Source organism: Mesoplodon mirus, assembly GCF_964341445.2.
Source record: "Mesoplodon mirus genome assembly, chromosome: 18".
Classification (NCBI taxonomy): domain Eukaryota; kingdom Metazoa; phylum Chordata; class Mammalia; order Artiodactyla; family Ziphiidae; genus Mesoplodon; species Mesoplodon mirus.
Window position 1 is genome coordinate 62,851,944 of NC_138994.1, and position 72,089 is coordinate 62,924,032.

The following is a 72,089-nucleotide window of genomic DNA, read 5'->3' on the forward strand; positions in this document are numbered from 1 at the left end:
GCGCAGGCTTCTTATTGTCGTGGCTTCTCTTGTTGCGGAGCACAGGCTCTAGGCACGCAGGCTTCAGTAGCTGTGGCACGTGGGCTCAGTAGTTGTGGCTTGCGGGCTCTAGAGCTCAGGCTCAGTAATTGTGGCACACGGGATTAGTTGCTCCGCAGCATGTGGGATCTTCCCGGACTAGAGCTCGAACCCGTGTCCCTTGCATCGGCAGGCAGATTCTTAACCACTGCACCACCAGGGAAGCCCACTTTTTAAGATATTAATTCGATTGTGTTGTCAACTGACTTGTAGGGAGCAAGAGAATACCTGTCAACTGAAAAAACTGAGCACATAAATGTTTTCAAATAAGAACATCTTCCGTCTTTCTTCTCAATATACCCTACCTACATCCTCTACATCCTAGATTAATATTATAACTTTTAAATCATATCCATTTGCTGCCAAAAATATTACTGCTATATCACTTTTTATTCCTCTTCTCTTCTCTTTTTTTTTTTTTTTTCTTTTTGCGGTATGCGGGCCTCTCACTGTTGTGGCCTCTCCCGTTGCGGAGCACAGGCTCCGGATGCGCAGGCCCAGCGGCCATGGCTCACGGGCCCAGCCGCTCCGCGGCATATGGGATCCTCCCAGACCCGGGGCACGAACCCGTATCCCCTGCATCGGCAGGCGGACTCTCAACCACTGCGCCACCAGGGAGGCCCTATTCCTCTTCTCTTGATGGCTAATATGTTCATACTGCAGCAAGAGTCCACAGCTGTCAAAATTAAAATTCACATCAGGTAATAACAGGTCCACATGCACTATTTTCATCAGTTTTAAAAAGCAAAGAAGTCTCCAAAACAGGTTCTAACTTTTTTCCTTAATGTTTTAACCATTAATGATAACAATCTTTTTTTAATCTTGCTTAGTTCTTTGAGGAATCAAAAAAAATTTTTTAACTTATTATGACATGCTTATGAAATAGGAAGAGGGCAGGGGTTGATGGTAATTTCTGATGAGGATACTATAAATGGCAAAGATGTAATATATTCCTTCTATAATAAATGGTTCTTCTAAAATGAATTGACTCCAGGGACTTCCCTGGTAGTCCAGTGGCTAAGACTCCATGCTCCCAATGCAGGTGGCCTGGGTTCGATCCCTGGTCAGGGAACTAGATCCCACACATCGCAACTAAGAGATTGCATGCCGGAACTAAAGATCCTGCATGCCACAACTAAAAGATCCCACATGCCACAACTAAAGATCCCACATGCCGCAACAAAGATCCCGCATGCCACAACTAAGACCTGGCACAGACAAATAAATAAATAAATTTAAAAAAAATTAAAAAATAAAACGAATTGACAAAAAAAAATCCACTTCAACATTTTGCTACTAGTTTTCACTTTACAAAAACCAAAAAGCACTTTATGGTGGTTAAAAAAACCTATATTATCTAATTTTTTAAAAATTTATTTATTTTATTTATTTATTTTTGTCTGCATTGGGTCTTCATTGCTGTGCGCGGGCTTTCTCTAGTTGCGGCGAGTGGGGGCTACTCTTCATTGCGGTGTGCGGGCTTCTCATTGCGGTGGCTTCTCTTGTTACGGAACATGGGCTTTAGGTGCGTGGGCTCAGTAGTTGTGCCTCGCGGGCTCTAGAGCGCAGGCTCAGTAGTTGTGGCGCACGGGCTTAGCTGCTCCACGGCATGTGGGATCTTCCCGGACCAGGGCTCGAACCCGTGTCCCCTGCATTGGCAGGCGGATTCTTAACCACTGTGCCACAAGGGAAGCCCTACTTCCCTTTATATATTTACTTAGAATAAATACATGCAAGAATTGAGTGATATTGATCATGTTCTCTTTTAGTCAGCAGATGCCCATTACCCACTCTGGAGCATTCATCAAAAAGTCCAACTGCTTTTTTAAATGAAAAGGAAGCAGACAACTAAATATGAAAACTCCACATAAAGGTGTCTCCTATGCTCAGATAATACCAGACACTTTATTCTTCACTGACTGTGGAGCTGATGGAATTGAGCCACAGTGACATTTGTGACTAGAGGGGAAGATGGAAACGATTCCATTAACCTAGAGTGCTGTAACATATGGTAATCATAAGTGGTAGAATAGCTGGGTTGGACAAGGGTAAAGTAAGCCATGTGGCACAGACATTACCAATTACCACACACAGTAACCATGCTGATACAATGTAGCTTCTCCAGAAAGGAAATGATTTGGGCATATGAATTGGTTTTCTGGCTTATGAAAGAGTGATCTGTAAATGACATATCTGGCACCAATATAGCACATGTGGTTTCCAGTAATTTTGCAAGTTGGGGGCTATTAAGATTTGAAGAACCTCCATATACCTAAATAGCAGTACAATGCATTGCAGTTATTTGCACAAAGGCAGCAAATCAATATTTATGCAAAATAAACTTGGGTCATTCATATATAAAATTATTTTTCAAATATCTTTTTTAAGTGTCACATAAAATCCTGGAATTTTGTATCTCTGAAAAAATAATTTCATGACTGCTTAAGGTATAAAGCTTATGGTCATGGCAAAAGTTCAAGATTAGATCTAAGCTGTACTGGGAGATGGAATTACATTTGTTCCAAATATTGGCAAAAATATTGATTTTGAAAGAAACATGATGAAAACTGTGTTTTAAGAAAATTAATATACAAGTATTCTTTCAGAAGAAACACTGAAGGCTGAAAGATCAGTTGGGCAATGGAAGATAATGAGAGTATAGAAGAGAATGGTGTCAGTGGGAATGAAGATGAATACAAGAAACTAAAAGACACTCTATAGGAAGATCTGAAATTCTAAGAAGACACCTGAAGATGCAACTTAGGAAGAGCCAGTAACCCACCCAGAGAGGCTCTCAAGTGGCTATTCTGGCTATCTGTTGCTACAAAACAAACTACTGCAAAACTTAGTGGCTAAAACAAAAAAGACCTAATAAGGACCTACTGTATAGCACAGGGGACTCTACTCTATAATGGTGTGTATGGGAAAACAATCTAAAAAAGAGTGGATATATGTATATGTATAACTGATTCACTTTGCTGTACACCTGAAACTAACACAAGATTGTAAATCAACTATACTCCAATAAAAATTTTAAAAAAATAGAACAACACTACCTGTAACTGGGAGACAAATTTGAAAACAATTAGGACAATTAAAATAGAACATTATAGGTTGAGTGTACAGCACAATAAATAAATAAATAAAACAAAAAGCACTTTACTGTATTTCACAGCTCTGTAGGTTGACTGGGCTCAGCTAGGTGGTTCTCACTTGTAGGTCTCGTGAGGTGGCAGTCTGATAGCAGTTGGTTATGGATAAAATCATGGCTACATGTCCAAGAGACTCACTCACATTCTACTTTTTTCCATTTATATTGAAAAAAATTAAGCAGAAAAATGACTAATATGTAAATTATTTTCAGGATATTAATTTGATGTGTTGCCAAACTGGCAGTTGAGGCTGGCTGTTAACTGGGAGCTCAGCTGGGACCGTCAACTGGGATGCCCACACATAACATCTCCAATGGCCTTTGGGCAATCAGATGTCTTACATGGTAGCTTAGAGTTCCAAGATTGAGTGTTTCAGTGAATAAGACAGAAGGTGTGACCTGGTGTCATAAATCAATAGTATTGCTTCCATGGTACTCTACTGGTCAAAGCAGTAATAGGCACATTTGGATACAAGAGAAGGGGACATAATATACCCCAACCTCCTGATGGGAGGAGTGTCAAAGAATTCATCTTGAAACTACCATAGTGACACGTACCTGCATGAATTTATGACAAAGTTTAGCAACTTAAACTTGGAAGCTCAGAAATTTAAGTGTTCCACAACCTAAGTGTCCATCAATGGATTATTGGATAAAGAAATTGTGGAATACATATATATATGCATATATACACATACATACATACATACATACATACATACATACATACATACATACAATGGAATATTATTCAGCCACAAAAAAATGAGGAAATCCTGGGAACTTCCCTGGAGGTACAGTGGTTAGGACTCCGCACATCCACTGCAGGGGGCACAGGTTCGATCCCTGGTCAGGGAACTAAGATCCCACATGCTGCGTGGTGTGGCCCCAAAAAATAAAATGAGGAAATCCTGCCATTTGCAACAGCATGGATGGGCACTGAGGGCATTATGCTAAGTGAAGCAAGTCACACAGAGAAAGACAAACACTGTATGAGCTCACGTATTTATAGAATCGAAAACAAACAAACTCATAGAAAATGAGATCAGATCTGAGGTTACCAGAGGCAGAGTGTTGGGGAAGGGGGAATTGGAGAAAGGTGGTCAAAAAGTACAAACTTCCGGGCCTCCCTGGTGGCGCAGTGGTTGAGAGTCCGCCTGCCGATGCAGGGGATACGGGTTCGTGCCCCGGTCTGGGAGGATCCCATATGCCGCGGAGCGGCTGGGCCCGTGAGCCATGGCCGCTGGGCCTGCACATCCGGAGCCTGTGCTCCGCAACGGGAGAGGCCACAACAGTGAGAGGCCCGCATACCGCAAAAAGAAAAAAAAAAAAAAGTACAAACTTCCAGTTACAAGATGAATAAGTATCAGGGATATATGCATGATGATTATAGTTAACACTGCTATATGATATACATGAAAGTCAAGAGAGTAAATCCTAACAGTTCTCATCCCAAGGAAAAAAACTTTTTTCTTTTTGCTTTCTATTTTAATTGTATCTATATGAGGTGATGGATGCTAACCAAACTTATTGCAGTAATCATTTTACAATATATGTAAGTCAAACCATTATGTACACCTTGAATTATATCTCAGTAAAACTGGGGGAAAAAAAGAAATTTGAGTTTTCCAAACTTAATTACACAGAAGTATCTTAACTGACACTAACAAATCTCATAAGAAACTGATGTATAAAAATCACAATGACAACATATGAATTTACAATGAGAACTACTACTTCCATTGAGACCAGACAATTATATAGATCTGGCTATAACCAAAGTACCTGGGAAATCAAACTATCAACAAATTGATAACTGATGTGCATGGGAACAGACAAGAGTTCATTTTGTATTTAAAGCATCAAACCGAGATAGCCTCATGCAACCATTTCCACAATCAGGATCAGCTATCAGGACCAATCTAAGAAGGACCCTCGTTCCCTTGAGCAGGGCTTGAGTGGTTAAACCAAAGTTAGCTCCATTTTGATCCTTTTTCTACCATACTCTATTGCTTGCCAACACTTCTGATTGACACATTTAAAGAATATGGCCCTATGCCATATTTTCCCAGGTTAGAGTTTCTAACCCAAACATTATTGATATTTTGGGCCCAGTAATTCTTTGTTATGGGGGGCTGTAATGTACATTTTAGGATGTTTAGCAGCATACCTGATCTTTATCCACTAGATGCCAGTGGCACCTGACCCTAGCCATTGTGATGAGCAAAATATCTCCACAATGCTAAATGTCCCCTGGGAGGCAAAATCACCCCAAGCTGAGAACCACTTCATTAATATAAGAGCATGGACTCTGGAGTTAGACTTATTTTGACTTTTGGATAGGCTGTTTCCTAGTAGTATGACTTTGAGCAAGTCATAAATTACAAAGTACATTCCTTGTTTTTGGTTGCCCAGCAGCTATACCCCTTTCCTAGCAGCATCTCAATCTCTTTGAGGGAATTACCTCTCCTACACTGTATGCAGTTTTGGTAGGCCTCCTCTTGCAGAAGCCAAAGATAACTGTACTGACGTTTTCCCCCAGATGCTACCACATTCCGGGGTTAGACACTGACCTAAGTTAGGTCAGTAGAATACTCTCTCCCCTGACTTTGAATCCTGACCAAGTAATAAGGATAGAGAAGGGTGACAGTTCATTCACCTCAGTGGGCTCCTACCATGAGACCATTCCTATGGTCCCTGCTGTCTGGGGCTCTGGAACTAATTAACTAGGTTATACATTTCCAAGCTGGCTTTTTCTGCCTTCCTATTGTTTCTGTAACATACAGTAAATGTTAGCTACTGTTAGTAAGGGGTCTTGAAGATTCCATAGTTTAATTCTGAGAGCAAACTTATTTCTCTAGGGTCTTCCCTGGCAGCGCAGTGGTTAAGAATCTGCCTGCCAATGCAGGGGACACGGGTTCAATCTCTGGTCTGGGAAGAGCCCACATGCCACACAGCAACTAAGCCCGCATGCCACAACTACTGAACCTGTGTGCCACAACTACTGAGCCTGTGTGCCACAACTACTGAAGCCCGCATGCCTAGAGCCCATGCTCCGCAACAAGAGAAGCCACTGCAATGAGAAGCCCACGCACCACAATGAACAGTAGCCCCCGCTCGCTGCAACTAGAGAAAGCCCACGTGCAGCAATGAAGACCCAACACAGCCAAAAAAAAACACCTTATTTCTCTAATTTCCAAGTTCTTAGAGTACAACTTGCTGACACTTGAGCATACCTGTTACAGAATTAAGAATTTGGCAACTGACTAGATATGTAATCATTATGAGAGTAAGTCTTTGAGAAAGGTTCTGACATTAAGAGAAATGAAGTAGAAAAAGGAAAACAATTTGGGGGAAAATGGGTTTGGTTTTATATATGTCAAATATTTGATAAAACTATGACATTGTTAATTTAAAACAGATTGCAGTGGATTTGGAGCATGGGTGATAGAGCTTAATATGTTGATTTGGGACACAAAAGAGGATTAACATGACAACTGAAATAAGGACTAGAATAATTCTTTTGAGGTTAAGAGAGAAAAGTGGACATTCAACCGGATTCTGTCACTACAAACAGAATCCAATTTTGGCTAATTTAAAATATATATATTTAATATTTATTAAATAAATGAATGAAGAAACCCCAAAATTCATGAAGAAAAATGCATTAGCTATAATACTACCATATTTCACTAATTGTCCTACATACAACTTGCCTTTAGAGTTTGACTGATATAAGAAAGAATACACTGGCATTTTTCATCTAACTGCCTTCTGAGACACCTCTTACTCAGGGGCCCTTTGTCAAATTCAAAACTCAAGGCCATGGTTAACATACAAATAAATTCCAGATGGAGAGATTTAAGCATAAAATTACACTTGTTTATAGTTCTCTAAGAAAAAATGGGATGATTTAATAATCATGGAGTGGGAAGGTCTAAATAGGACACTCAAAAGTGAAAAACTGACTACATAAGCATCTAATTTCTGTGAGACAGAAAAATAAGAAAAACTGGGGAAAATATCTGCCATACCACAAAGGCCTAATACCTTCCTTAATATGTAAAGAACTCTCACAGATTAAAAAGACCAACCACCCAATAAAAAAATGGACAAAAAATAAGAACAGCCAGTTCATAGAAAAGGAAATAGAGTAACTTGTAAGCAAATCAAAAAACATTCAACCTCACTTATAAAAAGAGAAAAGAACAAGAAAATGTTAATATCACACTATGTGATGTCATTTTAATAAACTTATCAAATTGGCAAAAAAGATAAAATATGACGTTAAGGGCATAAATAGCCTCTCTCAAAGAACATTGGTGGAAGTATACATTGGTAGTATCTCTGGAGGATATGTGGGGAACATCTATCAAAATTCTAAATGCACATACACTCTGACCAATTCCTTATATCCTCACGAAAAATTTGATTAATCTAAATATCCATCAATTTAAGAATGATTAAATAAAATGATGTTTGTACAATGGAATATCACACAGCAATTTTTTAGTTGAGAAAATTCTATATGTACCAATACAAAAATAAGGTGCAGTTTGGGTTAAGATTTAGGTGTTGAAGAAACATTATATTTTAGATACATGGAATAGCACTAGAAGATCACACAAAAAACTGGTAATGATGATTGCCCCCTAAAAATGAACTGAGTGACTAAGGTACAGGGGAGGAAAGAAGACTTACTTTTCACTGAATTTCAAATCTTGTGCAAATATTGCTTAGTAAAAAAAAATAATTAAAAAATAAAATAAAAAACAAAGACCAGAAAAACATTTTTCTCTTGAAGAACTAATGATAGCAATTATGTTTCCCATTATTAGACCAAGAGTTATATAATCAATTATATTTTCCTTTTTGCCTTGGTTTATACAACTTAATATAAATTCTCTTTACTTTGCTACTTCACTTTTTCTTACCTGTGTTAATTTTTAAATTTTGAAAATAGGTAGAACATAATTTCCATAAGTTCTCAAGCTCTTCTGAGTGAACCCAACTTTTACATTCTCATAAAATAAGCTATATGTAAAATCACTGAGTATCGATGTATTTAAAAACTCACGTCTTACTATACATAATGAGAGTCAAATGGATAGCTGAAGCACAAAAAGGCCTAAGTCAATGGTGAACTAAAACTGAAAACAGGCAAAGGAATATATTGTGGTCGAAAACACATGAAGTCTTGTCAACAAGTTTTATGCCAAAATCAGTTCTAAGGGAGCAAAATGTTCTGTAAATTCTAACAGTAACAGTAAATTTAGGCACTGATGTTAAGCCAGCCTCTCTCCTGCAACTCAGTGGGTTTTTTAAAAATGTAATAGAACATTTCAACATCATGTCTCAAAATTGAAATGCAATATATTGGAATGGAAACCCTAGAATTATTGTTTTTGAAAATTAAAAATGTGTAAATGTCACTCTTCCATATTTCCAGTATTGTTCATTTAAAGTGAATATTTAATAAATACTTCTGCAAAAACAGAAACCACAAAATTTTGACCAATGACTTTAGCAATCATTTAGTTCTATTTTTTTAACATCTTTATTGGAGTATAATTGCTTTACAATGGTGTGTTAGTTTCTGCTTTATAACAAAGTAAATCAGTTATACATATACATGTGTTCCCATATCTCTTCCCTCTTGCATCTCCCTCCCTCCAATCCTCCCTATCCCACTCCTCTAGGTGGTCAGAAAGCACCGAGCTGATCTCCCTGTGCTATGTGGCGGCTTCCCACTAGCTATCTATTTTACGTTTGGTAGTGTATATATGTCCATGCCACTCTCTCACTTTATCACAGCTTACCCTTCCCCTTCCTCATATCCTCAAGTCCATTCTCTAGTAGATCTGTGTCTTTATTCCCGTCTTGCCCCTAGGTTCTCCATGACCTTTTTTTTTTCTTAGATTCCATATATATGTGTTAGCATATGGTATTTGATTTTCTCTTTCTGACTTACTTCACTCTCTATGACAGACTCTAGGTCCATCCACCTCACTACAAATAACTCAATTTCGTTTCCTTTTATGGCTGAGTAATATTCCATTGTATATAAGTGCCACATCTTCTTTATCCATTCATCTGTTGATGGACACTTAGGTTGCTTCCATGTCCTGGCTATTGTAAATAGAGCTGCAATGAACATTTTGGTACATGACTCTTTTTGAATTATGGTTTTCTCAGGGTATTTGCCCAGTACTGGGATTACTGGGTCTTATGGTAGTTCTATTTTTAGTTTTTTAAGGCACCTCCATACTGTTCTTCATAAGGGCTGTATCAATTTACATTCCCACCAACAGTGCAAGAGTGTTCGCTTTTCTCCACACCCTCTCCAGCATTTACTGTTTGTAGATTTTTTTATGATGGCCATTCTGACTGGTGTAAGATGATATCTCATTGTAGTTTTTTTTTAATGTTTTTTAAAATAAATTTATTTATTTTATTTATTTATTTTTGGCTGTGTTGGGTCATTGTTGCTGCACGCGGGCTTTCTCTAGTTGTGGCAAGCAGGGGCTGCTCTTCATTGCGGTGTGTGGGATTCTCATTGTGGCAGCTTCTCTTGTTGCGGAGCATGGGCTCTAGGCACACAGGCTTCAGTAGTTGTGGCATGTGGGCTCAGTAGTTGTGGCTCACGGGCTCTAGGGTGCAGGCTCAGTAGTTGTGGCACATGGCCTTAGTTGCTCCGTGGCATGTGGGATCTTCCCAGACCAGGGCTCGAACCCATATCCCCTGCATTGGCAGGCAGATTCTTAACCACTGTGCCACCAGGGAAGCCCTCATTGTAGTTTCGATTTGCATTTCTCTAATGATGTTGAGCATTCTTTCATGTGTTTGTTGTCAATCTGTATATCTTCTTTGGAGAAATGTTTATTTAGGTCTTCTGCCCATTTTTGGATTGGGTTGTTCGTTTTTTTGATGCTGAGCTGCACGAGCTGCTTGTAAATGGTGGAGATTAATCCTTTGTCAGTTGCTTCATTTGCAAATATTTTCTCCCATTCTGAGGGTTGTCTTTTCATCTTGTTTATGGTTTCCTTAGCTGTGCAAAAGCTTTTAAGTTTCATTAGGTCCTATTTGTTTATTTTTGTTTTTATTTCCATTTCTCTAGGAGGTGGGTCAAAAAGGATCTTGCTGTGATTTATGTCATACAGTGTTCTGCCTATGTTTTCCTCTAAGAGTCTGATAGTGTCTGGCCTTACATTTAGGTCTTTAATCCATTTTGAGTTTATTTTTGTGTATGTTGTTAGGAAGTGTTCTAATTTCATACTTTTACATGTACCTGTCCAGTTTTCCCAGCACCACTTATTGAAGAGGCTATCTTTTCCCCACTGTATATTCTTGCCTCCTTTATCAAAGATAAGATGACCATATGTGCGTGGGTTTATCTGTGGGCTTTCTATCCTGTTCCATTGATCTATATTTCTGATTTTGTGCCAGTACCATACTGTCTTGATTACTGTGGCTTTGTAGTATAGTCTGAAGTCAGGGAGCCTGATTCCTCCAGCTCCGTTCTTCTTTCTTAAGATTGCTTTGGCTATTCGGGGTCTTTTGTGTTTCCATACAAATTGTGCAACTTTTTGTTCTAGTCCTGTGAAAAATGCCAGTGGTAGTTTGATAAGGATTGCATTGAATCTGTAGATTGCTTTGGGTAGTATAGTCATTTTCACAATGTTGATTCTTCCAATCCTAGAATATGGTATATCTCTCCATCTATTTACATCATATTTAATTTCTTTCATCAGTGTCTTACAATTTTCTGCATACAGGTCTTTTGTCTCCTTAGGTAGGTTTATTCCTAGATATTTTATTCTTTTTGTTGCAATGGTAAATGGGAGTGTTTCCTTAATTTCTCTTTCAGATTTTTCATCATTAGTGTATAGGAATGCAAGAGATCTCTGTACGTTAATTTTGTATCCTGCTACTTAACCAAATTCATTGATTAGCTCTAGTAGTTTTCTGGTAGTATCTTTAGGATTCTCTATGTATAGTATCATGTCATCTGCAAACAGTGACAGCTTTACTTCTTCTTTCCCAATTTGGATTCCTTTTTATTTCTTTTTCCTCTCTGATTGCTGTGGCTAAAACTTCCAAAACTATGTTGAATAATAGTGGTGAGAGTGGGCAACCTTGTCTTGTTCCTGATCTTAGTGGAAGTGCTTTCAGTTTTTCACCATTGAGGACGATGTTGGCTGTGGGTTTGTCATATATGGCCTTTATTATGTTGAGGAAAGTTCCTTCTATGGCTACTTTCTGGACGGTTTTTATCATAAATGGGTGTTGAATTTTGTCGAAAGCTTTCTCTGCATGTATTGAGATGATCATATGGTTCTTCTCCTTCAATTTGTTAATATGGTGTATCACATTGATTTGCGTATATTGAAGAATCCTTGCATTCCTGGGATAAACCCCACTTGACCATGGTGTATGATCCTTTTAATGTGCTGTTGGATTCCGTTTGCTAGTATTTTGTTGAGGATTTTTGCATCTATGTTCATCAGTGATATTGGCCTGCAGTTTTCTTTCTTTGTGACATCTTTGTCTGGTTTTGGTATCAGGGTGATGGTGGCCTCGTAGAATGAGTTTGGGAGTGTTCCTCCCTCTGCTATATTTTGGAAGAGTTTGAGAAGGATGGGTGTTAGCTCTTCCCTAAATGTTTGATAGAATTCGCCTGTGAAGCCATCTGGTCCTGGGCTTTTGTTTGTTGGAAGATTTTTAATCACAGTTTCAATTTCAGTGCTTGTGATTGGCCTGTTCATATTTTCTATTTCTTCCTGGTTCAGTCTTGGAAGGTTGTGCATTCCTAAGAATTTGTCCATTTCTTCCAGGTTGCCCATTTTATTGGCATAGAGTTGCTTGTAGTAATCTCTCATGATCTTTTGTATTTCTGCAGTGTCAGTTGTTACTTCTCCTTTTTCATTTCTAATTCTATTGATTTGAGTCTTCTCCATTTTTTTCTTGATGAGTCTGGATAATGGTTTATCAATTTTGTTTATCTTCTCAAAGAACAAGCTTTTAGTTTTATTGATCTTTGCTATCATTTCCTTCATTTCTTTTTCATTTATTTCTGATCTGATCTTTATGATTTCTTTCCTTCTGCTAACTTTGGAGTTTTTTTGCTCTTCTTTCTCTAATTGCTTTAGGTGTAAGGTTAAGTTGTTTATTTGAGATGTTTCTTGTTTCTTAAAGTAGGATTGTATTGCTATAAACTTCCCTCTTAGAACTGCTTTTGCTGCATCCCATAGGTTTTGGGTCGTCATGTTTTCATTGTCATTTGTTTTTAGGTATTTTTTGATTTCCTCTTTGAGTTCTTCAGTAATCTCTTGGTTATTAAGTAGTGTATTGTTTAGCCTCCATGTGTTTGTATATTTTACAGATTTTTTCCTGCAATTGATATCTAGTCTCATAGCGTTGTGGTCAGAAAAGATACTTGATACGATTTCAATTTTCTTAAATTTACCAAGGCTTGATTTGTGACCCAAGAGATGATCTATCCTGGAAATGTTCCATGAGCACTTGAGAAGAATGTGTATTCTGTTGTTTTTGGATGGAATGTCCTATAAATATCAATTAAGTCCATCTTGTTTAATATATCATTTAAAGCTTGTGTTTCCTTATTTATTTTCATTTTGCATGATCTGTCCATTGGTGAAAATGGGGTGTTAAAATCCCCTACTATGATTGTATTACTGTTGATTTCCCCTTTTATGGCTGTTAGCTGTTGCCTTATGTATTGACGTGCTCCTATGGTGGGCGCATAAATATTTACAATTGTTATATATTCTTCTTGGATCGATCCCTTGATTATTATGTAGTGTCCTTCTTTGTCTCTTGTAACATTCTTTATTTTAAAGTCTATTTTGTCTGATATGAGAATTGCTACTCCAGTTTTCTTCTGATTTCCATTTGCATGGAATATCTTTTTCCATCCCCTCACTTTCAGTCTGTATGTGTCCCTAGGTCTGAAGTGGGTCTCTTGTAGACAGCATATATACGGGTTTTGTTTTTGTATCCATTCAGCCAGTCTATGTCTTTTGGTTGGAGCGTTTAATCCATTTACATTTAAGGTAATTATCAATTACCTTAAATGTAATGTTAAGGTATCATACATTCCTATCATACAATAGGAACATACATAATATGTATGTTCTTATTACCATTTTCTTAATTGTTTTGGGTTTGTTATTGTAGTTCTTGTACTTCTCTTGTGTTTCCTGCCTATAGAAGTTCCTTTAGCATTTGTTGTAAAGCTGGTTTGGTGGTGCTGAATTCGCTTAGCTTTTGCTTGTCTGTAAAGGTTTTAATTTCTCTATCAAATCTGAATGATATCCTTGCTGGGTAGAGTAATCTTGGTTGTAGGTTTTTCTCCTTCATCACTTTAAATATGTCCTGTCACTCCCTTCTGGCTTGCAGAGTTTCTACTGAAAGATCAGCTGTTAACCTTATGGGGATTCCCTTGTGTGTTATTTGTTGTTTTTCCCTTGCTGCTTTTAATATTTTTTCTTTGTATTTAATTTTTGATAGTTTGATTAATATGTGTCTTGGCATGTTTCTCCTTGGATTTATCCTGTATGGGACTCTCTGCGCTTCCTGAACTTGATTAACTATTTCCTTTCCCATTTTAGGGAAGTTTTCAACTATAATCTCTTTAAATATTTTCTCAGTCCCTTTCTTTTTCTCTTCTTCTTCTGGCACCCCTATAATTCGAATGTTGGTGCGTTTAATGTTGTCCCAGAGGTCTCTGAGACTGTCCTCAGTTCTTTTCATTCTTTTTTCTCTATTCTGCTCTGCAGTAGTTATTTCCACTGTTTTATCTTCCGGGTCACTTATCTGTTTTTCTGCCTCAGTTATTCTGCTCTTGATCCCTTCTAGAGCATTTTTAATTTCACTTATTGTGTTCTTCATCACTGTTTGTTTGTTCTTTAGTTCTTCTAGGTCCTTGTTAAACGTTTCTTGTATTTTTTTCTATTCTATTTCCAAGATTTTGGATCACCTTTATCATTATTGTGAATTCTTTTTCAGATAGACTGCCTATTTCCTCTTCATTTGTTGGGTCTGGTGGGTTTTTGCCTTGCTCCTTCATCTGCTCTGTGTTTTTCTGTCTTCTCATTTGCTTAACTTACTGTGTTTGGGGTCTCCTTTTCGTAGGCTGTTCCTGTCTTGCTAGTTGTTTGGCATAGGGTGTCCAGCACTGCAGCTTTCTGGTCATTGAGTGAAGCTGGGTCTTGGCGTTGAGATGGAGATCTCTGGGAGATTTTCACCGTATGATATTACGTGGAGCTGGGAGGTCTCTTGTGGACCAGTGTCTGAACTTGGCTCTCCCACCTCAGAGGCACAGCCCTGATGCCTGGCTGGAGCACCAAGAGCCTGTCATCCACACGGCTCAGAATAAAAGGGAGAAAAAAATAGAAGGAAAGAAAGAAAGAAGATAAAGTAAAATAAAATAAAATAAAATAATTTTTAAAATAATTATTAAGAAAAAAATTTTAAGAAGTAAAAAAACCAAAACAAAAAAACGTACAAGCAGAACTCTAGGACAAATGGTAAAAGCAAAGCTATACAGACAAAATCACACACAGAAGCATACACATACACACTCACAAAAAGAGAAAACGTGAAAAAAAATATATATTTTTGCTCCTAAAGTCCACCTCCTCAGTTTGGGATGATTTGTTGTCTATTCATGTATTCCACAGATGCAGGGTATATCAAGTGGATTGTGGAGCTTTAATCCGCTGCTTCTGAGGCTGCTGGGAGAGATTCCCCTTTCTCTTCTTCGTTCGCACAGCTCCCAGGGTTCAGCTTTGGATTTGGCCCCGCCTCTGCGTGTAGGTTGCCTGAGGGCGTCTGTTCTTCGCTCAGACAGGACGGGGTTAAAGGAGCCGCTGTTTCGGGGGCTCTGGCTCACTCAGGCCGCGGGGGTGGGGGGGTACAGAGTGCGGGGGAGCCTACGGCGGAAGAGGCCAGCATGACATTGTACCAGCCTAAGGCGCCATGCGTTCTCCCTGGGAAGTTGTCCCTGGATCACGGGACCCTGGCAGTGGTGGGCTGCACAGGCTCCCGGGAGGGGCGGTGTGGATAGTGACCTGTGCTTGCACACAGGCTTCTTGGTGGCGGCGGCAGCAGCCTTAGCGTCCCATGCCCGTCTCTGGGGTCCGCGCTGACAGCCCATCTCGGAGCTCCTTTAAGCGGCGCTCTTAATCCCCTCTCCACACGCACCAGGAAACAAAGAGGCAAGAAAAAGTCTCTTGCCTCTTCGGCAGGTCCAGACTTTTCCCCGGACTCCCTCCCGGCCAGCCACTAACCCCTTCAGGCTGTGTTCACGCAGCCAACCGCAGTCTTCTCCCTGGGGTCTGACCTCCGAAGCCCAAGCCTCAGCTCCCAGCACCCGCCTGTCCTGGCAGGTGAGCAGACAAGCCTCTCGGGCTGGTGAGTGCCGGTGGGCACCGATCCTCTGTGCGGGAATCTCTCCGCTTTGCTCTCCGCACCCCTGTTGCTGCGCTCTCCTCTGTGGCTCCGAAGCTTCCCCCCTCCACCCCCCGCAGTCTCCGCCCGTGAAGGGGCTTCTAGTGTGTGGAAACCTTTCCTCCTTCACAGCTCCCTCACACTGGTGCAGGTCCCGTCCCTATTCTTTTGTCTGTTTTTTTTTTTCTTTTGCCCTACACAGGTACGTGGGGAGTTTCTTGCCTTTTGGGAGGTCTGAGGTCTTCTGCCAGCGTTCAGTAGGTGTTCTGTAGGAGCTGTTCCACATGTAGATGTATTTCTGATGTATTTGTGGAGAGGAAGGTGATCTCTGCCTCTTACTCTTTTGCCATCTTGAAGCTCCTCTCAGTCCTATCTTATTTTATAAATTTTTTAAGAGAAAGGCATGAGAAAATAAAGGTGTTTAAATTGACATGGCTTATTAAGGTCTCAGCTGGAATTAGGATCCAGGTCTTCTGACTCTAGTCCTATCTTCTCTCTACCACATTTTATTTTAATTTTATCACTGGTAACTAGTTGTAAACATTTTAGTAAGAACATTATTAACAAGAAAAACAAAATACAGTAATTAGAGAGAAAATTAAAATAGTTGATCTGGGAAATGAAAATAAGTCTATTAGGGTTAAAATTTAAGCTACTAGGAATAGCTTGAAAATATTCCAAAGACAAATCAACTGTCCCAAACTTGATAAATAAAAATCAATAAAAGTTTCAAGAAACAAAAAGTGTTACTCATATACATTTATAAACCATTAAAACACTATTAGAAACAACCTAAATGTCTATCAACAGATGAATGGATAAGCAAAATGTGGTATATACACACAATGGAATATTACATAGCCATAAAAAGGACTGAAGTTCTTCTACACGCTACAACATGGATGAACCTTGAAAACATTATGCTAAGCGAAATAAGCCAGACACAAAAGGAAAAATATTGTATGATTCTTATCACTTATTTGAAATATATACGATAAGCAAATTCATAGAAATAGAAAGTAGAGATTACCAGGAGCTGGTGGAGGAAATAATGAAGAGTTATTGCTTAATGGGTACAGAGTCTCTGTTGAGGGTGATGAAAAGTTTTTAAAATACTGGAGGGACTTCCCTGGTGGCACAGTGGTAAAGAATCCACCTTCCAATGCAGGGGACACGGGTTCAATCTCTGGTCAGGAAGATCCCACATGCTGCGGAGCAACTAAGCCCATGTGCCACAACTACTGAGCCTGTGCTCTAGAGCCCACGAGCCACACTACTGAGTCCATGCACCACAACTACTGAAGCCTGCGTGCCTAGAGCCCATGATCCACAACAAGAGAAACCACTGCAATGAGCAGCCTGCGCACTGCAACAAAGAGTAGCCCTCGCTGGCCGCAACTAGAAAAAGCCCACGTGCAGCATCGAAGACCTAACGCACCCAAATAAATAAATAAATAAAATAGTGGAGATGGTCCTACAACACTTAAAAATGTCACTGAATTATACACTTAAAAATGATTTAAACGGCAAATTTTAAGTACTATTTTATCCCAATATTTAAAAGTAAAAAAAAAAAAATTAAAAAGACCACTATTAAATTACCTATATTTATTTTATAATAAAAAATGTTCAGAAACCCCATCCTATGCATGACCAAAGATTCTAAATCTTATTTGAAATATTTATTCATACAAGTCGTTGTTAAATGTGTACGTGTTACACAGTAGGTGGATGGATGGAGGGATGGAGGGATGGAGGGATGGATAGATGAAAGGAATGAAAGCAGACAGGCCAGCCTATCACACTTACCTGACAGAGTTGCTAAAAAGATCAAATTAAATGATGTAAAAGTGTTTCAAAATCATAAGGCACTATATAAGTATATTTTGTGTGACATATCCCCAAAACTGAAGCTAAAAGTGATACTACTCTGGGAAAAAATACAGTTTCAATAAAGGATAAAATGTTTGTACAACCAAGGAAGAATTACTTTTAAAAAGTGTCTGGGGCTTCCCTGGTGGCACAGTGGTTGAGAGTCCGCCTGCCAATGCAGGGGACACGGGTTCGTGCCCTGGTCTGGGAAGATCCCACATGCCGTGGAGCGGCTGGGCCCGTGAGCCATGGCCACTGAGCCTGTGCGTCCGGAGCCTGTGCTCCGCAACGGGAGAGGCCACAACAGTGAGAGGCCCGCGTACCGCAAAAAAAAAAAAAAAGTGTCTGCATGTTTTAAAAATTACAGGCATATCTCATTTTATTTTGCTTCACAGATATTGGGTTTTTTTTTTTACAAATTGAAGGTTTGTGACAACCCCTTACTGAGCAAGTTTACTGCGCCATTTTCCCAACAGCATTTGCTCATTTCGTGTCTCTGGGTCACATTTTTAGTAATTCTTGCAATATTTCAAACTTCATTATTGTTATATTTGTTATGTTGATCTGTGATCAACGATCTTTGTTGTTACTCTTGCAAGAAGATTATGACTCGTTGAAAGCTTGCAGCTTTTAGGGACTTCCCTGGTGGTCCAGTGGTTAAGAATCCACCTTCCAATGTAGGGGACGCAGGTTTGATCCCTGGTCAGGGAACTAAGATCCCACGTGCCACAGGGCAACTAAGCCCACGTGCTGCAACTACAGAGCCCATGCGCTCTGGAGCCTGTGCACTGCAACTAAGACCCAACGCAGCCAAAAATAAATAAATTAAAAAAAATAAATATAAAAAGAGTGCTATATTAAAAAAAAGAAAGCTTGCAGTTCTTAGCAATAAAGTATTTTTTGGCAATAAAGTATTTTTAATTAAGGTATGTACTTTTTTTTAGACATAATGCTACTGCACACTTAATAAACTACAGTATGGTGTAAACAAAACTTTTATATGTACTGAGAAACCAAAAAGTTTGTGTGACTTGCTTTAATATTTGCTTTATTGCAGTGGCCTGGTACAAACCACACTATTTCTGAGGTATGCCTGTACTACATATTTTATAATTAAGAAAAAATATACTCCTTAAAAAAATAAAGCTTTCAAAAAGCTAAGGAACTATCCTCTTTTTTCTTTCCGTTTCATAAATGGGAATAACCATCTATGAAAAGTTGAAAAACAGTAAAATATCTGTCCCAGTGCTTTTCAAACTTTAATGTGCATATGACTTACATATGAATTACCCAAAGATCATTATTTCTTGAATCATGTTGCCACATGATTTGAGGGGCTGAATAGTGGCTTCCCAAAAACGTTTCCAACCCTAATCCTCGAAACTTGTGAATCCTAATTTACATGTGAAAGGGACTTTGCAGATATGATTAAATTAAGACCTCAAGATGGGGATATTATCCTGGATTATCTGACTGGGCCCTAAATGTAATCACAAGTGTCCTTTTAAGGAGGAGGCAGGAGGAGAGTGAGAAAAAGGCGATGGAAACATAGAAAGAGAGAGACTGGAAGATGCTACGCTGCAGTCTTTGAAGATGGGCTATGAACCAAGGAATGCAGGCAGTTTCTAGAAGCTAGAAAAAGCAACGAAACAGATTTTCCCAAAGACCCTCCAGAAGGATGCAGGCCTGCTGACATCTTGATTTTAGCCCTTTGAAACTGATTTCAGACTTGTGTTCTTGTTTTATTTTTATTTTATTTTTGGCTGCACCACATCACATGGCTTGTGGGATCTTAGTTCCCCAACCGGGGATCAAACCCGGGCCCTCTGCAGTGAGAGTTCAGAGTCCTAACCACTGGCCTGCCAGGGAACTCCCCAGAATTGTGCTCTTTTAAGCCACTAATCTATAGTAATTTATTACAAGCAGCAAGAGGAAATTTATACAAATCATACATTATGATACAAATCATAATTTCGATTTCTTTAAAAAGGAACTTACATGCTTATTAGAAGTGTTGTTTATAACACTAAAAATACAGTAATAACTAAAACTCCAAAAATAAAATTTTAAAGTATGCACAACCATTAAAAACTATCATAGAGGGACTTCCCTGGTGGCGCAGTGGTTAAGAATCCACCTGCCAATGCAGGGGACATGGGTATGAGCTCTGGTCCAGGAAGATCCCACTTGCCGCGTAGCAACTAAGCCTGTGCGCCACAACTACTGAGCCTGTGCTCTAGAGCCCATGAGCCACAACTACTGAGCCTGTACACCACAACTACTGAAGCCCGTGCGCCTAGAGCCCGTGCTCCATGACAAGCCACCGCAATGAGAAGCCCGCACACCACGACGAAGAGTAGCCCCCGCTCTCTGCAACTGGAGAAAGCCTGCGTGGAGCAACAAACACCCAACGCAGCCATAAATAAATAAATAAATAAATTTATTTTAAAAAAAACTAACAAAGAAAAATTTAGTTATGTGGAATACATGAGGATATATTAAGAATTTTAAAAAGCAGATTACAATACTATATAATTTTTTTAAAATTATACTTATGTGTACATATTTTGTTTCCTATAGTGTTACAGACTGAATTGTGTCTCCCCAAAGTTCTTATGTTATTCTCTAACCTCCAATGTGATTATACTTGGTGACAGGGCTTTTAGGAGGTGATTAAGGTTAAATGAGTTCAGAAGAGCAGGGTCCTCATGACAGAATTAGCACCCTTATAAGAACAGACACCTGAAAGCTTGCTCACTCATGCTCTCAATCTCTAACCATCATGTGAGAACATAGTGAGAAGAGGCTATGGAAGAGATCTCCTACTATACCAGAAACAACCTGCTAGCACCATGATCTTGGACTTCTAACCTCTAGAACTGTGAGAAAATAAACTTCTTTTAAGCCACCCAATCTATGGGATTTTGCCATGGCAGCACAAGCTATTACTACAGATTTTAGTATTGAGAAGCGGGGTGTTGCTTTAAGGAATACCTAAAAATGTGGAAGAAGCTTTGGAACAGTAATGGGTGGAGGCTGGAAGAGTTTGGAGGTGGCATGCTAGAAAGATGGGTATTAAAGGTGATTCTGGTGAGATCTCAAATGGAAATGAGGAACATGTTATTGGAAACTGGAGAAAAGGTGATCCTTGTTATAAAGTGGCAAAGAACTGGCTGAATTTAATGTTCCGTGGAAGATAGAACTTCCAAGTAATGAAACTGGCTATTTAGCTGAGGTTTCTAAGTGAAGTACTGAAGGAGTGGCTTGGCACCTCCTGTTTATAGTAAAATGCAAAATGAGATATATGAAGAAATTGTTAAGCAAAAAGGAACCGGAACCTAAAAATTTGGAAAATTCTCGGCATATCTATATTGCAAATTAGACAGCATGTTCTGAAGAGGACATCAAGGGTGTGGCTGGATCATCACTCCATAAAAAGCTTATGGTATTATAAGAGCCAAAACAATGCCAGTTTGAACTGAAGGGGATAGAGACAGGACAAAATGAAGGAAGGCTGACCGACTTCTTGGATTTGAAAAGACTGGAGAGCTATTTTGCTGCAAACATCAGCTATTCTTCAAGAAGAGGGAAAAATGACCCTGAAGGCCATTCAGAGGTCCTCAGGGCTACCACCTCATTTTCAAAAGGCCAGATGGCCTGTACCAGAGGTCAGGGGCAGAACCTCCACCTAGAGTTGTGGGGTGATGCCATGCCAGTGGGCCTGGAAGGCAGAGTATCAAACCAAAAAGGATTAATGTCAAGCCTTAAGATCTAATGGAATTTGCCTGGCTAGGTTTTGGACTTCCTTGGGACCCATCACTCCATTTTTCCTTCTGATTTCTTCCTTTAGAATATCTATCCTACCATTGTATTTTGGAAAGACTTAACTTGTCAGGTTTCACAGGTTCACAGCTGGAGAAGAATTCTGCCTCAGAAGGAACTGTACCTGAGGACTTCCCCACTCCCAATGCAGGCGGCCCGGGTCCGATCCCTGGTCAGGGAACTAGATCCCACATGTATGCCGCAACTAAGAGTTCGCATGCCACAACTAAGACCCGGCACAACCAAATAAAAATAAATAAATATTAAAAAGAAAAAAAAAGAACTGTACCTGGAATCTCACTGGTATCTGATTTAGAGGTTATTTTAATGAGACTTTGTACTTTAGAGTTGATGCTGGAATGAGTTAAGACTTTGGGGGCTGTTGGGATAGAATGTATTTTGCATGTGAGGAGGACATGAATTTGCAGGGACCAGGGGAAGAATGCTATGGACTGAAATGTGTCCTCTCAAAATTCATATGTTGAAGCCCTACCTCCAATGTGACTATTTGGAGATAGGGCTTTTAGGAGGTAATTAATGTTAAATGAGGTTATAAGGGTGGATTTCTCACAGGATTGGTGGCCTTATAAGACAGGAAGAAAAAAAAAAAAAGACAGGAAGAGAGAACGGTCTCTATCTATGCGCATTCACCTAGGAAAGACCTTGTGAGCAAACAGTGAGAAGGCAGCTGTCTGCAAGCAAGGAGGACAGCCCTTACCAGAACCAGACCATAGTGGGACACTGAGAAAATACCATGAGAAAATTCTGTTGTGTTAAGTCTCTGGTATTTTGTTACTGCAGCCCAAGCGGACTAAGTGTATATTATAACTAGAAAAAATAAATATCTTTTCAGCAGCACAACTTTGAAAGGCTATGATATGAAAATTTTATTTAAAAAGAGTTGCAACAAAAAAGAAATACACTTGGCTTTGTCAATATTCAGGGTCTCATAGTTTTTTTTTTTAACATCTTTATTGGAGTATAATTGCCTTACAATGGTTAGTTTCTGCTTTATAACAAAGTGAATCAGTTATACATATGTTTCCGTATCTCTTCCCTCTTGCGTCTCCCTCCCTCCCACCCCTCTAGGTGGTCACAAAGCGTGGAGCTGATCTCTCTGTGCTGTGCGGCTGCTTCCCACTAGCTATCCATTTTACGTTTGGTAGTGTATATATGTCCATGCCACTCTCTCACTTTGTCACAGATTACCCTTCCCCCTCCCCATATCCTCAAGTCCATTCTCTAGTAGGTGTGTGTCTTTATTCCCGTCTTGCCCCTAGGTTCTCCATGACCATTTTTTCCCCTTAGATTCCATGTATACGTGTTAGCATATGGTATTTGTTTTACTCTTTCTGACTTACTTCACTCTCTATGACAGACTCTAGGTCCATCCACCTCACTACAAATAACTCAATTTCACTTCTTTTTATGGCTGAGTTAATATTCCACTGTATATATGTGCCACATCTTCCTTATCCATTCATCTGTTGATGGACACTTAGGTTGCTTCCATGTCCTGGCTATTGTAAATAGAGCTGCAATGAACATTTTGGTACATGACTCTTTTTGAATTATGGTTTTCTCAGGGTATATGCCCAGTAGTGGGATTGCTGGGTCGTATGGTAGTTCTATTTTTAGTTTTTTAAGGAACCTCCATACTGTTCTCCATAGTGGCTGTATCAATTTACATTCCCACCAACAGTGCAAGAGGGGTCCCTTTTCTCCACACCCTCTCCAGCATTTATTGTTTCTGGATTTTTTTTTTTTTTTTTTTTTTTTTTTTTTTTGGTATGCGGGCCTCTCACTGTTGTGGCCTCTCCCGTTGCGGAGCACAGGCTCCGGACGCGCAGGCCCAGCGGCCACGGCTCACGGGCCCAGCCGCTCCGCGGCATATGGGATCCTCCCAGACCGGGGCACGAACCCGTATCCCCTGCATCGGCAGGCGGACTCTCAACCACTGCGCCACCAGGGAGGCCCTGTTTCTGGATTTTTTTGATGATGGACATTCTGACTGGTGTGAGATGATATCTCATTGTAGTTTCGATTTGCATTTCTCTAATGATTAATGATGTTGAGCATTCTTTCACATGTTGGTTGGCAATCTATATATCTTCTTTGGAGAAATGTTTATTTAGGTTTTCTGCCCATTTTTGGATTGGGTTGTTTGTTTTTTTGATACTGAGCTGCATGAGCTGCTTGTAAATTTTGGAGATTAATCCTTTGTCAGTTGCTTCATTTGCAAATATTTCCTCCCATTCTGAGGGTTGTCTTTTTGTCTTGTTTATGGTTTCCTTTGCTGTGCAAAAGCTTTTAATTTTCATTAGGTCCCATGTGTTTATTTTTGTCTTTATTTCCATTTCTCTAGGAGGTGGGTCAAAAAGGATCTTGCTGTGGTTTATGTCATACAGTGTTCTGCCTATGTTTTCCTCTAAGAGTTTGATAGTGCCTGGCCTTACATTTAGGTCTTTAATCCATTTTGGGGTCTCACAGTTCTTTTAAAGTACAGTGTTATAATGCTTTATAAAATGACCTCTTAACAGTATCTGATGCCTGGTAACACTGATATTTATCACTCAACAACCCCCTTACTCTCTTGATGTTATGATTTGAGTAGACAGAATATAAAATGACAGGTAATTTTTTATAATGACTGCGTTAATTATAATAAAAACATATGCCTTAAAGCACTCAAAAATAAGATATTTACAATTAGTTATCCTATATTAGTCATTTGAAATTAGTCTTACATAATTAGGATGACCATAAGCCTGATTTGCCTGGGACAGTCCTGATTTATGTCGTGGTATAATTGTTACCAGTGCCTGTTTTCATTCTTTAAAAAGTCCTCGCCAACTATGGTTAGTCTATGTATAATCAATTACAGAATAATTACATTTTTAAAATTTTATGAATTTAGTGTTCAGTCTGGGACAGGAAATACCAACTGTCACTAAAGTCTGGAAAATATGGTTGTCACGGTATATAATGTTCAATTACTTAAATAATTTTCTTCCACTGGGAGTCAAAGTAAATTTTGTAAATGAATTAAGAAGTACTAAGAACCAGGTACCAAAACATTTTTAAATTTTGAAACCACTCAAGAATACAAATTTTTAATTTATTCAATCAGTATTAAGATTATTCAAAGGATAATGTCAATACACCTAGAACTGGATCACACCATGTTTCAAAAATATAGAAATAAATGACTGTGAGCTTATCAACTTGGCAACATAGATATATGTTCCAGTCAATGTTCTACATGGGATAACAACTCCAAAGTCCTTCCTTTAATGTTACAAAATAACATTAAAAAATGAACAAATGACTTAGATTTTAGGATTGGGGTCACTAAAATCAGACTGGTCATCCAAAATGTGTATCGTACTCATAAACTGAATGTAATGATATGCTGACTCATGGTGCTGGCTTTTCTTCATAATAGAAACATGTCATTTTTAAGAATTATCAAAGCTACATTTAAAGAGGAGAGCACAATAGGAATGTGAAAAAAATCTTTTCCTCCTAGAAATGTCTAGGCAATTGGCTAAGAACACAGAAAGCAAAGAAATACCAAAAATACTCCCTTAAAACAACAGCTATATGTATACATGTAATAATTATTACATATAATAACAATAGGGGCTTCCCTGGTGGCGCAGTGGTTGAGAGTCCGCCTGCCGATGCAGGGGACACGGGTTCGTGCCCCGGTCTGGGAAGATTCCACATGCCACGGAGCGGCTGGGCCCGTGAGCCATGGCCGCTGAGCTTGCGCGTCCAGAGCCTGTGCTCCGCAACGGGAGAGGCCACAACAGTGAGAGGCCCATGTACCGCAAAAAAAAAAAAAAGGAGGAAAAAACAGTCTGAATATTAAATTCAGATTGGTCACAAGCGATCAGCTTTCCACATTTGCAAAATACAATAACTGTATCATCTCTACTGAATGTTACTGAAAATAAAAACAGGGTTAAATACAACTGTAGAACACTGCTTAGTTTAGAAAAACTCTTTCAGAGAATCCTATTTGTTAAGTATTTTCACTTAGTATAGACCTGATCCATTCATTCACCATTCACTTAATATACTGGATTCATTCAGGCCATAGTGTTTATATTCTAAAGTAACGAGTCTACTACTGGTCAGCACTGCAACTCTCACAGCATCGATACATATGTATACCCTGAGACTAGTGTTTGGATTCCTTTTCTTCCTCTGAGTCCCGTGACCGCTTCCGGATATTCAATGAACCTTCTGTCTGCAATGAACATGCAGTAGCAACAACGGCATCTCTAAATCCCTGAGGCTGCAAGAGGAAAAAACATACAAGTATGCTTTAAGGGCATCTAAAATAACAACTGGTCTTCCAAACATCTTAAAGTCATTAATAAATGAGCTACTTTACTCTTGGGATAGAAGTTATCAACCACTGTGAATGAAGAGGACAGACCTCAAAGATAGCCAGGGCTGTAATAGGGTAACTTTTATCTAGAGTATGTGTATGTATTTACTTACTACACAGACACAGAAATATAGTACATTATAAAAATATTCTCTAAAAGTCAATCCTAACAAACTTTACAGTGGCTCTACTGGAAGAGGTGAAAGGAATTAACATGCACTAATTACTTAGGCACTTTAGAAATATTTTCATAATTAAATACTCGAATGAATTGGGAGATTGGGATTGACATGTATACACTAATACGTATAAAACAGATAACTAATGAGAACCTGCTGTATAGCACAGGGAACTCCACTTCGCTGTACAATAGAAACTAATACAACATTGTAAAACAACTATACCCCAATAAAAATACATAAATACTCTAAAATAAAATGTCCCGATTAGATACTTTAAATGCACCTGGGCAGTGCAAAGACTAAGTAGATAATTCAGTTTCAGAATCTCCTTCTATTTCTGTTTTTGTCCTTAAAAAATGAGATGCCAAGAATATATCTGATTCAACACTATCGATAAATATGCATTATTTTAGCCAAAAATGTACTTTCTATGACGTAAAATTACTGGAAAATTAACACTTTAAAGTGCGATATATTTCACTTATATGTGCAATCTAAAAAAATAACAAGAAACTAGTGAATACAACAAAAAAGAAGCAGACTTACAGATATAGAGAACAAACAAGTGGTCACCAGTGGGAAGAGCAAAGTGGGGAGGGGCAATAATGAGGTAGGGGATTAAGATGTACAAACTACAACACTACGCATAAAATAAACTACAAGGATATTATTGTACAACATGGGGAATATAGACAGTACTTTACAATAACTATAAATGGAGTATAACCTTTAAAAATTATGAATCACTATAATGTACACGTGTAACATATAATATTACATATTAACTATACTTCAATAAAAAAAGAAAAAAGTTCGATATATTTGATGCCTATGATAGATCTATAATATGTGCAGATCAAAATGAGTAATGCTGGGGTTTTTTTTTCTGAAAATCTTTAACGACTTTCACTTTAAAAATCTAATATCCTGGGCTTCCCTGGTGGTGCAGTGGTTGAGAGTCCGCCTGCCAATGCAGGGGACACGGGTTCCTGCCCCCGTCCGGGAAGATCCCACATGCCGCGGAGCGGCTGGGACCGTGAGCCATGGCCACGGAGACTGCGCGTCCGTAGCCTGTGCTCCGCAACGGGAGAGGCCACAACGAGAGGCCCACGTACCGCAAAAAAAAAAAAAAAAAAAAAAAAAAAACTAATATCCTGTCATTACACGTGGCATGGAACACACTCCCCTACAAATAAGTATTTCCTCTGATCTTAAGAATAAATTTCAATTTAATTGTGACTAGAGAATTCTTTACATATACTAGTATTTTGGGGATAATGTTCTAAGCATCAAAAGCTGTCCTCAAATATGCTTGCTGCCTACAGAAGTTAACAGAAGCAATTTGTAAATGCTCTCTTCAGATAATTACTGCCCACTAACACCAAAATCCCACTCTAATCAAATAATACTGACTGTGATTTGAAATAGTACTGTAGCATCCTTCTGGCTTGGTGATTTGTACAATGTTGCCAACCTGCTTAGAGAAAAAGAATAAATAAACACAAACACATGATCTTAATTAATTAGTTCAGACGACTGATTTCGTAATTTAAATTCATAGCTTTTTACTATAATTCTATTATTTTGTTCTCTAAGAACACAGAAAGCAAAGAAATATCAAAAATACTCCCTTCAAAACAACAGCTATATGTATACATGTAATAATTATCACATATAATAACAATAGGGGCTTCCCCGGTGGCACAGTGGTTAAGGATCCGCCTGCCAATGCAGGGGACACGGGTTCGAGCCCTGGTCCGGGAAGATCCCACATGCCACAGAGCAAATAAGCCCATGCACCACAACTACTGAGCCTGTGCTCTACAGCCGCAAGCCACAACTACGGAACCCGCGTGCCACAACTACTGAAGCCCATGCGCCTAGAGCCCGGGCTCCACAACAAGAGAAGCCTCTGCAGTGAGAAGCCCGCGCACCACAACGAAGACTAGGACCCACTCGCCACAACTAGGGAAAGCCCGCGTGCAGCAACAAAGATCCAACGCAGCCAAAAATAAAATAAAAATTAAAAAATTAAAAAAAACCAAAAAAACCCCACAATAGATTTGTTCACATAAGTGAAATTTTAAAACCACCAAAAAGGCCAATGACTGATGCAAATAAATTATTTTATACATGACAAGATACGATTTACACTTAAGAAAATAAAGTGGAAGAAAATATTTAATGAGATTGGAAAATATTAATAATATATGATTTTTACCCTTTGATTAATAATGGAATAACATTCCATTAGTTATTAAGAGAAATACTTTTGTCTCTGTCCGGTATGTTGTGTGGGTTTTAATATAATAATATATTAATAATATATGAAGTATAAGTTATACTGTATGAGCCCACATTTATGACCAAGTTTGTATATATACATTATATAGAAAAATTACTAAAAGACTACAATCAAAGGGACTTCCCTGGTGGTCCAGTGGATAAGACTCCGTGCTCCTAATGCAGGGGGTCTGGGTTCGATCCCTGGTCGGGGAACTAGATCCCACATGCATGCTGCAACTAAGATCCGGTGCAGCCAAAATAAATGAATAAATATTAAAACAAACAAAACCAAAAAAACTACAATCAAAAAGTTAAGTTGTTGTTACAAAGTAAAAGTTGTTTTTTTGTTTGGTTATCTACATCTTTCAAACTTTCTACAGTAATTGTGTATTTTTTTACGTGTTATAATGGAAGTATTAAGACAATTTCTTGGTATTTAAATGAGGAACACATACTCATATTATACTAATACAAATAATCTAGGAAAACACATTCTTTCAAAATGCTTATGTTCAGAAAAATCGCTGTCAAAACAAGACAAGGTCTGTTTAGGTATGATATTATTGTGTACTCTACAAAGAAAATAATATAAAACTGAAAGCTGAAAGTAGTTGAGAAATAAAATTCTAAACTCTTATTAACTATGGTCAAATACCGTAACAGCAACAAATACAGTTGACCCTTGAACAATGCAGGGGTTGGGGCACCAACCCCATGCAGTCCAAAATCCAAATACTCTGCTTCAAAAACAAAGGAATTGATAAATGAGTCACCCAAGGGCAGGAAGCTGAAACAGTTTAGATAGAATCAGGACTCAAATCCTAGCTCTTTTAACTCCACATACTCTGATCTCTAATTGAACATAAAAAAACTTTTCCCCACACTTAAAGATCTGTAAAATGAAAATACAGATACTACATTTATTGAAAAAAATCTGCCTGTAAGTAGACCCATGCAATTCAAACCCTTGTTGTTCACTGGTCAACTGTACAAGAAAAAACTTTTTTTTTTTATTTTTTTGACCGCACCATGTGGCATGTGGGATCTTAGTTCCCTGACCAGGGATCAAACCCGCACCCCCTGCAGTGGAAGCATGGGGTCTTAATCACTGGACCGCCAGGGAAGTCTCTAAGCAAAAACTTTTAAAGTGCCTTTTAAAAATTACTTTAAAACTGATATAATGTATTCACAATAGCTAAAAGGTAGAAGCAACCCAAGTGTCTGACAGATGAATGGATAAACGAAAGGCGGTATATACATACCATGGAATATTGCTCAGTCTTAAAAAGGAAAGGAATTCTGACATATGCTACGATGAACCTTGAAGACTTTACGCTAAGTCAAATAAAGCCAGTCACAAAAGGACCAATATTGTATGCTTCTGCTTATATGAGGTGCCTAGAGCAATCAAATTCATAGAGACAGAAGGTAGAATGGTGGTTCCCAGGGGCTGGTAGGAGGGGAGGATGGGGACTTAGTATTTAATAAGCATGGAGTTTCAGTTTGGGAAGATGAAAAAGGTCTGGAGATGGATGGTGGTGATGACTGTAAAATAATATGAATGTACTTCATGCCACAGAATCGTGCACTTAAATAGTTAAAATGGTAAATTTTATGTTATATATACTTTACCACAATTTTTTTTTTTTTGGCCGCAGCACGCAGAATGCAGGATCTTAGTCCCCTGACCAGGGATCGAACCTGTGCCCCCCTACAGTGGAAGTGCAGAGTCCTAACCACTGGACACCAGGGAATTCCCTACTTTACCACAATTTTAAACAACTGATATAACTGTACAAAATGAGGATTCTAACTTAAGAGAAATATCATAGCCTCTCAGAGTTAAACGGATCATTTCTTTAAATGTAATATAATGTTGATTTGTTTTCAAAAATAATTCAAAAAGACATCTCGGTTTATGATGGTACTCTCTTAATTCTGAAATTGGCCCCTACTCAGGCATAATTCAAAGGAGAAGCAATCAGAGACCATCAACCATTAGCTTTTAGGTTTGTTCTTTCAGGATGAGAACAGAAGAATCCAAAATGTCATATCTTTGTAATAGCAACTGTCTGCATAAATAAAATAACTGTTAAGTAATATGTAATATAAGAATAATTGTGTTAGGGAGTGAAATCACCAACTTTTACAATGCTTTAGGGCTGATGGTCTATCTTTAACGCAAAATAAAACAGAAAAAATAGAGGCATGGTGTATTTAAATCTATCTTACTAAAAAAAAATCACACTTTTTGATCCAATAAAACAAAAATTAGCTAACCTTCTGAAAAATTAGTATCTAAATCACCTCATATCACCATACATCCAAAAAGGTACCCAGTACATCCAACTTTTCTGAGAAAATTATTAAAAAGCAAATAAGATTTTAAGATGCATTTATATGTTTATTAATAATCCTAACATCAAATGGGCATTAAGTATTCAGGTTGAAAATCTTCCTCAAATTTACAGGTAAATATAAAATTTATATTTCACGTCTGCATCTCAAGAGATCTTTTTAAACAACACACTAAACCAAAGAATCACTTGGCTCGTGGCCCCAGCTGAGATGAAGCTTAACATATGGCTGAACTACATAGTTTAGGTCAGGAAGAAACAAGACAGAAGCAGAATTTGTGCTTTGAAACCGAGACACATAGGAAACACTGTGTGGGGGTGTTGATGTATCACTCTACTCTACCACCAGATCTCCTTGGCAAACAGTGGTATAATTCTGAACAATCTTGGCCTCATATTATCATGAATATGCAAACTGGAGGAAAACCCACACAACACACCGGACAGAGACAAAAGTATTTCTCTTAATAACTAATGGAATGTTATTCCATTATTAATCAAAGGGTAAAAATCAGGTGTTTCTAGTGAAGATGGGGACTGGGGCATGAGGCGGAACACTTAAATTCAATTCTCAATATAAATTTGGCTAATCAAGGTCTTTAGTTTTCTGCTCAAACTACAAGGGTTCATTTTTATAACTATTTTCCCCCAGCATGAGTTTCTATTTCCATCCTTTCAAGATAAAGTAAATTTAAAAACACATACAAGATTTCATGCAACTTTAATAACTTAAAGATATCAGAGTTCAAACAATGAAGAACAAAACTATGTTGATTTTATTAAATGGGGTCAACTTATTCTGATTCTATAAAGTAGGTACATTACTTATCATATATCTACAGCCTAGGAAAAAAAGCAGTTTGGAGGAAAAGGTTTTTACCTAAAAAGGAGGATAAGAGCTATACCTTCAGATTCGCTGGCAATCAATGCAATAATATAATTACATTCTAGAAACAGCAATTATAGGAGAAAAGGAATGGACTCTATTATAAAGTCAGCTAAAAAATATGGATACTACTACCTATTTCATAGAGTTATTTGGAAAATAAAATGAAACTATATATATACACACACAGAGCACTTAGCATAATAAAGAACAGTTAATAAATATTCAAAAAATGGTAGCTATTATTTACTACTTTTTAATCTTTCTGGGCCTTGATCTTCTCACTGCTAGTGACAATCGGTACAGCGTTTTCAAAGTTATTGAAGGACTCACAGATATAGAGAATAAATTAGTGGTTACCAGCGGGGAGAGGGAGGAGGCAATACAGGAGTAGGGGATTATGAGGTACAAACTACTATGTATAAAATAAGCTACAAGGATACACTGTACAACACAGCAAATATAGCCAATATTTTATAATAACTATAAATGGAGCATAACCTTTAAAAATTGTGAATCACTATACTGTACACCTATAACTTCTGTAATAGTGTATATCAACTATATTTAAATTTTTTTAAAGAGTTACTGAAGGGATTATATGAAATGTTGTATACAAGGTGCCCAGTTAAATACCTAGCACAAGCAAGCACTTATTAAAATGATAGTATGGGATACCGGTAAAAATTCATAGAACAGCACATTTCCCCTAAATCTATCTATTCAATGTCGGTGTTCTACGTCACTCTCTAATTTCTTGGGAAAGATTAGCAAGAAGCTGAAGTCATAAAAAGGTTAACTCTTAAGAAAGTAAGCATGATTTTCTGATCTCATGGGTGCCTAACCAATGGTAACTTCTAGAATTTGACAAAGGCAGCAAACTTCTCCTTCTGACGAATGCATAAGAGGATGAAAGAAACATCTTTCTCTGCTCCTATTATTTTTCTCACTTCTTAGATGTATTCTATTAGTGAGTATGTAACACTAGAAATAATAGTGGAAGACTACTACTATATACTAGCTCAAGGGGAACTTCTAATAACATTTAAAAAGTGGGATGTGCTTTCCAGAAACCTAAATCTGGGAAAACATAAGCGATATGTTCAAAAGACTGTCATCTGGAGAACTGCTGCCAAATCTTTACAATAGGGTTTGTTGCTGAGAGAAGAATTGCTTTTGTGAATCCAGTACACAATGACTTATTTACAGAATGGGAGGGATGGGAGTTGAATGTAAAGCACTATGTATTATGGGGAAAAAAAGTTACCTGAGGTCTTTGGAAATGCCAGCTTTAAAAGAGACACAAACCGCATGAACTAGTTATAAAAGATGTATACAAATATAATAGGGTCAGCTATGAGCTCAGGGTCAGTAAAACCTAACTTGGTCAGGCTTGATTTTTTTCACTTTGTACAAGAATGAAGAAATGCAGAAAAAGAAATAGATAGCGTCTCTGACCAGACCCAGTATGTATTGAAGCAATCCTTTTTTCCATTTTTGCCCACATGCTGTCTCAATTTCCCCATTTTATTGGAGTATTTCCAAACCAAGTTCTCTAGGTTATACCAATTAACTTCAAAGCAGAGATGTTGGCATAAATCTGACATTTCTAGAAGTACAGAATAAAAGACTCCACGGCTTTCAAATGCCTATTTTAAAAAAATGAAAGGTGGTTTGTTCACTGGCTCAGCAGCTTTAAAAACAAAGGTTTCATGCTGCCACAGTTTTATTTTAAAGAACAATACTTGTGAAAGGCAAGTAAGTAACTGGATAATAAAAGTAGGACAGGAAAATATAAAAGAAAACAAAAACAGACACAATTTCATACAGGAAATATAGTAACAAACTAAGAAAAACCATCCTATTTTCCACATAAATTAGTCCTAAAGCTAATCTCAAAAGTTTTCCTTTTGTCCTGATTTTACTCTTCTTTCAATCCCTTCCAGGAACACAGAGTACCTACCTCCTTCTGAATGGTTAATAAATGGTACTTGACTTCAAAGAGCTTTAGAAGGTAGCATTCTTTGGCCACCTACTCATTTCAGGAGCACCCCATCATTTAAATATTCCAAAGAATTTCCTAGGTAGTTAAATGTGCAGTATAACAACATGTTTCTATGTTTGCTCTAGGTAATGAAGGCAACAAAAGCTTTAGTTCATGGGGCACTGTAGATCTCGTCCACTGGACTAGCTCTAAGAAACTGATAAATGTTCAGTGTAATTAACCCAATACTCAGAATTATTAACTTATTTCTATACTGACCTTCGCTTCTGGTCCCAATGAAAGATTAGTCGTATTGTAGCAGCATGCCCCCAACTTTCCCCTGAGGGAAAAAGAACATGGTAACTAAGTTATAAGTCTCTCAGAATGCCTCTGACCAAATACAGTTTTACTTTACTTAATTTAACATAACGAAAGTATATTTGGTTTCAAAAAACCTGGTACACGGGTAACATCCTGAGATTAATAGATTTTCACCTATCTGTGGAAATACTGCAGATCATTATCACTATCCTCTACTTGCTTTTAGAAAACTTTATAGTTTGAGTCAACATGTTTGTCAATCTTGCTTATCATCAGGCTTACTAATGTATTTCAGACCACCAGAAGAAAAGCAAAAGCTCTGACAATATTCTTAAAGATTTTAGTATACATAAACCTTGAAGCACTGTGTTCTAACAAAGCCACGAGTAAGGTTAGGAAGAGTCATAAGCCTATTCATTACAGTTTGATTTGTATTTAAATGGATTCACCACTTCTCCTGCCTAAGACTGTGCGCTTTCTGAGGGAGTCATCTTATGAATATTTATGTAATCTTATGAATATTTATATGCTAAGTACCTGACACAAGAGTTGCCAGAGAGTAGATGCTCAATAAATGTTAAACAACTGAAAGGATGAGTCAGTATCTAAAGGCACTGTGCTCCACGCTAAGATTTATCAGTGAATAAGACAGTCTTCTCTACTTTCATGGAGCTTACAGTATTCAACAAGCATCAAATGAAAGAGGTAGAAAAAAATGTATTTAACTAAAAATGTTTATTTGATTAATTGCCTACCCAGTGCAGGAACCAGCAAGGCCTGATTTTTATCGATCTTTGTTGTCATCTGATTGGTTAAAATTACCTACAAAAGCAAAATGTGAGAAAATTAGGTGAGTCTCCTCCCAAATTTATCAAGTAAATAGTCACGTGATTTTAGTATTCTGAATATAATCTAATTTAAAGAAAGATATATGTAGGTAATGAAAGCATTTCTGATATATTTTTTAGATATTACCCATAAAAATGAGTAAAATTATCTGAATACATGATTCTACTGAATATAAAACATTTTTTAACAGACTAGAACAAAGAAGTTCTTATTGTGATAATGGAAGAAAGAAAATATAGTAGATAATACATAAAGGTCTAAAGAGACCATGTGTAAAAACTTCATAACTAGGAGCACAGGAAACATGGGAGTCTCTGTTCTGTACCACTGTTGCCTCTCTAGAATATATTTATTCAAAGGAATATAAAATCCTTAATAAATAACTCAATGTTTATACTTTTAGGGGAGAGACAGTATTACCATTTACGATTTTACAGAAAAAAAAAACTGAGGCAAAGAATTATGAGAAGAGATCTAAAATCATAAAGAGAGCACAGTATAAGTAGAAGAACTGGGAAAAAATAAAACCCAGTAACAGATCAACTGACCCAAAAATTATGACTATGCTAGTCTGCTGGTAATAGAGATATAGGTGTTGCCTTACTCACAAATGCCCTCAAGGCTAAAAATATTGCTAATTCTTTTGGATTAAATAATGGCCTATAGAAAAGGTTCCATGTTTAGAAAGATAGTAATTTTATTTTATTTACTTATTCTTTGGCCACACCACATGGCATGCGGGATCTTAGTTCCTCAACCAGGGATCGAATCTGTGTCCCCTGCAGGGGAAGCACGGAGTCTTAACCACTGGACCTCCAGGGAAGTCCCGAAAGATAGTAATTTTAGAGTAGAGAAAAAGAAAGTGTATAAGGCTAACTTAATACAGTAAAAGTCAGATTATCTGGCACCTTCTCATCTAAAATTCTCCAGAAATGGTTATTTTAAATATTGTTCCAATATAGATCTTCCCTCCAGAAATAAGACAGATACTACTCCAAGCTGAAACTGATAAAGAACTTTTAAGAAAAGCAATGAGAAAAGATACCTACTCTAAAAAAGTCATCTATTTCCTAAGAAAACTGAAAAGAAAAGGCTGTTTGGCTGTCCCTACCACAGTGGTCAACACCCTAAAGTTTCTGTTTATCTATGAAGGAGAAATCTGTGATCCATCTAGATCTCAGTCAGGCACAAACTGGATGACAGCACTCCCTCCTAGTTCCTCTCCCCTTAAGTGCCACAGTGGTTTTCCCATGTGTTACCTTATTCCAGGTATCTTAGAACAAGCTAAGCAGGAATTTAAATTGGTAATTCACTAAAATATATGTCTTACTGGCATCCACAACATGTTGAATAATACTCTTTACACACTATCAAGTGTTTAATCTTTAGCAACTGGGATATTTACTTACACCAACACTTTTTGATTAAAGGTGCACTATTCAATTCTGCAGCCATGAGCCACATATAGCTTTTTAAAACTAAATTAATTAAAACTAGAAATTCACTTCCTCTGCAGCATTAGCCACATTTCAAGTGCTCAACACCCATGGAACTACTATATCAGACTGAGCATTTTCATCTTTTTTTTTTTTTTGGCTGCGTTGGGTCTTTGTTGCTGTGCTCAGGCTTTCTCTAGTTGCAGCGAGCGGGGGCTACTCCTCATTGCGGTAGGTGGGCTTCTCATTGCGGTGGCTTGTCCTGTTGCAGAGCACAGGCTCTAGGTGCGCAGGCTTCAGTAGTTGTGGCACGTGGGCTCAGCAGTTGTGGCTCATGGGTTCTAGAGCACAGGCTCAGTAGTTGTGGCGCACAGGCTTAGTTGCTCCATGACATGTGGGATTTTCTCAGGCCAGGGATCAAACCCGTGTACCCTGCATTGGCAGGTGGATTCTAAACCACTGTGTCACCAGGGAAGTCCTGAGCATTTTCTTCTTTGCAGAAAGTTCTACCAGGCAGCATTGGTTTAGAGAATATTACACATCTTACACATTATCCATTACATATCTTGAGGAAATTGTAAATAGACATTACTGGCTTAGCAGTTGTTCAACATCCCAAAATCAGAATTTGCACTGTTAGCATCTACTTATAATTAACAGTATTTCTGCAAAAATGTTGGGTTTACCATGACATAAATGAAAATTACTGTGTGATTACTCCAAGCTCCTAAAGAATGAGTCTTGGGAGTCTCCTAGTGGGCTAGTGGATAGGATTATCGGCTTTCACTGCCATGACCCGGGGTTCAATCCCTGGTCAGGGAATTGAGATCCCACAAGCTGCGCAGCACGGCCAAAAAAATTAAAAAAGAATGGGTCTTAAAATAGTGAAGTGGGGACTTCCCTGGTGGCGCAGTGGTTAAGAATCTGCATGCCAATGCAGGGGACAAGGGTTCGAGCCCTGGTCTGGGAAGATCCCACATGCCACGGAGCAACTAGGCCCCTGTGCCACAACTACTGAGCCCACACGCCTAGAGCCGGAGCTCCACAATGGGAGAAGCCACCGCAGTGAGAAGCCCACGCACAGCAACGCAACTAGAGCAAGTCCGCGCGCAGCAACGAAGACCCAACGTAGCCAAAAATAAATTAATTAATTAATTTTAAAAAATAGTGAAGTAATAATCACTTTAAAATTATAAACCTCACTGCTTTAAAAATACTTCTGTGGGCTCCGCTGGTGGCACAGTGGTTGAGAGTCCGCCTGCTGATGCAGGGGACACGGGTTTGTGCCCCGGTCCAGGAAGATCTCACATGCAGCAGAGTGGCTGGGCCCGTGAGCCATGGCTGCTGAGCCTGCGCATCTGGAGCCTGTGCTCCGCAACGGGAGAGGCCACGACAGTGAGAGGCCCGCGTACCGCAAAAAAAAAAAAAAAAAAAAAAAAAGCCAGACATAAAAGACCACATATTGTATGATTCTATTTATATATCCAAAAAGACAAATCCATAGAGACAGAAAGCAGACTAGTGGTTGTTAGTGGCTGAAGGGAGGGTGCAGTGGGGAATGATGGTTAATGGGTAAGGGAGTTCTTTTTGGGGTGATGGAAATGTTCTAAAATTAGCTAGCTGTGATGGTTGCACAACTCTGCAAATATAGTAAAAAGCACTGAACTATGATTTAAAAGGGTTAATTTTATGCTATGTTAATTATATCTAGTAGAGCTGTTAAATTTTTTTCTGATAAAAATCAAATAAATGCATCTCTAAAAGGACTCTCTCCATATCAGTCTGCAAAGACTTAAAAGATTCAAAGTTTGTAAAGAAGTGGGAAAACAACAATTCTCATGCATGTTATACACATGAAATTAATATATTGTAAATCAAAATATCTCAAAAAAAATCTATCTTCTATTTTAGAAAAAAAGTATAATTGACATCTAATCAAGAGGAAACATCACAGAAACCCAAAATTGTAACTTTTTTTTTTTTGCCATGCCACGTGGCATGTGGGATCTTAGTTCCCCGACCAGGGATTGAACCCGTGCCCCTGCACTGGGAGCATGGAGTCTTAACCACTGGACGGCCAGGGAAGTCCCCACAGAAACCCAAAATTAAGAGATAATCTCTAAAATCACTGGCTTCTATTCTTCAATACAGCAATGTCACAAAAACAAAGAAAGGCAACTAAAGAGATACAACATCTAAAGGCAATACGCGATTCCAGTTGGCAAAAAGAACGGGAAAAATTTGCTGTGAAGGACATCATTGGGATAATTGACAGAACAGGAATATGGATTATATATTAAAGTGCTGTATCAATATTAAATTTCCTACATTTGATAACTATACTGTGTACACATATGAGAATATTCTTGTTCTTAGGAAATACACACTGAATATTATCAGATAAAAGGATATGATATATGCAACTCTTTTCAAAGTGTTCAGAAAAATATATACATAAACTGTGTGTGTGTTTGTATATGTATAGAAAGAGAGTGGGGAGAGAGAATAAGAATGAAAAAGCAAACCTTGGGAAACATTATATGGGAGTTCTTTGTACTATTCAAATCAACAAAATAAATAAAATTTTATCTTTTCCCCACTGAACTAAAAAAAAAAAAAAAGAAAGGATTCCCATTCACTGTTGTAGAGAATATACTTTGGAATACGCTTTCTGAGGGCAATTTGATAATATATTACAAAAGGTTTAAAAAAGAGATATATCACTGGCTTAAAACTTTCAGAAATAACTGGACACACAGACAAAGAAGCATATATAAAGTTGTTGACTCCAGTGTTTTACATGGTGAAACACTGGAGCCAACTTTAAAGACAATCAATAGAGAGAGAGGTGGTTAAAAAACTATGCCACAACCATACAGTAGAATACTATATAGATGTTAAGGTAAGGTACATTTATAAAGTAGTATGTATGGGAAGAGGTTCATAGTATATTAAGTGAAAAACAAAAAACTGCTTTGCTTGATTGATTTTAATATGATTTCACTTAAAAAATATGTTTATGTTTGTACAGAATAAGTTTGGAAAAATATATATAACAAACAACAATAATCATCTCTGGGTAATAGATAATATAATTGCTTACTTTCTACACTTTCGATTGCTTAAAACTTTTTTTACAGCAAGCAAATATAACTTAAAATTGTAAAATGTACTTATTAGCAAAGGTCATATATGCTTCTATAGATGCTAACTGGGAAATTAAAAATCAAGCAAAGAAGAATTTATAAACTAAGAAGAGAAAGTATGCACTCAACCCACAAAGTCCTACCTCTAGAAGTAGCTACTGTAAATGTTTTGGTCCTTTCAGATCTTTTTCTTCATATGTATAAATATAAATGCACATATATAACTTCTGTTTTCTTCAAAAATTGGGATCACAAGGCTTCCCTGGTGGCGCAGTGGTTGAGAGTCCGCCTGCCGATGCAGGGGACATGGGTTCGTGCCCCGGTCCGGGAAGATCCCACATGCCGCGGAGTGGCTAGGCCCGTAAGCCATGGCCGCTGAGCCTGTGCGTCCGGAGCCTGTGCTCCGCAACGGGAGAGGCCACAACAGTGAGAGGCCCGTGTACCGCAAAAAAAAAAAAAAAAAAGAAAGAAATTGGGATCACACTAAATATATTATTATGTAAGTTGAATTTTTTCACTTAATCATGTATCTGGATATAACTTCTTCCATGTTAGTGCATGTATATTTACATTACTCTTCTTAAACACTGCATAGTATTCCATGTCGTTATTTAGATTACTTTTTTTTTTTTGGCTGAGCCATGCAGCACAGCTTGCAGGATATCAGTTCCCCAATCAGGGATTGAACCCAGGCCATGGCAGTGAAAGCCTGGAATCCTAACCACTAGACCACCAGGGAACTCCCTAGATTACTTTTTTAATCAGAAAAGATGAAACTATTTCTGTTAAAAAACAAAAACCTATGGAACTATGCAACCCATTAGCCTTGAGTGCCCCCTACTGGGGACTCTTCACTGATATTAACAGAATGCTAAATTACAAATTAATGCCAAGAAATAATTCAAAGACAGGACACTATGTTTTCAGCATATGGCAAAAAAAATCTAAAAACTCAAAAGAAAAAATGTATGTTTTGAAATGATTTTATTGAGGAGTTACTTACATATGATGTATTACAGCCTTGTGCAAAGGACTCTAATTGGCAGTGAAGACAAGAAAATCAAGGTAAGCAGTTTGATCTTCTCCCATCTCCCTCCCAGACAAGTGTGTATATTTGTGTCAGTGGTAGGATGAGGTTTCAAAGAGAGAAGTGAAAACAGGCGATAAAAAAAAGTTTTTACCTCGCTCCTTTTGTTTGTTTGTTTTTGTTTTGGGTTTTTTTTGGCCACAACACACAGCACGCAGGATCTCAGTTCCCCGACCAGGGATCAAATTCGCACCCATTGCAGTGGAAGCACAGAGTCCTAACCACTGGACCACCAGGGAATCCCCTACCTCACTCCTTTTATCTCTTTACTTCTGATCTTTTTTTTTTTTTTTTTTTTTGCGGTACGCGGGCCTCTCACTGCCGTGGCCTCTCCCGTTGCGGAGCACAGGCTCCAGACGCGCAGGCCCAGCGGCCATGGCTCACGGGCCCAGCCACTCTGCGGCACGCGGGATCCTCCCGGACCGGGGCACGAACCCGCGTCCCCTGCATCGGCAGGCGGACTCTCAACCACTGCGCCACCAGGGAAGCCCTGAACTTATCTTTACGTCTCTCCTCACACTACAAATCTAGAAGCGTTAGCTCCACCTCTAAACATCTAGGTTGTTTACACTATGTAATTTTTCTATCCATCTGAGTCTGTGATTATACACTATGTAATAATCAAAGACTCAAGAGTAAAAGAAAAATGGGGATGTTGGAAGAGCTTACCTGAAAAACATCAAATATGTTACAAAGAAAACAATGCAATTATCAAAGATGGCATTTCTTTATCAAAGTCCGTTTTTATAATATGGCATCTTGATTATGCTTTTTATTTGCCAGGAAAACTGATATACAACACTTATGACTGGATTTAATATTTTTTATAGAAACCAAACCAAAACAAAACTACATTCAGAACTGTATATCTATATTATTTGCTTTTAGTCAAGCAAATTCTATATTTGCTATTTCTAGACTGTAACATTTTATTTTTTTACTTTTATTTATTTATTTATGTTTGGTCGTGCTGTGTGGCATGCGGGATCTTAGTTCCCTGACCAGGGATTAAATTTGTGCCCCCGACAGTGGAAGCATGAAATCCTAACCACTAGACTGCCAGGGAATTCCCTAGACTTTAACATTTTATATAACCTTGACTTTATAATAAAACTCCCTTTAGTAGTAATACTTACAGCTAATCTGTGGTTATTTGCAAGGCTGATCATTTGCTGCGCTAGGCCATTTAGTAATCGAGTACGAAGGGATAGGTCATCTAGGTCATGACGAAAAGGAAAAGCAATACCATCCACTATCACTAATCGAACCTAAATAAAGAAGAGATAATGATATTAGGTTTGGTATTTAAAATAAAATAATAAATGGCAACCAAAAAGCAGAGTCCACCACAGAAAAAAAAAACAAAAAACCTTAAAATCCAGGGTTCTATTTCCAACTCTCCAAAGGCTTCATTTTGGTCAGGTATAAATCTGTTAAATGCTTTCTGCACTAGTCACCAAAAGTTAAAATGTACTCTGGTTTGATAATTTATCATCTTAAAAAAGTAATTCAACAAAAGAAAAAGGGGCAATTACAATTTTCTTGCAATTTGCCACTACACCCAGTCTTTACAAAGGTGTACTGATGAAAAGCACTTTTGAAATCTTAGCAAATCCAATTTCTCAACTAAATGTCAATTTTACCTTCAGGGTTCTTTCTATATTGAAAAAAAAAAGCTCAAATATTAAATTATAAAACCTTTTCCAAAAGCTTAATTTTTGATATACTTTTTCTTCTTAATTTAAAACATACTATAGGGCAACTAACCATTACAGAATCTGTCATAATATAGAGTTCAGGAAGAGGCAGGTTTGTCTTGAATTCTAATCAAGAAAGTTCACTTACAGATGATAAACATTTTCATGACAGTTTCATTACTAATCTGATCTAAATAATGGCTCCTATGGTGAAGTTAGTGTAATATATAACCTAAGATCCAAAAACAAACAGAATCTGGAAACTAATCTAAATGTAAACAAACAAAATACTATGAGATTATATATATTTTTTCTACCTAATAAGGACTAAGCTAAAGAACAAGCTTTTGTGAAGCACTGTCTTAGTAAGACATTTTTATATCTTTTATTCATTCCTTCATTCAACAAATATTTATTGACACCTACTATATGTTAGTCACTGTCCCAGGCATTGGGGAACAAGAAATAAGATCCCTGTTCTCTTGGAGCTTATGTTCTAGTGAAGTAAGGGACAATTAATGTGCAAACAAATATATGAATAAGATAATTTCTTTTTTTTTTACTCAATGAATTACAAGTTTATTATAAAAGGATATAACTCAGTGCCATAGGATCCAGCTATCCCACTCCTGGGCATATATCTGGAGAAAACTGTAATTCAAAAGAGACATGCACCCCAACGTTCATAGCAGCACTATTCACGGTAGCCAAGACACGGAAGCAACCTAAGTGTCCATCAACAGATGAAGGGCTAAAGAAACTGTGGTACATATACACAACGGAATACTACTCAGCCATAAAGATGAATGAAAGAATGCCGTGTGCAGCAACATGGATGGACTTAGAAATGATCATACTAAGTGAAGTAAGTCAGAAAGAGAAACACAAATACATATGATATCACTTACCTGTGGAATCTAAAACAGGACACAAGTGAACTTATTTACAAAACAGAAACAGACTCACAGACATAGAAAACAAACTTATGGTTACTAAAGAGGAAAGGGGATGGGAGAGGGATAAATTAGGAGTTTGGGATTAGCAGGTACAAACTACTATATATAAAATAGATAAACAACAAGGTCCTATTGTATAGAACAGGGAACTATATTCAATAGCCTGTGATAAATTAGTACAATGGAAAAAAAATATGAAAAAGAATACGTGTATATATGTATAACCAAATCACTTTGCTGTATACCAGAAACTAACACAACATTGTAAATCAACTACACTTCAAAAAAAAAAAAAAAAGAAGAAGGATATAACTCAGGAACAGCCAGATGGAAGAGGTGCATAGAGAAGGTATGGGGAAGGGACACGGAGCTCCCATGTTCTCTCCGAGAGCCATTCTCCTAGCACCGCAACGGGTGCACCAACTCAGAAGCTCTGAATAAGATAATTTCTGATGATGATAGGAGCAGAAAGGAAACTACAACTGGGTGAAGTGACAAAGAATAAGTAGGTGACGGGGTAGAGGGAAGCTAACTTAGACTAGATGTAAGGCAGGCATCCGTGAGGACTCAACAGAACTGAGCCCTGGATAAGAACCTCTAGGAGGGAAAGACAACCCACGTACCAGGATGAGGAAGGGCAAAAAAGCCCTAAGACACAAACAAGTTTGGCATGTTTAAAGGGTCAGAAAAAAAGTAGTGAGGGGGAACGGTAGGAAATTACATCAGAAAGAATCAGTGGTGTGCTGAGGCCAAATCCTACAAGCTCCTGAGCCAAGTGCTAAAGTTTTAGAAATTTTACAAATCCATCATTAAATAGTCATTAGTAAAATTAAACTATATATATTAAAATATGGAAAATAAATACTGAAAACTCATTCCTAGTATATTTTACTATTATCTGTGCTTTTAAGGTTATTTACATCTATTTTACCTTTAAGGTGGAAACATTACATAACGATGTGCATTGTTTCTTCTCTACTCCATGTCCAATGACATCATACATGAAATCAGCCATGATAGGAGTATTTTCGTTGTTTTTTTTTTTTTTTTTTTTTTTTTGTGGTACGCGGGCCTCTCACTGTTGTGGCCTCTCCCGTTACGGAGCACAGGCTCCAGACGTGTGGGCCCAGAGGCCATGGCTCACGGGCCAGCTGCTCCGTGGCATGTGGGATCTTCCCGGACCGGGGCACGAACCCGTGTCCCCTGCATCGGCAGGCGGACTCTCAACCACTGCGCCACCAGGGAAGCCCGATAGGAGTATCTTCTACATGGAAATCAGCAAGCAAATCAGCTACAGATCAGGACTTGATTTGTTTTGCTGGTTGTCTACACTTTTAATAAAGCGATGGGAAAAAAATGTCATAATCAGATTGACCTTAAAAATGTGTTGTGTCTGTAGAGAACAGACTTGTGGTTGCCAAGGGGGAGGGGGTGAAGGAGGGAAGCATCACTTTGCTGTACTGCAGAAATTAACAAGACATTATACATCACCAATACTTCAATAAAATTTTTTTAAGTGTTCTATCTGTATCCATTGCATTATGAACTACACAAAAAATTGAGGAAATATGCTTCTACTTTTGGAAAATGAATCCAATAACTAGGAATGATCATTAAGTCAAATCAAAAGAAGAAAAATACTCCACAGGAAAACACTATATAATTGCAAGTGTTGGTCCTAGGGTATTTGCAAGGAGTCCCAAATACCTAGGGCATCCAAGGACCTCTCTGCTCAAACCAGAGGAGCTATACAGCCTAACCTATAATGGAAGAATAGAAAGAGGCTGTTTTCCTCTCTACAGTACAGATTTTATTGAAAGTGGCTGAATTACAAAGGTCTGGACGTTCTGTTAAGTGGTAACTGTCACACTGATGGCTTTTCTCCAAGTTTAGGGAGCAAGCTCCTGAATATGCTCTGGTAAGTTTCCTTGGTCTCTCAAAAGGCAGATTATACCGAATGATAGAAAGTCGATGAAGTACAGAGTTTGAGTGGGTAGAATAAAACAAGCATTGTCAAACAAACAACCAAAAACCAAAAAACAAGCACTGTCATTCAACTCATAAAAGCTGAAATTAAAAAGTCACCAACATGGGACTTCTCTTGCAGTCCAGTAGTTAAGACTTCATCTTCCAATGCAGGGGGTGCAGGTTCGATCCTTGGTCGGGAAGCTAAGATCCCACATGCCTCGCGGCCAAAAAACCAAAATATAAAACAGAAGCAATGTTGAAACAAATTCAATAAAGACTTTAAAAGTGGTACATATCAGGGACTTCCCTGGTGGTGCAGTGCTTAAAAATCCGCCTGCCAATGCAGGGGACATGGGTTCGAGCCCTGGTCTGGGAAGATCCCACATGCCACGGAGGAACTAAGCCCGTGTGCCACAACTACTGAGCCTGTGCTCTAGATACCCAGAGCCACAACTACTGAGCCCACCTGCCACAACTACTGAAGCCTGCACATCTACAGCCTGTGCTCCACAACAAGAGAAGCCACCACAACAAGAAGCCCATACACCGCAACGAAGAGTAGACCCCGCTCGCTGCAACTAGAGAAAGCCCTCATGTAGCAATGAAGACTCAACGCAGCCATAAATTATAAAAATCTTTTTAAAAATGAGAAAAGAACCATTTAAATAAATAAAATAAAATAAAATAAAAATGGTCGACATCAAGAACAAAAATCTTTAAAAAAAATAGTTACCAGCTTGAATTTTTATTTTGGTCGTGCCCTGTGGCTTGTAGGAAACTTAGCTCCCCTCGACCAGGGATCAAACTCATGCCCACTGCAGTGGAAGTGCAGAGTCCTAACCACTGGAAGGGAATTCCCTCCAACGTGAATTTTTTAAAATAAGAATTAGGAATCCAAGAGAGTTTTAAACTCTTTATGTTTCAGAAACATTTTGTGTAGTGTAATTCCCTTCTGCCAGCAGTTCTTTCCTTTGTGCAACTAACAAAGAAGAAATTTTGGGTAAATGGACCTTGGGATGACTCCATTTGATATTCCTTGTTTTCTTACTATTCACTGACACTAAGAGTGGTTTATTAGAGATATGAGGTCTTTCCCATATCACAGATAAGTTGTTCAGTGTAGAAAAATGAAAAAACTGAGGATGTATCAAAATACTGTAATGTCAGCAAAATAACCATATTTTCCATTTTCACAAAATAAGGCTCAATAAAGACCCCATAAAGAAAGAATATAAGAACATAAAAATTGTGAGAAGCACTTAAGAACGTACTTCCTGTCACAACCAGTCATCTAGGTATCTGGTCTCTTTTACCTCTTAGGGGAAAATGTACACAAAATGCAAGAATATTCTATAATAGTCAACCTTATGATCCATATTTTGTGGAAAATACAGAAATTTATTTATTTATTTATGGCCACACCGCATGGCTTGTGGGGTTTTAGTTCCCTGACCAGGGATCGAACTCAGGCCCTTGGCAGTGAGAGCACAGAGGCCTAACTACTGGACCACCAGCGAATTCCCCAGAAAATAATTTATAACCAGAAATAAATGGTAACTAGAGCTCATCAATGAATTTGGTAAAGTTGCAGGATACAAAATTAATAAACAGAAATCTGTTGCATTTCTATACACTAACAACAAAAGATCAGAAAGAGAAATTAAGGAAACAATCCCATTTACCACTGCATCAAAAAGAATAAAATACCTAAGAATAAACCTACCTAAGGAGACAAAAAACCTGTACTCTAAAAACTGTAAGACACTAATGAAAGAAATCAAAGATGACACAAACAGATGGAAAGATATACCATGTGCTTAAATTGCAAGAATCAATATTGTCAAAATGACTACACTACCTAAGGTAATCTACAGGTTCAATGCAATCCCTATCAAATTACTAATGGCATTTTTCACAGATCTAGAACAAAAAAATTTTTAATTTATATGGAAACACAAAAGACCCCAAATACCCAAAGCAATCTTGAGAAAGAAAAACGGAGCTGGAGGAATCAGGGTCCCTAACTTCAGGCTCTACTATAAAGCTACAGTAATCAAAACAGTATGGTACTGGCACAAAAACAGAAACAGATCAATATGAAACAGGATAGAAAGCCCAGAGATAAATCCACACACATATGGTCACCTAACCTATGACAAAGGAGGCAAGAATGTACAATGGAGAAAAGACAGTCTCTTCAGTAAGTGGTGCTGGGAAAACTGGACAGCTACATGAAAAAGAATGAACACCGTACACAAAAATAAACTCAAAATGGATTAAAGACCTAAATGTAGGGCCAGACACTATCAAATTCTTAGAGGAAAATATAGGCAGAACACTCTTTGACATAAATCACAGCAAGATCTTTTTTGACCCACTTCCTAGAGTAACAAAAAAAATAAAATAAACAAATGGGACCTAATGAAACTTAAAAGCTTTTGCACAGCAAAGTAAACCATAAACAAGACAAAAAGACAACCCTCAGAATGGGACAAAATATTTGCAAATGAAGCAACAGACAGGAGATTAATCTCCACAATTTACAAGCAGCTCATGCAGCTCAGTATCAAAAAAACAAACAACCCAATCAAAAAATGGGCAGAAGACCTAAAGAGACATTTCTCCAAAGAAGACATACAGATGGGCAACAAACACATGAAAAGATACTCAACATAGCTAATTATTAGAGAAATGCAAATCAAAACTACAGTGAGGTATCACCTCACACCAGTCAGAATGGCCATCATCAAAAAATCTATACACAGGGCTTTCCTGGTGGCACAGTGGTTGAGAGTCTGCCTGCTGATGCAGGGGACAGGGGTTTGTGCCCCGGTCCGGGAAGATCCCACATGCCGCGGAGTGGCTGGGCCCATGAGCCATGGCCGCTGAGCCTGCACGTCTGGAGCCTGTGCTCCACAATGGGAGAGGCCACAACAGTGAGAGGCCCGCGTACTGCAAAAAAAAAAAAAAAAAAAAAAAAAAAAAAATCTACAAACAATAAATGCTGGAGAGGGTGTGGAGAAAAGGGAACGCTCCTGCACTGTTGGTGGGAATGTAAATTGTTACAGGCACTATGGAGAACAATATGGACGTTCCTCAAAAAAGTAAAAATAGAGCTACCATATGATCCAGCAATTGCACTCCTGAGCATAAATCTGGAGAAAACCAAAATTCAAAAAGATATTTACATGCACCAAATGTTCACTGGAGCAGTATTTACAATAACCAGGACATGGAAGCGACCTAAATATCCATCAACAGATGAATGGATAAAGAAGATGTGGTATTATATATACAATGGAATATTACTCAGCCATAAAAAAGAATCAAATAATGCCATTTGCAGCAACATGAATAGACCTAAGGATTACCATACTAAGTAAGCCAGACAAATATCATATGGTATCACTTATATGTGAAATCTAAAAAATGATACAAACTTATTTACAAAACAGAAACAGACTCACAGACTTAGAAAACAAACTTATGGTTACCAAAGGGGAAAGGTGGGAGGAGAGGGATAAATTAGGTGGTTGGGAAGAAAAAAAGGAAAAACAGAAATGGTAAAAATTCATCAAACTCCTCAACAACAACAAAAACACAGGAAGCTAATCAATTCAGCAAAAAAATACCCCTCTGTTGTCTCACTTTCATCATGCGTGTTAATGTAAGCAAAAATATCAAGCAGCGTTTATGTTAAAACAGTACCTGTTCCTCAGTGATGGGAGCAACTTCTTTGCTGAATTGGACAGCCATCAAGTGCTTATTGGTAGCTTAATTTTGCCAAATAATGGCATAGGTCAGATATGGATAAATAAGTTTAGCAAAATTCAAATCGATGAAAACCTCATACATTGGTGGTGGGAATGTAAAATGGTTCAGCAACTGTGAAAAACAGTTTTGCAAGGCCTCAAAAAGTTAAACATAGAATTACCATATGATCCAGCAATTTTGCTCCTAGGTATATACCCAAAAGCATTAAAAATTGGTACAAAAACAAATATGTGTATACACATTTCATAGCAGCACAATTCATAAAAATCAAGAGATGGAATCAGTCTGAATGCCCATCAACAGAATATTATTCAGCCATAGAAAGGGACGAAGTTCTGACACATGCTACAAAGTGTATGAACACTGAACATGTTACGCTAAGTGGAAAAAAACAGACAAAAAAAGTCACATATCACATGATTCCATTCATATGCAATATCCAGAGTAGGTAAATCCATAGAGACAAAAACAGATTGGTGGTTGCCAGGGGCTTTGTAGGGAGGGAGGAATAGGGAGCAACTCCTTAATGGGGACAAGTTTCCTCTTAAGGTGACAAAAACATTTTGGAACTAGATACAGGTAGTGGTTGTACAACACTGTGAATGTACGAACTGCACTGAATTGCTCACTTTAAAATGCTGAATTTTATTACGTGAATTTGACCTCAATAAAAAATCAAATCAACAAAAGCTTTTTGTAAGACTCAACTGGTTATACAGAATTTACAATAATGAATACTGTACATTTTATTACTTACAAATTGTGTGTTATACGTTCTTTATATAAGCAACTTTATAATAAACTTATGTATGTATATATGTGCATATATTCTTTTCCTGGAAAGTCAGTCATTAAACATTTACCAGCATACCAATGGAGAGATAGGAAGACTCAGATCATAAATATATTTATTTAGTGGTTCTCAAAGGCCAGAAGGCAGTGGGATGACATATTCAAATTGCTGAAAGGAAAAAACTGACAACAAAGAATTGTATATCTAGCAAAAGTATTCCTCAAAAATGAAGCAGCAATTAAGAGACTCACAGATAAATAAAAACAAAGTTCATCACTAGTAGACCTATTGTACAAGAAATGCTAAGAAGAGCCCTTCAGGCTGAAATGAAAAGACAGTGGACAGTACAGTAACTCAAATCCACACACAGAAATAAACAGCTGTAAATGTAACTATATAAATAAACCTAAAAAGTCAGCATTAATGTATCTTTAGTTTGTAACACCTTATTTTCTGATATGCTTTAAAAGATAACTGTATAAAACACTAACGAAAAATCTATGGTAATCGGCACACAATGTATAAAGACATAATGTGTGACAATAACAACATAAAGAGTGTTAAAAGCAGCCATATAGCAGCAAGGTTTTTGTATATTGTTGAAACTAAATAGGTACTAGTTCAAACTATACTGCTATGAATTAAGATGTTAATTGTAATCCCCAGGGCAACTAATAACTAAAAAATATATAGTAAAAGAAACAAGGGAATCAAAATGGTATACTAGAAAATAACAATCTAATAAAAAAAAGAAAGCAGTAATGGAGAAACTGAGAAGTAAGGTATAAGACATATAGAAAAAAAATAGCAAAATGGCATAAGTACCTCCCTACGAGCAAGCATGTTAAACGTAAATGAATTAAACTCTACAATTAAAAGGCAGAGATTGGCAGAATGGATTTAAAAAATGACCCAACTGTAGGCTTTCTACAAGAAACTCACTTTAAGTCCAAAGATACATATAAGTTAGGTGTGAAAGAATGGAAAAAGATATTCCCTGCAAACAGTAACCAAAGAGAGCTGGAGTGGCCAGACAAAAGAGACTTTAAGACAAATACTGTTACAAGAGACAAAGAAGGACACTATAATAATAAAAGGGTCAGTCCATTAAGAAGATATAACAATTATAGGGAATTCCCTGGCGGTGCAGTGGTTAGGACTCAGTGTTTTCACTGCCGTGGCCTGGGTTCAATTCCTGGTCAGGGAACTAAGATCCCGAAAGCCAAAAAAAATACAAAAAGAAGATATAACAATTATAAATATAAAGAGACCTAACAACAAAGCCCTAAAATATATAAAGCAAAAACTGATAAAATTAAAGAAAGAGGACTTCCCTGGTGGCATAGTGGTTAAGAATTCACCTGCCAATGCAGGGGACATGGGTTCGAGCTCTGGTTGGGGAAGATCCCACATGCCTTGGAGCAACTAAGCTTGTGCGCCACATCTACTGAGCCTGCGCTCTAGAGCCCGCGAGCCAAAACTACTGAAGCCCGCGTGCCTAGAGCCTGTGCTCCTCAACAACAGAAGCCACCGCAATGAGAAGCCCACGCACCTCAATGAAGAGTAGCCCCCGCTTGCTGCAACTAGAGAAGGCCTGCGTGCAGCAAAGGAGACCTAACGCAGCCAAAAATTAATTAATTAATAATTTTTTAAAATAAAATTTTTTAAAAGATCAAAGAAAGAAACAAAACAGTTCTACAATAATAACTGGCAATTTCAAACAGCCCATATTCAATGATGGATATAACTGGACAAAAGATAAACAAGGAAAGAAAAGACTTAACAACACTATAAATCAACTAGAATTAGCAGATATATACATACAACACTCCACTCAACAGCAGCCTACACATTCTTCTCAAGTGCACGTGGAACGTCCCCCTGCATAGACCAGATGTTAGGTCACAAAATAAGTCTCAAATTTATAAAGATGGAATCATATAAAGTTATCTTCTCTGACCAGAATGGAATAAAATTAGAAACCAACAAAAGGACATTTGAAAAATTCACAAATATATGGAAATCAAACAACACACTTTTTTTTTTTTTTTTTTTTTTTTTTTGCGGTACGCAGGCCTCTCACTGTTGTGGCCTCTCCCGTTGAGGAGCACAGGCTCCAGACGTGCAGGCTCAGCAGCCATGGCTCATGGGCCCAGCCGCTCTGCGGCATGCGGGATCTTCCCGGACCAGGGCACAAACCTGTGTCCCCTGCATCGGCAGGCGGACTCTCAACCACTGCGCCACCAGGGAAGCCCAACATACTCTTAAATAAACAAAGAGTCAAAGAACTCAAAATGGAAATTGGAACGTACTTAAAGATAAATGAATATTAAAAAATAATATACCAAAATTTATGGGATACAGTAAAAGCAGTGCTCAGAGGAAAATGTATAGCTCTAAACAACTATATTAAAAAAAAAAGAGGGAATTTCCTGGCAGTCCAGCAGTTAGGACTGCATCATTGCCAAGGGCCTGGATTCAATCCCTGGTTGGGGAACTAAGATTCCACAAGCCACATGGTGCAGCAAATAAATAAATAAATGTTTTTAAAAAAGGAAATAAAGATCTCAAACCAATATCCTAAAATTCTACTTTAAAGAAAAAGTAGAGCAAACTAATCCCAAATAAAGTAGAAGAAAGTAATGAAAATTAAAGTGAAAATAATCAAAATAGACAAGAGACAAACGATTGGAAAAATCACTGAAATCAAAAGTTGATTCTTTGAGGGACTTCCCTGGTGGTGCAGTGGTTAAGAATCTGACTGCCAGTTCAGGGGACACAGGTTCAAGCCCTAGTCTGGGAAGATCCCATATGCCGTGGAGCAACTAAGCCCGTGTGCCACAACTACTGAGCCTGCATGCCACAACTACTGAAGCCCACGCGCCTAGAGCCTGTGCTCCGCAGCAAGAGGAGCCAGCGCGATGAGAAGCCCACGCACCGCAACGAAGAGTAGTCCCTGCTCGCCACAACTAGAGAAAGCCTGCGCATGGCTACGAAGGACCCAACGCAGCCAAAAATAAAATTAATTAATTAGTTTTTTTAAAAAGAGAGATTTTTAAAAAAAAAAAGAAAAATGTTGATTCTTTGAAAAGATCAACAAAATTGACAAGCCTTTAACTAAAGTGACTAAGAAAAAGAGAGAAGGTGCAAATCACTCCCGTCAGGAATGAAAGTAGGGACATTACTACCAATCTTATAGAAATAAAAAGCAAAGAGAACATAATGAACATTCGTATGCCAAAAAATTAGATAACCTAGATGAAACGGACAAACTCACTGAAAGACACAAACTACCAAAACTGACTGAAGACACCGAAAATCTGAATAGATTTATAACAAGAGATTGGATCAGTAATCAAAAGCCTTTCAACAAAGAAAAAATCAGGGCCAGACGGCTTCACCAGTGAATTCTATAAAATGTTTAAAGAATTTACACCAATTCTTCTCAAAGTGTTCTGAAAAGTAGAGAAGGGAACTTCCTAACTCATTTTATGAAGCCAATATTACACTGATACCAAAGCCAGACAAAGACATCACCAGCAAAGAAAACCACAGACCAATGCCAGATGCAAAAATCCTCAACAAAATGCTAGGAAACTGAATCTTGTAGTATATTAAAAGGATTTTTTATCATGACCAAGCGGGATTTATCCTAGGAGTGCAAAGGTGGTTTAATATGAAAATCGATCAATGAAACATACCAGATTAATAGAATGATGGGTGAAAAAGGCCACATAATCGTCTCAATTGATTCAGAAAAAGCATCTGACAAAACCCAACACCTTTCATGATAAAAACCATCAACTAATTAGGAATAAAAGAGAGCCTCCTCAACCTGGTAAAGATGGAGCCATACCTTTGAGTGTTCTGAAAGGAAGTCTGGAAGCAGATAAACTTGTGCCAGTAGTTCTGTGTAGTCACGACAACGAAAATAATAAATATGGGAAAGAATATTTTCAAGAGTGAAATCCTGCAAAGCTTTTGGGTGCTCTGAAATAAACAACAAAACAATTTTAAAATAGTTTTACCTGTCATTTCACAAACTATCATTTCATAATTCCTGACCTCTTATTTTCACCTTTTCCACTGTTTCCTTACATACCAGACTATCTAGAAATTGTTTAGACACATACACAACTAGAGTTTTAACGTCCATCTTTTCATATTTCTAGTTATTGGCTTCCATTGAATAGAAGTAACACAATGGAATTTCTTTCTTGTTTTTTTTCATAAGACTCCAAATTAAAAGTTAAAAGGAAAAATGTTGAAACGAAGCATATTTTTCCCTTAAATGCCATAGTATAATTTGATATTTAAGTAGAAACAATGATATAAAATATAATTCTCTCCTTAGATTTGTTTTTTTTTTAAATAACCAGATTGGTTCTTGACATATTTCAGAGAGAAACAAGTTAAAAATCATTGCATTTAAAAACGTACTTAAGTTTTAACGCTGAAAGAAAAACCAAGAAATTAAATTTCAGAAAATATTGCCTATTACAAATATACATTTAACCAGTTCATTTTTAACCAAAAAACAACAGCTTAATCACACACCACTCATTAAAAACTATATTCCAGGGCTACATCCACAATATTTACAAGATCTTAAGACACTATTACAAATTACACCTGTGACATGGATAGCTTACAGGACTTTCAATAGATATACTGGTCATTGGTTAAAAAGGACACCTATTACTACAATGAAAATAAAAATATTCAGCTGATTATATTCATTTAAAGGGAATACAAACATCTTAGGAAAAGCATTATATTTTTTAACATTTCTAGAGAAAAGAATAAGGACTGCACATCCAAAAATAAAATACAATAAAGCAAAAGAAAACAGTCAAACCAGAAACCATTTAATTTTATGAGTAATTGAAGGACATGAACTTGAAAACAAATTACCTTAAAAAAAACTTTTTTAATCTAACACTTTATTTCCACATAATAAGTGCAGAAAAACTTCCCAACACTTTTAACAATACAATTAACATAGTCGTGAAGTCAATTACGACGTACTACTCAGAGCCACATAAGGTCAATCAGCCTAATTTTCCAAACATTTCCAGACATGATTTTTCAAGGCCACCCTTGGTTTTTGGCAAAACCAGTATCAAAGTCAATATACACTGAACGCATTGACACAACATTTAATACTTACAGTAAGGTGTCCAGTAACATTAGCTAACACCTGGCAGGCCAGAGCATGATGATTTGAAGTCATACATTGAAATACAGGTTTTGTCCCAGAGCTCCTGCAGTAAAAAGTGAGGGCCATAAAAGGGGAAGAAAAGGCCAGCCCAGGTGTGGCATTTCTCAATTTGTAAGAGAAGTATGAGAGTTTAATACTAGTACACGGTCAAGTCATTAAGCTTCACGTTCCAAATGGTCTCTTGCTTGAGATGGATACAAATGAAAATTACTTTTATTATACAGAAAAAAGAGCACTTGCTAACTTACCTTCTCCCATATGTGTTCCTGCTATAAGCTGCAGGTGTTGAATGCAGGCATTAGCAAGGTCTACCACTCTATCAACCATAAAACTCCCCTCTGTATCAATAAAAACTGCTTCACCTTCCACTCCTCCAAAACATTCTGGTATCTGCACATCTACTGCCAACTGCATACTGTCAAGAGAAAGAACTGAAATGACCAAGTCATTATCATGATGATCTAAGGCAGTGTTTTTCAAACTCCAGATCACAACCCATTAGATACCACTAAATATTTTATAGGTATAAATATACTCTGCAAAGTAAGAGAGATGGTTGACTCTCCACAGCTCCAAACATATGTGAATCAACTGATGAATGGATTAGGGGGAGGGTGTGCCTATAAAACCACAATTAAGGACTCTTTAGTGGTTTTTAGGCTTCTGGGAATGGAACCCTTTATTATACAAAAATCTACTTTCAAACATTTGGCTTTCAAATATATTCTCAGGAATTAATTCTATAATAAAGTAGAAGACTGCTTGTTGACCCCACTGACCACACTATACTGTTGCAAAAGAAACACTTTTTAATATCAAAATAATTGTATCAGTTTATCAAGATGGGGTGCTGAAGTAAGGCAAATGTTGATTTGTTTGATGCACACAAAATTAAGAGCACATACGTGCCTTTTTTGGTCTCCTAACTGTATACCCACAACGCAATACTCTGTTAGTTACATAAATGTAAGAGGGGAACATTTTATTTTACCATAATTGTGTTTTTCCAACACCTGGTGCACCACAAATTTCTGTTGTTTTGGTTAAGGGTATGCCACCCCCAAGAATATTATCTAGTGCGGAACAGAAGGTAATTATGGAACTCTGGGTATGCTCCTGCTCAAGAAGTTCCAGTGCTGTGCACTTCTTGCCTGACTCAGCTGTACCAGAATAACTTGTTTTATTTGTGAGACATTCTCTTCTTATAATTTGCAGAGTTTCTAAGGCTTCCTCTTTAGATATCCCAACTTCTGAAAGTAAGAAACAGAAACAAAAACATCTGATGTTAGAAATTTAAAAGTCATATGTTATTGAGTTGTCTTCATTAATTTTAATTTTTAAATAACAAGAATGATGCCAAGAGTAGAGAAACATAAAAATGTAACATTCGATTAACTATTTAATTTTTCAAGTTAACAAAGGCATTTATCTATGTTTTCTTAGTCTTCACATACTTAAAAGATTTATCTATTACCTCAGAAACAGAATTCAGAAACTTAAACCTCTAAAGCATTTTTGAGTACCTACAAGAGTATCTATCTCAGAAGGTAGAAATGAAAATGTCCTTTTTTTCCCCCTTTTGGCCCTTTTACTACCTCTTTGGTCTTTTACTATCTCTTTTGGTCTTATGAAGCCATAGTAAACTTGCTCTCATAAGGTATACAAATTATTTTTTAGAAAAGAATGAAAATGGCCTCTTTAACTGCCTAAAACAAGACGCAGATTTAAGAAGTGCATGTGCATGTATTAGTCATGAAAACATTGGAATGAAAAATTCATGGATCACTGCAAACTAGTTAATAAGAAAAATTATTTGATGCACCAATAGCTTAAACAATACACTTATGCTTCCTCAACTATACAATTTCATTCCTGACAACATGGCATAAGAAGTAAAATGGAAATTACAAAACAAGCTGCTTATGGAAGAAATAATGGAGAGGATATCACTTATGAGTTTGATATATCAGTGCTTGATCGGGTAAGGATATGAACTATAAATTTGGTGCTAACAAAAGACATTAATGGTGCTAAGGAAATGAAAATTCCATCCAATTTAAGAGCCTTAACTCGTCTGATTACTTAGGTTTGTCATTCCTGACTGCACCACTTACTATGTAGTTACTATGCATGGGCAAGTTACTTCTTTATGCCTCAGACTTTTCTTCTACAAAATGGGAATGAAACAACACACATAAAAACCTTGGTAGAACACTAAGCCCATCCAAAATGCTTAATAATTGTTAGCTACTATTATCATTCAGATTCTCTCATTTCTTTTTTGTAAAACCAACCTGTTGAAAGAAAATGAGCCCATCAAACTTCGGGGGATACAGTCTTTGGCATAAGACTTAAGACAAATAGTTAACATTGGGTCTACAACATTTGTTCTTGAGTGGAGAGTTGAAACCTTATTTTCCATCGTTAAGGGCAATGACTTAAAATTCTGTTCTATCTTAATAACACAGTTCCGGGCATACTGTAGTGTTATGTGCACAGTGAGGGTGACTGCAGACAGCTTCATCTTTGTGTACCTCAGAAGGAAGTGGTTCCCACCAACATATAATCTAGTGTTCTGGAATGTGAGTTTTTGGGTTTTTTCGGTGAATTACATTAAGAGAAGCGATGTCTTCTTTCTACTGCTTTCTCCAGGTTCGGGGGATTCTACTCCCTTTGTCACTCGTAATTTATCTCATCCTATCGCGAACAGTGCATTTCTTAAATTTAATCCCTGCCCCTTGGATTTTGTAACAGCGAAAATTAGACCGCCTGTCTGGATTTCAATCCTGCCTCCACAACTTCCTAGCCCACTCATAATGAAAAGTTACTTAGCCTCCCAAGCATCAGTTCCTTCATCTATATACTGAACATAACAGTCCACGTTAAAAGGGTTCTTTTGAGTATAAATGAGATAATCCTCAGAGGCTTCAGCAGCCACTGGCAGAGAAAGCAACTGGTGAATGTTTCCAAGACCACAGTTCTAACCATTCAAACCACACTTAAGTGGAGTCAATGAGCTGTTTCACGGTGTAAACGCGGCAGTATCTGGCCGAGAACGGGGATGGAGGCGGCCCCGATAGCGGCCAGAGTGCCTCAGCTTGTAATGGGAGTCCGTTACCTTTGCTGAGCTCGGAGGGTTTCACCTCTAGGAGTTCCTCAGCAGTCTGGAAACCTGCAGACACCAGCTTCACCCGCACCGCTGGGGATAGGGGCAAACTCACTAAATCCCGCTGCATTTCAAAGCCGAACACCTACGCTCGCAGTTGCACAGACGCAGAAGCGGCCAAGCCCGCGCACGCGCACCCGCCGCGCCACGTGACGTCAGACGTAAGGCGGAAGGGTGGGGTCCGCGGCGTGGCTGCACGCGGCCTTGGGCTTTGGGGCGCTGCGGTTCTGTGGCTGTGCGGAAGTCTGGTCATTCTTACATATGTTTCCCCGTTTCCATCGTGATTCTTCCAAATCCCATTTAAAGTTTGCACATCAAACGTACATCCTGACAATAAAAAGATGGATGGAGACCGCAGGATGCAAAGCCAGGCCCAGTGGGTCTTACCACATTTCCTCACCTCCACCCTGACCTGTTGGATGGAGGCCTCAGGGTTGTTAGTAGGAATGATCTCCCTGAATGGGAGCTAAGATACGCACAGACACTGGCATGTTACCGGTTTGGGGTGCGGAAGAGTCGTATAAAGAATACTCTCCATCCCCGTAATAGGGTTCCAGGGTCTACGGGTCTTCTTGCCGGATGTCCCCCTTGCTAGGCCCCCTCACCTTTCCCGCCCTCGCTCTCGCGAGGGATTGTGGGCCAGCCCCTCAGAGCCGCGGGGCGCGGTCGGCGCCAAATCCCCGCAGCCACCCACGTCTTGCCGCGCGCGAGTCGAGTCTGGAGCGTGATGGTTTGAGACCGTTGGTTCTTAACGGCCTGCCTAGAAGTAGCTGGATAAGTAAGCAAGTATAGTCCCCATAGTGGGCTGGGCATGGGCTCCTCCGGCCCTTGAGAGGGAGGAGGTGGGCTACGCAAGAGCTCCTATTTCTGGTTCTGAGTTGGTAAGGGACCACTTCTAAAATAGAGAATTTGGGGGGGAATTGAGAGGCGGTTTGGAAGGTGGCTTGCGAAGTCTTTCCTTGCCCAGGAGAGTATAATTTAAGGGAGAAACTCCTTCCGTTCCTTTAGGCGACGATTCTTAGCCTTGACTTTTCTTCCTAGCTTAAAGGAACTCCCTAAATATTGCAAATCAGAGCCCTTTAAGTACATAAGCTCTAAGGAAGGAAATGTGCTGACCGCTTTAGCAAATCCTACACATTTCCAGTGCTCACAGCCATGCCACAGGAACATAAGGACATGGAATCTCAGAGCAGCTTTTTTGAAACCAAAGTTAAAACCTAGTACCCTTTTTTCTTCCCTGAGCTACCTCCAAATTGTGAGGTAGCTCTTGGAGTGGGGGGGGGATATTCTAGAAGTATGTGTCCCCCATTTGATAGGGCAGGAAAAGTCTGGTAGGACTAGTCAAAATGTGGTTTATTTGCCACTCTGTACGTTGCTTATCTTCTAGTGTGTTACACATCTGGACATACAGGGAACATTACATAAATGTTGTCCACTGGGAGAATTCATGCTATACTTATCAAGTAACCAGGGTCCTGGGTGAAGAAGAGATGGTGTTAACATACTCAGGGATAGCTCTTCAGGTCGTTCAGTGAAACGCAGTGGAATCGGTCATGTTAGAATTTTGTTTCATTAGCAGTGGGGAGTTAAACTAGTCGACTCTATCTGTAGATATACTGTTACGCATCATTAATATCTTATCCTGACCCTTGAGGTGTTATAATAATTATTGTTTTCATCATCATTCTTAAGATATCTTTAATGCAGTTTGCTCTGTAGTCAGGCTTTCAAACTGGGATCCAGTTTTATGAGGCCAGGCGCCAGGAAATAACGCTGTGGGATTTTTACGGAAGGTGCACCTTCCTATACTGTCAGGTTTTCTCAAATATTTCTTTAGAGAGGGAAGAATTGAATGAGTTAAGTGGTGAGCCATTTAAAACATTTTCTATTAAACAAGCATTAATATATTGTAGAGTAAAATGCAAGTATAAATTTTAAGATAAACATAATAGTTTGAAGAAAGATCCAGTGTAAACTGGATGCTTCAGTAGTCTCCCAGATTTTCCTGCGAGTATGCTATTATTTTCCTTTGCAATTTGGGGTTACTTGATTTTGAGAAGTACTGTTATGGGGAAACAAGCATGAGCTTTGGAGTCATACAAATTTGGATTTGTATCACATCTTGGGAAATAACCAACTGTGAAACTTTCAGCAAGTTACTCAGTTTCCTCGCCTGCAAATGGAAGATAATAATATTTCTTCCATTAGGGGCTGTAAGAAAGATTAAATGAACAAATATGAAGTATTTAGCACAGAAAAGGTACATAACAAATCTTAAGTTTTTTCTCCACTTAAAAATATTATAATATGTATATTCAGTCGAATAAAGCCTTATTGAACACCTAGCTCAGCAGAGTGCCAATGCTATGAGCCTTTAAAAGAAAAACAATGCCTACGGTTGTAAAGTGCCAAAGAAAAGTGCTTTTACGTATTTTATTTTATTTGACTTGATCCTTATAGTAATCCTGTGAACAGTTTACCCAGGTCTCAATTTAAAACTAGCACATTGAAGATTGGATCACTTAAGCAACATTAAATATTTAACCACTAGTTTTGTGCAGGGTGACAGGACTAACAAAAGAATCTATGCCCTCATGGAGCCTTAATCAGTCAGGATTATTATTGAGTTGTGTTGCCTTTCTGACTTGTGTTGTTATCTAGATACAATACTAAGGGTAGGCATGAGCTACTGATACGCTGTCAATATCTATAATTAAATATTCAAATAAGGACACATTTTCATGCTGAGTGGGCTATTTTCTAGAGCTGTGGGAGAGGAATAATGTGAATATTTCTGTTATAGCTGAGAAGTTTATTTTCTTTTAGCATAAGAACATAGAACTTTTAAAACTGGTGACCTTGTGTGTTCAAGTGAATTTGAGAATAGGAAAGATAAATCAGTGCTGTTTGGACTAAGAAAAAAACTCTGAATCAAGGTTTAGCTTTAGAGATGGTTGTGAAAAAGCTTAAGGCCTCAAACGTGTATTTGGAATAGCAATATCAATTTCACAAGGCCTTGTACATAATGGGAGCTCAAAATATTTGTTGTCCCCAAACTCTTAAACATTGTTCTCACTTGACTTCTGTGATGCCACATCTCTGATTTCATTCCTAAGCATCTGGCTTTTCTGACCTCCTTACAATTTTATCCTCCATAACCAGGGCATGAAATGTTACTGTAAGGCCCCATAGCTGACCTTTCACTGACTATCCAGTTCTGTTGTCTCCTCTCCTTTCTGGTTCTCTCATTCTCTCTCTGTCTCTCTGCGCTCTTATTCACATTCACAGTTCAGTGACTATATGCCAATAATTTGTAAATTTATTTTTCCAGCTCTAACCTGTTCTCTGACCCCCCAGATGCAAATATCTAATTGCATACAGCACAGTGCTAAATCTCCAACTCAGCCTATCTTAAACCTAACTCATTATCTTCAGCCCATCCCCAAATCTTTTTGTCCTCTTCCTGCATTCCCTGCCTCCGTGAACTGAATATCCATCCTTCCATCTGCACAAACCAGAAACCTAGGAATCTTCCACACCTCCTTCCCTTTAAGTCTCCATGTTCACTATAACCGCAAACCCTATCAATTTTCTCTCTAAAATATCTCGATCATGTCCATGTCTCTTTTTCTAGGCCAAGCTGTCACCATTTCTCTCTTTTTTTTTGAAGATTTTTTTTTTATGTGGACCATTTTCAAATTCTTTATTGAATTTGTTACAGTATTGCTTCTGTTTTATGTTTTGGTTTTTTGGCTGCGAGGCATGTGGGATCTTAGTTCCCCGACCAGCGATCAGGGATCAAACCCACACCCCCTGCATTAGACGGTGAAGTCTTAACCACTAGACCTCCAGGGAAGTCCCCACCATTTCTCTTATAGGTACTGCAAGAGCCTTTTCGCAGGTCTCTCTGCATCTTGTCTTCCCCTTCCCTCTAGTCTGTTCTCCCATGCTGCAAACAGGGTCCTTTCTAGAGTATATTTCATTTCCTGTAACTCCCTATTTTGCTCTTGGGATAAAGACCAAATTTCTTAATAAGACTTACAAAAAGTCTTGCATGTTCTGGCTCCTGTTTACCTCTTTAGTTGCATCCTTTCCCACTCTCCCCTTTACTCTTTTTTTTAAAAAATATCTATTTATTTATTTATTTATTTAGGCTGCCCTGGGTCTTAGTTGCAGCATACAGTCTTCTTAGTTGCAGCATACAGTCTTCTTAGTTGCGGCATGCATGCAGGATCTAGTTCCCCGACCAGGAATCGAACCTGGGCCCCCTGCATTGGGAGCATGGAATCTCACCCACTGGACCACCAGGGAAGTCCCATCTCACCTTTACTCTTTACACTCCAGCCACTCTGGTCTTAATTCCATGTGTGTGCCACAACATGCCTCTCTGCTTCACCCAATTAACTACTATTTATCCTTCAAATCTCAGCATTCATTGACCTCTTCTCTGACTCTGAACCTCTACCTCCAACAAGCCCCCTTGAAAATAGGTCAGATCTCCCCTTTAAGGCTCTCATAACACCAGATGTCTTTGTGTGATCATTTATTTAGCATATGTCTACCCAACTAGAATGAAAGATTCAGTAGAACAGGGACCATGTGGATTTTACTCGTTTTCCTAGAGCCCCTAGCCCAGTGTATGGCTTATAGGAGGTGCTCAGTATATATTTGTTAAAAGAATGGATGATTAGGTGATTGACCTGCTCCTTTCTCCTTATTTTTTTTTGTTTTGTACTCTTAAATAGGTGGAAAATATATACGTGTAGGAAGTAGAAAACAAATAAAATCCCCAAAATATAAAGAATATAAAACTGATTTATAGACCTTTTCTTTTGTTATTTAAAATTTTTTAAATTGACGTATAATTGATTTACAATGTTTTAGGTATATAGCAAAGTGATTCAGTTATACATATATATTTTTTTCAGATTCTTTCCATTATACACTATTACAAGGTATTGATATACTTCCCTGTGCTCTACAATAGGTCCTTGTTTATCTATTTTATTTATAGTAGTGTTTATCTGTTAATCCCAAATTCCTAATTTATCCCCCTGCCCTTTTCCCTTTGGTAACCATAAATTTGTTTTCTATGTCTGTGAGTCTATTTCTGTTTTGTAAATAAGTTCATTTGTATCATTTTTTTTGGATTCCACATATAAGTGATATCATATAATATTTGTCTTTATCTGACTTACTTCACTCAGTATGATAATCCCTAGGTCCATCCATGGAAATGGCATTATTTCATTCTTTTTTATGGCTGAATAATATGCCATTGTGTGTGTGTGTGTGTGTGTGTGTGTGTGTGTGTAGATATATACCAGATCTTCTTTATCCATTCATCTGTCAATGGACATTTAGGATGCTTCCATGTTCATAGATCTTTTCTTCAGTTCATGTCAAACTTGGGTCGACTCACCATGCACAGTAAAGCCAATTGACTGGCACTAGGTTGTGGTGAAGGAAAGTACAGCATTTACTGCAAAGCCAAGCAAGGCCTACGGGCAGCTAATGATCAAAAGACCCAAACTCCTCAATGGCTTAAAGACAGGATGAGAGAGATGGTTGTGGGGTGCTTGATCAGCTCATGGACATTCTTCTGATTGGTTGGTGCTGAGGTAATTGGGAGTCAACATCATCAGCATTCTGGTTCCAGCCTGTCTGGGGTCAATGTACTTGTGGTCAGCATGCAGTTAACTTCTTTCACCGGGTGGGGGTCTCAGTATCTGCAAAACAGCCCAAGGATATGGCTCAGAATATTATCTATAGCCCTTGAGGAGGAGCTAAACTTCCTTGACTTTGTTTAATGGCTATTAACTATTATTATTTTGTTTTGCTTGACTGTTTTCTTTTGTTTCTGCATTTTCTCACTTCTCTGATTAAATTCGCTCTTTGGAACTCTTGGAAGGCCTAGGAGGCTAAAGTTTTTCTACAAACAAAAGGCAGGCAGAGGACATGGGGACAGGGGTTCTGTCCTGGGAAGGCCCCATAGGGTCCTGCTCAGTTACAATCCCTCCCTTTTCTTTGCTACTCCACAGTCTTGAGGGGAAACAGGTGCAGGACAAGAAAGGGAATAAAGTTCTGGATTGAGAGGTTAACCATAAACTCAGCAGAGGAACTCAGTTTTAAGGGGACTCAGTTTCACTCAGAGATAATAATGTTAACATTTTGGTTTATTTTAATCTTCTTACAACTTCGTATAATGCATTTATTTGAGTTATGATAGTTGTGATCAAATTGTGAAGAAATGTATATATCTTGTTTTTCACTTAATATTTTGTCAAAAACTTTCTCCATATGATTAAAAACTATTTTAAAATTAAGTTTAGGGGCTTCCCTGGTGGCGCAGTGGTTGAGAGTCCGCCTGCCGATGCAGGGGACGCGGGTTCGTGCCCCGGTCCGGGAAGATCCCACATGCCGCGGAGCGGCTGGGCCCGTGAGCCATGGCCGCTGAGCCTGCGCGTCTGGAGGCTGTGCTCCGCAACGGGAGAGGCCACAACAGTGAGAGGCCCACGTATCACAAAAAATAAATAAATTTAAAAAATAAAAATTAAATTAAGTTTAATGGCTGGATATTATTCAGTCCTAAGGCCCATCTTTCTAATCAGTAGCCTGTAAAGACAGTTGAATTATTTCCAGTTTTTTGCTGTGATGAGGTACTGTGTGCTCTGGAGCTCGCTTTTTCGAGGATGCCCATCTGTGCCCTCGTGGTTACTCTCAAGCGTGTGCTCTCTCTCTGTCTCTCTCTCAATACATTTCTGGTAGTAGAATTCCTAGGTCAAAAAGTATGCACATTTTCATTTTGAATCTTTTTTTTGGCTAGGCCGCACGGCTTGCAGGATCTTAGGTCCCTGACCAAGGATTGAACCCTGGGCCATGGCAGTGAAAGCGTTAAGTCCTAACCACTGGACTGTCAAGGAATTCCCCATTTTGACTCTCATTGCCAAATGTTTGCACGACTTACATTCCTACTAACGGTGTATGAGGGCTGGTTTTCCTGCCTCCACCCTAGCACTGGCTTTTAGCAGTCTTTAAATGGTGATTTTTTTTAAAATTGAGGTATAATTGACTTTAAATGGTTATCTTTTATGACTAAGAGAGGTTAAAAATCTTTTCATATAGTAATTTTATTAGCCAAGCGTATTTTATCATTGTAACTGTCTCATTATATCATTTGCCTACTTTTAATTTTTAATAGTGGCAAGATACACATAACATAAAATTTACCATCTTTGGGAATTCACAACAAGGTTTAAGGATAAGTCGAAACACAACTTAATCTTACTTAGGAGAGGAGACACTCTTGATCACAAAAGTGATTTCCAGCGGTGAGGGTCATCACACTCCAGTTGAACAGACCCCTTATGGCTTATCCAAATACTTGCTGTAGGAGGGAGCGTTTTGTGAGTTTTCCACTTACTTGGTTCAAAATTAGAATTGTGTTTGTGCAACTGCTCTTGCAAGTGAGGGTGATCATATGCCGCATATTTGAAAGAGCATGTTTTGTACTTTTGCTTGAAGCTTTGAACTGACAGCCTATTTTTAGCATTTCCTGGACTAAATTTTTGAATGTACTTTTGCCAAATTTCATCTTTTCACACTTGCTCTTTCTGTTACGTGAATATTGGCTTGCTGAACTGCTCCAGAATCACAGCGACATCATTAGCTCCAAGCCCTTGAAGGAAGGAACGAATTTGTTACCTTTATATCCGTAGAGCGTCTTTGCCTTTAAGTTTCATTCCACTCCTATACCAGGAAAAGGACGCTGTGAATGAGATCAGCAAAAGGGGTGTGGAACATGTAGATAAGAGCAGTGACTGCTGGTAATGCTCACACTAGGCATTGTATTTCCTAAGATTTGGCAATATCTGGATACACAAAATATTGCTGCATGGTAATTATAGTTTGGAGACTTTATTCCAGAAGTGGGGGGTGGGTTGTAAAATGCATGAGCAAAGTGACCCTATCTTTAGAGTGATTTGAATCTGAGGGTGAGGTACCAGCGAATGCCAGCAACTCATACTTACCTGGCAGGGGAGACACCATGATCACGAAGGTGGTTTTCCCAGGGCGAGGCTTATCCATTGCACTTCGGATGTGCTGACCCCTGCGATTTCCCCAAATGTGGGAAACTCGACTGCATAATTTGTGGTAGTGGGGGACTGCGTTCGCGCTCTCCCCTGATTCTTTTGTTTGTTAAGGAAAGTTTAAGTATCACACGGCTTTTGTTCAACCGGTTGGGGGGTTGCTGACACGTTAGGTGTAGTGTTCTGAGGAAAAATTTGTATCAGTTTTTCCGTTTCTGGGGAGTTTTCTTTTTGTACTTTACCTGTGTTGTTGAAAGTCGGAGTTGGTGGGGCTTCCCTGGTGGTTTAGTAGGTTGAGAGTCTGCCTGCCGATGTAGGGAACACGGCTTCGTGTCCCGGTCCGGGAAGACCCCATATGCCGCTGAGCGGCTAGGCCCGTGAGCCACGACCGGGAAGACCCCATATGCCGCTGAGCGGCTAGGCCCGTGAGCCACGACCGGGAAGACCCCATATGCCGCTGAGCGGCTAGGCCCGTGAGCCACGACCGCTGAATCTGCGGGTCCCGAGCCGGCGGAGGGCGGAGGGCGGAGGGCGGAGGGCGGAGGGCGGAGGGCGGAGGGCGGAGGGCGGAGGGCGGAGGGCTTTAACACCATAAAATGTAGAATTTGCGGTGATTTTTTTCCTTCGTACTCTTCAGTTTTCCCAGAGGCTGAATGGTTACTTTTAAAATCAGAACTTCTTTCCCAAAACATGTTTTTTTGTTTGGCTTTTTTGTTTTTCTATCTTTGAAATTTGAGATTGGGGGGAAACTATGTGTCATCTGGGAGCTTGTGATATAATTATGTAAATGAAAGGCTGTATGAGTTAAAAGCTTTTACTTTTAGGATGATGTCTCTACTTTAAAAATCAAATGCGCTACTATATTGAAGGGGTTGTGCTACTTGGAGGAGAAGTAAATCCAACAACAGATATTTTGGGAAGTGAGTAAACGGGGATGGAGGGGAAAGTATAGGCAAGGCATGGTGATTACTGAGGAGGTTACATAGTAAAAGCCCAGATCATGCAGCTGTGGCTGTGAAGAGATCACAGAACTGGTTTCCCAGTTTGCAGCTCAGCCCCTGACTCTTCCAGTTATAGTTTGTGGTAGCAGAGGCTTTCTTTTCGTGATGGTCTACCGAAAGTCTAGTCCAGAAGAGGCTCTGCCATTCCCACTCCCAGCAGTATTTAGGTACCAGTAACTCACATTTGTCTGGAGTCTACTATTGGCTGTTTATATTGGAGAGATGACAGGCCATTCAGTTGATCAGCAGCCCAGGATATGAGTAGTATTCATAAATTTCTGCTGGGGCTGAGACATAAAGGTATGAGATGAAGATTTGGAAGCAAGCTATAGAACGGGCCTAGTGAAATAGTTGCATTCACATCATATTTGGCATCAGGAAGGTGGGATCAATTTTTGAGGAAAGAGGATGCAAGCTGAAAAATACAGCAGTCAAGGACTGGGCTTTGCAGAATGGCCTCAATTAGAGAACAAGAGAGGAAAAGGAACCCCCCTGAAAAAAGCTGGAGCAAGATCAGAGGTGAGCACTTACATAGTCAGTAGTCATTAGTGAGCTTTGAAAACATGCAGTCATTTTCTGCTTTTGATGCAGTAGGGGGAAATGGCAAGAAAACAAGTATAATATGTTGGCCACATTAGTAATTTTTAGTGAATGGAGTGGAGAAGACCAAGTTGCTCAGTTTGAAGCTGAAGAAGAAATCAGTCTACAAATTAAATAATCGGCACATCTCGGAAACTCCCCATAGTCCCAGGGCTTGAGAACACCTTCCATTATTTCATTGACCACATCACACTGAGAGGGTCCTAATCCTTTGCTCTCTTAGGTTCCCCGATGCCAAAGAAACTTTGTTTCGGAGGATTTTCCAGCTTTGCTCTCAGGAGATTAATTCTCCCAGTCTTTCTAACCTGATGTTTTCTCCACAGGTTAGTAGACTCTGACTATAATGAGGCTTTGACCCTTGAAAAATGTGGGGGTTAGGGGCAGCAACCCTCCACGCGGTCAAAAATCCGTGTATAATTTATAGGTGGCCCTCTGTATCTGCAGTTCCTCTGTGTCTGCACCCTTGGATCCTGTAGTACTTATTTATGGAAAAAATCCACATATAAGTGAATCCATGCAGTTCAAACCCTTGTTGATCAATGGTCAACTGTGTATCAGTCTATAAGCCACTGAGTGTAGAGGTTAAGAACATGGACTCTCACTAGTTCTGCTACTGTCTAACTGGGTGGTTTTAGGTAAATTAGCTAACTGTCTTGTACCTCATTTTCTTCATCTCTAAAATGGGGAATAATAGTAATAGTGACAACTGCCAATAGAAAGAAAAATGCACAATGTAAACATTGTGAGTTAAGTTTGCTTCAGGGTCTTACTGAGGACTGTAGCCCAGGAGATAGCCTCTCAGTAGCTCTGAGAAACTGCTCTGAAGAGGTGAGGGAGAGGCTAGTTTATATATGATTTTTTTGGTGGAGAATACATGCAGTCAGGTGTGTGTCATGGTAAAAGATTACTGCTAGTCACAAAGAACATATATCACAAGTTAATGATTTTAGTTCTTTTCCCTGTATGGGAAGATGCAAGAAGCTGGGTTCATTAAAATTCTTCCTGAGATACATCTAACTATCTAAGAGCCTGTTTGTCCAAAGCACAGAGCATCCTCTTATTGTCTTAATTTCCTCAGACTGGAGCACAGAGTGCTTCATCCTTTTATCGCCTTAATCTCTTCTGTCTGAAGCACAGAGTGCACTCTTGGTCAGTGACTGCAGCAGGTTAACCTTTGCACAATTCGATGTTGATCCCCTGCCCAGGCGTTGAACCTGCGTAGCCTGGATGAAAACCAGGAATTTTAGCCACTGCACCCCCTGGCTCTTGCCCCCAGTGAAAAATGCATTTCTCACGGAGGCAAAAACCGTAAAAACAGGTACCAAGTTTATCGTTAGAGACATAGCACAACTACAAGTGGGGGAGCACACAGAGAAACAGTTTGTTAAGACAGAAGCAAGGCAGAGATGCACACCCGGAGAGCAAGGGTGTGGGCGTCCTCCCTAATGAGGAGGAGTGCAGTGAAGAGGCGGCTAGGTCATTTACATAGGGCGGGTCTTCCGGGTCTTTGTTTACCTTTGGCCAATCATCTGGTTCCTTTTTCCACACCTGACCTGCCCCAGGAGCCGCCCCAACACGCGTGCGGAACTTTTTTCCAAGATGGATTCCAGCCCAGAGGCTTATGGGACAGCCTTAACATCACCTATGATGCGGTGGCGCCCCCTCCTTCTTGACCCCCAAGGAGCCTTTCTGCACATGTGCAATGTCTCCCTTGCCCCAAGGACGGCAAATGTCTGACCTCTTGATCTTTTAATAGGGTTTAGTTCCACTCCGTCCCTGCCATAAAAATGTCCAATGTCCTGTTATTTACCCTATTTCTGTTGCTGGTTTTTATATTGAGGTGCAGATCTAGAAATACAGACAGGAGTCAGGTCATAAATATGTAGTCATAGAGCCCGTTTGTCTCTTGCTTCAGGAAGTGTAAACGGGGGGCTGGTAATGAATGTCTGGCCTGGAGCCCATCTTCTCACCCACTTCTTCAGGAAGTGTGAACAGGAGGCCAGTTGTAAATGTCTAGCCGGGAGCCCATCTATCTCCTGCCTCAGCTGCACTCCGGATGTGCTGACCCATGTGATTTCCCCAAACATGGGAAACTCGACTGCATAATTTGTGGTAGTGGGGGACTGCGTTCGCGCTTTTCCGTGTTCTCTTTGTATCTTAAAGACAGATATCATTCAAGACTCGTTTCTAAGGGTCAAGTAGCTCACTTTTATCTAATACTGAAGGGTTTATCACATGACGTAGTGGGTGGTGGTGACTATGATACAGAGACGTAGTGAAATAAAGATCTTAAATGCTAAGCCACCATGAAACATTCTTTTGCCAGGTATAGGGTTTTTCTTGGTAGGATTGTGTTTAACTTCAGCCGTCTGACATTTAGGATCTGAGTTGACCTGCCGTAAGGGCAGGTTTACCTGAAGGGTTTTGAACATTTTTAGTTATGTAAAAAAGGAGTGTTACGATATCTCAGTTTTTTTTAGGCTGGCTAAATTTTGCAGTGATACCATCTTGGATATATTGGGATAAGTAAAGCAGGTTATTAAAACTATTTTCAGGTGGTTTCTTTTACCCTTTTATATATGGCTACCAAAGCTTAAAATTACATGTTGTTCACATTATATTCTATTGGACATCATTTCTCCCTTATTTTGAAAAAGTCTCCAGGAGGTCTGGCTGTGTTACTTCTATAACATGCTCCCTCTTCCTGGAATACCCTGTCTTCCCTCATCAATCTTTTTTTTTTTTTTTAAATCAATTCACTGTTTTTATTTATTTATTTATTTGTTGGCTGTGTTGCATCTTCGTTGCTGCGCACAGGCTTTCTCTGGTTGTGGCGAGCAGGGGCTATCTTCGTTGCGGTGCACGGGCTTCTCATTGCGGTGGCTTCTCTTGTTGGCAGAACACGGCTGTAGGCACGCGGGCTTCAGTAGTTGTGGCGTGCAGGCTCAGTAGTTGTGGCACGGGCCTAGTGGTGTGTGGGATCTTCCTGGACCAGGGCTTGAACCCGTGTCCCCTGCACTGGCAGGCGGTTTCTTAACCACTGTGCCACCAGGGAAGTCCCCCTCATCAATATTGAAAATGCATACTTCGACATTCAGCTCTCTCTCTGGGAAGCTGCCTGGGATCCACCCAAACTACCACTGAACCAAGAAAGGACTTAAACATTACTAGGTACTGTAGGCACAGTGCTGCATAAAGCACTTCTTTTAAAATCAGAAGAAAAAAAGATGAATTTTTAGGTGGAAGAAGTTGTTGTATATAATAATGTCATCTTTTTATGTATATTTCACGGAGGAAGGGTCCACAAAGGCAAAAGTGTGTAGGATCCTTCAGAGTCATAATGAGGTCCTTAACCCTTTTATTAGTGCTCATTACTCTTTTCCTATAATTCTGGCAGGTCTGTTTCCCCTACAGGTTGTGACCTTATTTATTACAGGCAGAATCTCTCTCTGCATTATTACTCTTAGTATCTCCAGTGCCTAGGCTAGTTGCTGGCACCTTAAGTTTAAGTGGCTGTAAGTTACTACTTACACGAGTAACAACTTGAGAACAGGTTTTTGTTTTTGTTTTTTCCATCATTAGTAGCACTCACAGAAACTCAAGGATAATTTGTGAATGTTGAAAATACTGGAGTAGGCAATGTGGTTATCAGAAATATAGTTCCCATACGGACCTACTGTATAGCACAGGGAACTCTACTCAATACTCACTAATGGCCTATATGGAAAAAGAATCTAAAAAAGAGTGGATATATGTATATGTATAACTGATTCACTTTGCTATACACCTGAAACTAACACAACATTGTGAATCAACTGTATGCCAATAAAAATTTAAAAAAGAAAGAAATAGTTCCCTCAGCATAGCAAAAAGAGCTTTAGAATATCTGTGAAATCATATCTGTGGGGGACACAGATAGTCCTAGAGGACTCAGTGCTGTGGCATTCACGGATACCATGGAAACAGCAAACCAACTGCCTAGAATGAAATTAGAAAGGTAGTTCAATAATGAAATTATATCGTATAACGGAGATGGGCTGGATCACACTTTGTGGATGAGAGTATCTAGCAGATGTCTAAGTAGAGTGACTGTGGTTTATATTGCAGAGCCCTGTGAATGGAAATGCAAAACCGGGGCCAGTGTGCATCAGAAGTGAATGGGTTCAGCTCCCTGAAATGAAGGGTGTCTGTGTAGAGTGTAGAGTTGCTCAAGCTTTCCTGGTAGTAGACATTTAGATTCAGTGTCTTGGCACCATGGACATCTTGACAGTTGAACCTGCTCTGTGAACTTATATAACAAAAGTCAGCTTTTAAAAATTACTGCCACGCTCATGATATTTCTGAACATCAACCTTTCCTTGACTCTGACGAAGCTAAGAGATGGGTGAAAATTCAGAGATGAGGTGAGACTCACAGACTGAGGGGCATGTCTGTTGGGACAGAAATCTTAGTTGGCAGGGGCAGCCATGATCTGAGAGAGGTTGGTAAGTGTGCTG

General features: G+C 38.7%; 1 protein-coding gene across 1 annotated transcript; it reads right to left on the reverse strand.

The window, feature by feature from the left end:
• Positions 1-23,382: 23,382 nt before the first annotated feature.
• RAD51C (RAD51 paralog C) lies at positions 23,383-58,023 on the reverse strand. Its single transcript, XM_082603407.1, has 9 exons — positions 57,855-58,023; positions 55,728-55,986; positions 54,985-55,151; positions 53,372-53,505; positions 41,464-41,595; positions 34,565-34,631; positions 33,768-33,828; positions 27,389-27,449; positions 23,383-25,697 (listed from the first exon to the last, which is right to left on the reverse strand). The coding sequence occupies exons 1-9, from the start codon at positions 57,970-57,972 to the stop codon at positions 25,581-25,583; spliced, it is 1,116 nt and encodes a 371-aa protein (XP_082459533.1). The 5' UTR covers positions 57,973-58,023; the 3' UTR covers positions 23,383-25,580.
• Positions 58,024-72,089: the final 14,066 nt, after the last annotated feature.

Coding starts and splice junctions, on each gene's coding strand:
- RAD51C (XM_082603407.1), bottom strand. CDS start 57,972: ATGCAGCGGGATTTAGTGAGTTTGCCCCTATCCCCAGCGGTGCGGGTG. Junction 33,829..34,564: donor CTTGCTGGTTCCTGCACTGG/GTAGGCAATTAA, acceptor TTTTTCCCTCAG/GGGAAAGTTGGGGGCATGCT. Junction 25,698..27,388: donor CAGTACTATTTCAAATCACA/GTCAGTATTATT, acceptor TTCCTCTTGCAG/CCTCAGGGATTTAGAGATGC.